Raw genomic sequence first — 72089 nt, forward strand, 5'->3', positions numbered from 1 at the left:
AGTAAAAAACATAGAGTACAGAAAAAATAAGTTGTAACAAGAGTCTTAACAGATGAGACCATAATTTTAATTATGAGGTAAAGACAGGCTCTCTGACAAAACAGTATTTAAGCTATAATCTGAAGCTTGAGTAGGAATTAGATCATCAGGTAAAGAGCATCCCAGGCATGGGAGACAGTGAGTGAAAGCGCTGAGGGCGAAGACAGCTTGGGGCTAATGCAGATAGAAAGCTTCGAACACAAGGGACATGGGGGCTGCGGTGAGGGGCAGATGAAGCTACAAGTGCAAAGTCCAAATGTGTGGGCTGTTGTGAACCGTTTAATAATGTTCAATGCAAAGCCAGTTAAAGATTTTAAGCATGGAACTGACATGATCAAGTCCATGTTAAAAGCAAAAACAGGGGTGCCTGGGTGGCTCAGTCGGTTATGTGCCCGACTTCAGCTCAGGTCATGATCTCACCTTTCGTGAGTTCCAGCCCCAAATCAGGCTCTGAGCCGGGAGCCTGCTTCAAATTCTGTATCCCCCTTTCTCTCCTCCCCTCCCCTGGTCACTCTCTGTCTCTCTCTCTCAAAAAAAAATAAAATAAAATAAACATTAAAAAAATTAAAAACAAAAACAAAACCCCAAATACCCCCCAAACCACAATATATAGATATTTGGGGGGAAAGGATTGGAAAGGCACAAAATAGAATATGAAGAAACCAGTTAGAAGGTTATTGCAATCATCCAAATGGGAGATGAGGGAGGTGGTCAGAGCACAGGAGATGCTGAGGAGGGCTGGATTTGCACCATGCACCCGAGTTATAACTGGCGAGGGTGGCTGACGGAGAGGGGGTGGGAAACGAGTCAGGGGTGACTGCCTTCATTGACAGGAGCGTCATTGTACCAGGGAGGCCTGTATTGAGGTGACAGACCCTTTAAGGATGAGTGACCTTTTAAAAATAGATCAAGAATTACGTTTCAGACGTCTAGTCTGAGTTGGCTGTGAGCCATCCCAGTAGAGAGTGTAGAGAATTAGATATCTTGCAGCTCACAGGGACGTCTGGACTGTACACATATTTAAGAATCTACAACCTCCATTCTGTCAACAAATTATGATCAGATCATAATCAGGGATAAGAATCTAACAGTACAGACTACTGACTTACTCTATTATCACATCATCCTGGGACTTGCTCTGGGGTCTTAGAGAATTGAATTTAGGCTGAGAGACTTTTGACTTCTCCTTGTAAAAATATGTCAGAGCTTCACCTACCACATCAGCTTCAAGTGACTAGGAGTGGAAAAAATTAGGACACTCAAGGCACCGTCATCTTGTCTTACTTTTCTCCCTTTTTAGGAGTTAACACACGTGAAAATGTTTAGGCATTCTCTCAACTTCTTGTGTGTCTATTTTGAAAGATGGTGCCTCATCCCCCTCAGTGACCAGTGCAAGTTTCAACAAGTACAACTGAGTTGGAAACATTTTAAATGGATGTCTATGAGATTGATTTGAAGCTATATGGAAGTAAATGCAAGAATATACACCTACCCTATCCTAGACAGATCCTTACCCTATTGCTGACTCCTGTATAATGCTATTCTCTCTACCTAAAGCACCTTCCCAATTCCCCTGACCTGTGTAACACTGCCCATCTAATAATCATTCATTCTCCTTCAGATTTGGATCCAAATTTGGTCACAAGAGAAACCTGTTCTGATTTGGATCATATGAGACTCCACTTCCATCGCCAGCTCTGCCATTATTTTAGTCTCTCATACAACTGCGCATTTTTCTCCAGAACACTTTCCACTGATTCTAAATAAATATGCATTTCTATTTAAGTCTGTTCCTCTAAAGAGCATAGATTCTATCCGAACAGATATTGTGTCTACTTTGTTTACCATTAGATTCGCAGTGCCCAGCAGAGAGCCTGACTCAGAGCAGGCCAGAAGTTGTCTGCTCCAGAAATATTGTTGGAATGAATAATGAATGGATTAATTAATACAATGTTTCATTTACTTCGGCTATCCTCTAACTTAAGGATTAATACTTAATTATATCTTCTTAAATTATAAATTCACAGTTTGAATACTTCTCTACAGAGTTAAAGGCTGGATTCATGTGATGAAATGCACTATGTAACAATTTAAACACCTCATCTGGTAGTTTTTCTTTAAAATAGCTTTCTATTCCAGGAATGCATTTGGGGGATAATCTAAAAATCAACTAAATTAGGTTTAATACCACCAGCTAGTCAATCAAATTTAACCCATTATCTTGCATTACTACCTCAAATGTCAACTGTCTTGGGGTGACTGGGTAGCTCAGTCAGTTAAGTATCTGACTTTGGCTCAGGTCATGATCTCCCAGTTTGGTTCCTGAGTTCGAGCCCCACATTGGGCTTTGCTCAGACAGTTCGGAACCTGCTTGGAATTCTTGGTCTCCCTCTCTCTCTGCCCCTCCCCCACTTGAGAGCGTTTTCTTTCTCTCTCTCTGTCAAAAATAAACTTTAAAAAATATTAAAAAGGAACTCAACTGTCTTAAAGCTACTTACGTGTCAGTATTTAATATGGACTTTTGTGTGAAACCAATCAGGGAAATCTGAGTTCATTCCAGGTAATGAAAACCTGTATTCAGTGTATGTGGTTTTGCTTCTGCACACAGTTGAGAATATGCTACAGAAACCTTTGAATTTATCCTCCTCTCTCCCTTTTCCTTCTCTCCTTTATTTTTTTTCTACCTGATATGGCTACAGAAATAATTGAAGACGACTTGCCAAAATAGAAAACAAAACAAGTAGCCTTGTGATTAATGAAAAACAAATGAGAATTTGGGGGGCAGGGTAACACAAGAGTAGAATATAGAAGATAAAAATGCATGAAGTTTGTCCACAAAATAGGTACTGCATTTGCTAAGCATTGGCCATGAATTTGCCTCTAAGTGTTTTAGCAGTAATGCAGTGTCCATGCAATAAAAAAAACAAAGATATGTCTTTAAGAGTTGCATAATTCCTCTTGCTTCTGACACCAGAAAGAATTTCTTTCACCACGGAATACAATGAACAACATCCTTACAGTAAAGACAGTAGACGAATTTGCCCAGGTGTTCTTCTTTTACAGGAGCCTAAATGATGTGGTCCGGGTGTTCAGATCTTAGATCAGTGGTTCTCAGCCTGAGTGCACATTTGGATCACCTGTGGGAGTTTTGAAACAATCCAAGTGCATGGGTCCCACCCCAAACCCATTAAATGAAAAGCCTGGGGGCGGGGCCGTGGCTTCAGAATTTTTGTTGATGTTATGTTTTGTTATAGTGGCGTCAGTATTGTAAAAGCACCCTCTGTGATACCAGCGTGCAGGCTGTATGAGAAGCACTGTTTTAGTTTTTGTTTCAGTGGTTCTCAGCTTTGGTTTTTAATTAGAATCAGAGGAGAGAAGTTATTAAACATATCAGGTCTCCCATCAAACCAATTAAATCAGAATAGTTCAAGAGGGGACCCAGGCATCAGTATTTTTTATGTGTCGTCAGTGAGTTTAGTATGCAGCTGGGACTCAGAGGCACTGATCTATATGAATGGATGGATTGTATATCCTTAAGGTAATTTTACATTCATATTATTTCTCTCCGTAGAGCTTTTGAGACTCGAGAGTGAATCAGAGGTTATTCTACTTGACAAGAATCTTGAGTGTAAACATTTTATATTTCTAGTTAAACTCCATCTTATGTGAGTAGGTGGTGAAAAGCTTTGAAATAAAAATGATGAATTTATTGCTCTCTTACCTTTCTGCCATTAGGCAATGTTATTTTTTTTAAAAAAAGCAAGTGAGGGCATGTTTATCCATTATCATTGAAAACATCTCAACTGGAGTATTTGTATAATGCTTCTCAACTGTGAATTATGTTCATATACCTTTGAAGAACAAGTTTTCAAAAGCCATTTATATCATAATATTAATTCAGTTATGTTCAGACATAAAACATGGTATAAAATTTTATGCATATGGCTCCTACAAAATACATAAAACCAAAATAATCAACAAATTAAATACAAACAAAACTGCACCACTGATAAAATTTAAATTATCAGTGTTACTTTGATTTGGTAAATATTATTGAATTTTTAAAACTAACTTCCGGTGGTTAGATTTACCAGTAGAAGGTATACTTTTATAATCTGTCCCCCACAAGCCATTTTCTATTTGTTGGATTTGCAGTGTGATGCATCAGGATTTGAAGCATCCATTTATCACTGTCAGGTTTTTTTCATTTTAACAATGAAATTGTTCTCAAACTGATCCAATATTTTGATGAGTCGAAACATTGGAGAGCCTGCCCATAAGTAAAGTACTAGCAAATTAAAATGTACTGTTCTTTATTACATTTGTACTCCTATACTTACTATGAGCTGTCCAAAAACTAGATCTGTTCATAACATTTGATCTAAATATGAGAAAAGTTTAGAAAGTTCTTTTCTCACTTGATATTGCCTGAGTGTCTCTGTGTGTTGTAAGGATTCAATATCCCATGAGCTAGCTTTCTGACTCTGAGCTTTACATATGTACAGCATGCCATGACTACATTTAACCTGTGTTTAAAAAAATTGTCAGTGTGCAATGCCATTTTCATGAAGGCAAATCACTGTCTCCATTTATTATATGATTTAACAAAGGCTAATTTTGAACTTCCTTAAATTGAAAACTTTCAGTGCAAAAACGATGATATTTGTACAAACAGTAAAAATAATTCAACCAGTAACTGTGTTATGCAGATGAAATATCCTTACTTTAAAATTTGGACAAGTCAGCCTGAAAGAAGTCAGATGCATATCAAGCACATTACATGTTCAATATTTTCATTTTAGATAATCACTTGGGTCAATCATAGGGCAGGAGGCAAGTATAATCATCATTCAGATAATCCAACATAACCAAAAACCCTCAATGAGCAGATGTGTCTCTCTACATATTTTGGACACTCTCAGGTTGCTATGGATATCACTTTAAAAAATAGCAAGATACCTTTCTGAATCTCAGTTTTCTCTCCAGTATCTATGGCTTAAATAAAATAGTCAACATAGATTGGTTAACTTATTGCATGTACTAAATAAGTTTTCTGTATACTAATTTTATAATTAAAACTTGATCAAAATATAGTAAAACATTGGTTTATGAGCATAATTCATTTCAGAAACATGCTTGTCATCCAAGGCACTTGTATATCAAAGCAAATATCAAGAACCATTGGCTCACTTGTGATCATGTGACATTCGAAGTCATGTACTACTCGAATTGCAGGATGTTGCTCATTCATCAAGTTAAAATATATCAGAAGTGTTTGCTTATCTTGCAGAACCCTTGCAGAACAAGTTACTTGCAGTCCAAGGTTTTACTGTGTATTCATTTAATAATTATTTTTATGACAATCTTTCAGATAAATGAAAAAGTAAATTTTGTTATATTTTACAAAGACCTTATTTTTGTCAAACAGCTTCAGATTTAGAAAAATTTAAGAAGTTAATACAGAAATTTTATTCATCACACCTAGTTTCCCTTATTACTAACATCATCATTGGTATGTTAATTATATACTTGTCATGGTTAATAAATCAATATTGATATATGGTTATTAACTGAAGTTCCTAGAGGTTTTTTTTTTCAGGTTTTTCTAGATTTTCAGATTTTCAGCCAGAATCCTTTCTCTGTTCTATGATCCCATTCAGGACACCACCTTACCGTTAGCTGTGATGTTTTCCTTAGGCTCCTCTGGGCTGTGACTGTTTCTCAGACTTGCTTCATATTTGCAAAGTGCTGCCCTGTTACTTTGTAGGGTGACTTTCTACTGGAATTTGATATTTTCCTTATGATTAGACAGGTTACAGGTTTGGGGGAAGAAGATCACAGAGGTAAACTGTTATTTCATCACATCATATCAAAAGTGATACTATTTATACTATTTATGACTATGTTGACCTTGTTCATCTGGCTGGCATAGGATTTGTCAGCTTTCTCCACTGTACAGTTATTCCCACCTACTTCCCATGTTGAGCTCTTTGGAAGGAAGTCATTATACACAGCCCACAGTACAGGAATGGAGCACTTATATATATAAGTGATATAATCATTTGGAATTCTTCAGCATGGGAGGTTTGTGTTTCTGCTCCCACTTATTAGTTTATCCAATGGAAAATTTGGGATATATATTTTAAAATTGTTTTCCATCAGCAGTGTTTGAAGACACTTACTACCCTGTTTCTTTACCAACACTGGGTTATCATAACAAAAAATATCAACTTAATAGGTGAAGCACAGTATTTTATGAGTGTTAGACTTCACATTTCTATAATACTAGTGTGATGAAATTACTATATTTCATTTATTTTCAGTGTCTTAAAATATTTTACCAAAGATCTATTTAATTTCTTTGAACATTTTTTCCTTTTGGAATATATGTTTTAAAAATTATTTCCACACCTGCAGAATGGTTGAAATCAACACAAGAAACAACAGGTATTGGAAAGAATGTGGAGAAAGAGGAACCTTCTTACTCTGTTGGTAGGAATGCAAACTGGTGTTGCCACTCTGAAAAACAGTATAGAGGTTACTCAAAAAGTTAAAAAATAGAACTACCCTATGACTCAGCAATTGCACTGCAAGGTATTTTCTGAAAGAATACAAAAATACTAATTCAGAGGGATACATGCACCCCAATGTTTATAGCAGCATTATCTACCATAGACAAATTACAGAAAGAGCCCAAGTGTCCATTGGCTGACGAATGGATAAAGAAGATAAACACACACATACATATAACAAAATTACTCAGCCATTAAAAAGAATGAAATCTTGCCATTTGCAATTACATGGATGGAACTAGAGAGTATTATGCTAAGCAAAATAAGTCAGAGAAAGACAAATACCATATGATTTCACTCATTTGTGGAATTTAAGAAACAAAACAATTGAGCAATGGAAACAGAAAAGAACGAGAGAGGCAATCCAAGAAACAGACTGTTAACTATAGAGAACAAACTAATGGTTACCAGAGGGGAGGTGGGTCAGGGCATGGGGGAAATAGGTGATGGGGATTAAGGAGTGTACTTGTTGAGATGGGCACTGGCTGTTGTATGGAAGTCTTGAATCACTATTTTGTATACCTGAAACTAACATTACACTTTACGTTAACTAACTGGAATTTGAATGAAAACTTTTTAAAACAATAGCTGCCAAGACCTCTCAAGGACTTACATTTTTTTCTTAACTTATAAGGAAATAAAAATCCTAATAAACTTAAATAATATATAGTAATTTTATATGTTAGAAATAACACTATGAAATCTGCACTTATAGTCTTGTGTGTCACCTACCTTTAAATTTTACTTATGCTTTGCTTTGTTGTACATATTTCATACAATGCTAATGTGCCACAAGTCAGCTAGTATTTTCCTTTATTCTTGTATTGAAATCCTCAGTATGCTTTTCCATAAATTATTCCGATTCTCAAGAAGGCTCTGATTTTTCCGAGGAAATTTTAATAAACTGATCATTAAATTAATATATGAGATGAGATGAGGAATTCACTCAAATTCTTTTTTCTGCATTCTTTAGCTAGTTAGATCTACATCTTTTATGGAATAAACCATTGTTTTCTCATTTTGTAACACATGTTGCCTTTATTACATGTAGGAAGCAGAATGATGACCCTCCCCAAAGATGGTTACATACCAAAACTTGCCACTTGTAAATATATTCAGTTATATGGAAAAGAAGAGTTAAGTTTATAGATGAACATAGATAATTGCAGATGATTTCAAGATCAGGAGATGATCCTGGATCACATGGATGGGTTCATGGTAATCAAGAGGACCCTTAAAAGTGGGAGCCAGAAGAAGAGTCAGAGTGATAGCAGCACATGAAGAAGAGCCAGACGTTGCTAACTCTCAAGATGGAGAGCGGAGATCATGAGCCAACTTCTAGAAGCTGGAAAAGGCAAAGAAACAGATTCTCTTTATAGAGTTTCTATAAAACAAAACAAAACAAACAAAACAAAGCAACAACAACAACAATATCAACCTCTTTAAAGCATCCAGCCATAACTTTCTACCTTGATTTTATCCAGTGGGACCTCTTACCTTTGGAACTGTAGGATAATAAATTTGTGAAGTTTAAACCACAAGTTTGTGACAATTTGTTGCAGCAGCAATAGAAAAAGAATTAAAAATATACATAGTATATCAAACTTCCCTATGCTTGGCTCATCCACTACCTTGGGTCTCCACACCTCTTCCTCTGCAGGCACATTTTCTGTGACCTAATCCAGTGAGGGACTTGGAAACAATCTTCAAATTTTTATCTCCAATTGGTGCCACTTCTTTGAACTCTGGGCTCATCTGTCTAACAGCCTTTTGGATATTTCCCCACATTGGGGTCCAATTGACATCTCAAACATAATTTGTCTGTGACCAAACTCTTGATAACCCAAATTTCCCCAAATTACTTCTCCTCTGTCTCAGTAAATACAATCTCTACATACCCAGTTTTGTAGACCGAACACCTGCAAGGCACCCTTAACTCACCCCTTTTGTTCACATCTAATATGCAGTCCATCATGTTCTACCTCCATGTTCCACCTTCAAATCCCAAGTCTAACTATTTATCACCTTCTTTACCACAAATATCATGGTCCAACCTACCACACTACTGAAATTGTTTTCTTATTAGTCTTACTGCTGCCATTTTGTCTATCACTGTTTATTCTCCACTGATCATGTCTCCTGCTACTTCCTGTGGCTTTCCATCACACATAGAATAAAATCCAGAGTCCCTATATTATATAGTCCCTGGTTCCTTCTTTGACTAAAACTCCACTGCTCTAGCCAAGGAGCCCTCCATGCTTTCTCTTAACATATGTTCAGAGCCTCCCATATGTTTCTTTAAGATCACTATTCAAATGTTACCAATTAAGATGAGACTTACCTGACCAGTAACCACCCTATCTAAACTGGAAATTCTCTGTCAATCTGTCATTTTATCCTCCTTTATGATTTTCTTTAAAAGCACGTGTCATCATTAAACATTATATTATAAATCTATAAGTTGATTTGTAAATTATGTAAGTAAACTAAGAGAGTGAGAACATATTCTGTTTTATGTACTAATATATTCCCAGTATTTAGACCAATTCCAGGAATTCGTCTGGGTTCAACAAATACTTTTGGACAGTTTTATTAAAAATATACTCAGATTGTTTCTGGATTTTCTATTCTGCCTCATGAGTTTATAATTTGTTAGAAGTCTATTCATATTGCCTGTTTTAGTAATTGGGTTGGATTTCTTTTCAGTCTATTTTCACATTAATATATAACAGTTTAGTTACTATGAGTTTATTTTAAAAACTATTGTCGGCTTTTTTAATTTAAAAATTTTCATTTAAAAAACTAAATATTTCTGGCTTTATGAACTTTAAAACAGTTTTGTTAAATTAATAACAAAAAACCACATTGGATTCTGATAGGAAATATGCAAATGCTATTATTATATTAGAAATGATCGACAGTTTCACAAGATTAAAAGGCTCATATTAATTTTATTATTGATATCCCTTAGTAATTATGGTAGATAGCTTAATTTGGGGTGTTTTATTTTGCTGATTTTATTTTTGCGAGCTTTATACATTTGTTGCTTGTATGGTTTGGGTCCATTATCTGTTACAATCACGAAATGCAAAAAAAGAAAATTATTACTATTATGCATTTATTTTGCTACTAACTCTGTGAACTATTTGCTGAGTTCTAACAGATATCTACATTTTGCAAATAAGGAAATAAGGCAACCAGAGACAGCTGACAGTGTTCAGAGCCTGAATTCAAGCTTGATTGGATCTCAGTTCAAATGAGATACATCATCTTTTAAAGGCCTCTTCCCCCATTTGACTGCATGCTTCTGGCCTTCATGGATGATGTCATTTCATAAAGGCCCCACCTCCTCCCCATAAAACTTACTACATTATGAAACTGTGGTTCTCAAGATTTTTCCCCAGGGGACATTTAGCAATATCTGGAGACATTTTTTGGTCACACTGGGGAGATTCTGTTGACATCTAGTGAGTAGAGGGTAGAGATGCATTATATAGGACAAGCCCCCTGCACGAAGAATCATGGTCAACATTTAACTAAGCATTTAGATCTGCCACACAGATGATATGTATCATTACCCATGTAATCTGCATTACTACTTATGGTCATTAAGACTCAAGATAACCCCATAGGGTTGGCATTATCTTCACCAACATCTCTCAGGAAAGGTTAATAAATATGGCAAACTAAGGTGTAAAGTCATCCAGTTAATACGTAAAGCCAAGATTCAGGCTCAGACAGGGTGGCTTCAGAGCCACATTTTACAATACCATATACTATCTTAAGTTTATTACATTCAATGAAATTCAAGTTAAGCACTTCTTTAGCCTTAAAAATGCATGGATTGATCTCACAAAATACAAATTAAAAATCAGTAACAATTGGCACACAATTATACATTTAACTGCATAGGGTGGAAATTGTCAGGTTCTTCCATGGTTAATTTAAAAGTTAATGTTTCACTGTGAACAATGAAAATATAAAACAAGACTCTCCACATCTGAATTCTGTGCTTTCTTGAACTTTTTAATGAGGATCATAAAAGCTGATGGTGAGAACACTTGAAGTCTTATGTAATACTGCTCGTCTATATAATAAGGTAGTGAATATTTTGTAGTGTTTAGTGGTTAAGAAAAAGGAGATAGACACACCTTCTCCTGGCAGAAAAAAAAACCCATAGGAGAATCTATGACTCACCAAGACCCTTTATAAGGACTGATGTCACAGGACAGAAAAATTTTTATAAGAGGACAGGTAATTGTACTGTGGCCTGAGGAACAAAGGCTTTATACACATTATCTAACCCTACAACATTCCCAGGAAAGAGGGCAGGATCTGTACTTGGTTGTGGGAAAAGTGAAAATATAGAGCGGCTCAGTGACTTGGCCAAAGGCATTTTATATAAATCAGTAACAACAAAAAATGGTTTTAGTGTCCTGGGCTTCTAAGCACTTTTTTGCTTTGAATTAATAATTCTTTTGTGGCAATATTCATAGTACACTTTGTAATTCTAACACATTTTCAAGAGTTTTGTTGTGTAGATATTGTGGTCCAGCAATGGCTCAAACTAAATATACATAATTAACAAATGCATATGTATCAATTATCAGCAGTTTATTCTCCATTGTTCAAATGCTCCACCTTCAGGACCATCTGGCCATGATGTCTGTCACCCCACTAATCTCCATGGTTGATTTGGCTGATCTGGCTGGCTAGGTGAGTGTTCCTTTCTCCCTCACGGCTCTAGGGTTTGTCCCTCCTAAAGCTGCTCACTCTGTCAAAGAGGACAACCTTGACCTTCCCAGTAGAGGAGGACCGTTCTTCAATCAAGGGTATTTCAAGGAGCTGGGCTCCCCTCCTAGGACTTCCAAACAAGCTTTCAAGGTCCATGTGTAGGAGAACTTAGGGCAGTTAAGCTTCAAAGACTCCAGATATATTCAAATGAGGCACTGCATATAGCAACCTGCTTTTCTTTAAAAAAAAAAAAAAGCCCCACCTCCAAGAAGCTTACCTTGGTACTAATTAGAAAAATACCTCATATGTACGAAGATACTTCATTAATCTTGTAACTGACATCGATTTTCTCCTCAGAACAATCTAGGGATAGATAGCTACTGATTTCATTCACTTTTTACAGATGGGGAAAATTGAAACATGGAGATGTTAGATAAAGTGCCCATGGACACAGAAGGTGTCTGAGATAGAAATCTAGACTAGGAAATTACAGAGTACACACTCTTGATCACTGTACTACCTGTCCAAACTTCAAAAATTGTCAAGTATTGGACACCTGGGTGGCTCAGTCTTTTGAGAATGGGACTCGATTTTGGTTCAGGTCACGATCATGAGATCAAGCTCTGCACTGACAGTGATAGAGCCTGTTTGGGATTCTCTCCCCATCTCTGTCTGCTCACCCCCCACTCATTCTCTCTCTCTCTCTTTCAATAAATAAGCACTTTTAAAAGTTGTCAAATATTGAAGAAATGAGAAAATTGTGTCCACAGGGAGCACTGGCAAACAGTCATGAAGGTATGGTGTTCAAATTGGCCCTTTACAAATGAGTATGATATTCCTCAATCAGTGGTCCTGAATCGAAGAAAATACCATTTGAGTAGCATTTTTGAAAGCGTGTGTGCATTTGGGGGGAGTGGACTTTGTTTGCCACAATGATTGGGAACTTCTCTGGCATTTAATCAATGGAAGCCTACCGGTTATCTTGTACAAACAAGACATAAAACACAGTCCTGCACAAAGATGCATTGACCTGTATCTTATGCAACTTCTTAATGATTTGGAGGATAGTGTGAAAAACCTGTTTATCATTATTGTAGAACTCTTCTCCACTTTGAAGTAAAAGCTTTTTTTTTAAATGCAAATGAAAAATCCAGAAATGCAGTAACCAGTAATTCAAGGGAAGGCTGAATTTTGTTTTGTTTGGAACTTACACTAAGAACTGTTGATCCTTAAGAACAAATCATGTTATCCATGACAATGGTAGTCAGGGAATTTTAATCATAAATCTAGCATCTATACTAATCTATTTTTGTAGCTTTCATATTGATAGTGAATCCACATATAAAAGCAAGCATCTTATTTTTATATCTTTCAGTGTAGAAGTCTGAATCAATTACATAATGAACTATGTATTCTCTTAAATAAGTTATTCTCCTTTAAAATTTTCCTTATGTTATAGGTACGACAGAATAATGACATTTGCAAATGACTATTTTATATCATCTGTGACTTTCATTTCAGAATATTCCAGAGGACGTGACCAAATATTTTATATAAAAGGGGGCTTCAGATCCAATAGAGCAGTGATATCCTGGTTTAGATTAATGTATGAGAAAAGGGCATAGAGATAAGGAGAGTTTCATTGATTCTTCCCCCCCCCCTTTGGCATATTAGCTAAGCACCTACTATGTGTCAGTCCCCTCTACTGTTCAGTCACTGGTCATAGAAGAGTGGACAAGAATGATAAAGCCCTTGTAGTGTACACTCCATACCTGTAATGAAAAAAAGATATACTAAGTAATAAGGCAAAATACGAACTACTTGTCCTTTCAATCCCACACAGACACATTGCTTAACAGACTCAACCAAGGATTAATTAATTTTTAGTAAATATTTTACTTGGTATTTACTACAGATTAGGGTACAAACTTTGTGAAATTACAGACTTTTTTCCTCTAAAGATGCATGTAATTTCTGGACAGAAGCTACCTTATATTTTATTGCCCCTGGGACACTACAGACATTTGTCTTTGACATATTTCGGAATGACTTTCCTCCAGTACTCATGCAACCTGCCTTCCTGACCTAGTGACTCTCATTAATAAGTTAAGTACATTTTTGAAACATGTTCATTCCATATTGGAATGAGTCATATCTTTAATCGAAAACTTCACTTTTACACATTTTAGTAAGATTTACATGGTAAACGAATGAAATTGAGGTAAATATTAGAGAGCCTTAGAAGGAAGAAGAGTTTGGAGGAGCCTGGGTGGCTCAGTTTGTTAAGTATCTGATTTCACTCAGGTCATGATCTTGAAGTTTATGGGTTTGAACCCCACATTAGACTCTATGCTGACAACTCAGAGCCTGGAGCCTGCTTTGGATTCTGTGTCTCTCTGTCTCTCTGTCCCTTCCCCACCTACACTCTGTCTGTCCTTCTCTCAAAAATAAAATAAACATTAAAAGTAATACAAATTTTAAAAAGAAGTAAGAAATGTTTAGATTTTTTAAGAAAGAAAATTGAGGCCAATTATAAATTTCTTAGGCAGGTTATTTACTTGACAAGAAAGATATTAAAATGAATCATAAAATCTGGGAAAGATATTTTTATATTTTTGTGTAATTTAAGTCAGTAGTTATTTAATTTCAATTGGAGAGTCTTCTCATGCTATTAAGTATAGGATATAAATTCAGCACTTCATTTAACATTCATCACTTTCTGTTACTATTGGAAATCAATAGTCTATCATTTCCTTATTTTAAAAAAACCTTAACAGTCTTGAAAGAAAAAAATCATTTTACTTAATGCACAGGAGGTTTTCAAGAAAAGAGAAGAAATATTTTGAGAATAAGAAATAAGCAGAAACCGAATTCTTAGATGTCTAGCAAAAGATAAAGCTATGAAAGTCTTAGCGAATCTTCTATTCCCTGATTACCTAGGATGGCTGCGTATGATGGCTGGCCCACAGGACTTGGGCAAAAGTCTGGGTTCATATTAGAGACCCTAGAAGAAGGATAAGATTCTCAAAGAGAAATAACTTAAAGAGAAAGATCAATAGAAAGCATTACCACCAGTAAGTTCAACAAAGAAGAACACTTGCTTATCTCGACTAGAATTTCAAAAGTAACCTGAGACATTGTGGGTGGCCACATAGGCATTTAGGTCTACATTAAGGCTATTGGCACGATCCACAAAATTGCAGGCTGAGAATTTTAATTTAAAGCAAATCTGGGTTGGTAATGCCTAAAAGTGCCTAATAGAAAAAATGTAACTCTTTTCTGAAGGAGTCCTCAGTGAAATCCCAACAGATTTTTTTATGTTTATTTATTTTTGAGAGAGAGAGACAGAACATGAGCAGGGGAGGGTCAGAGAGAGAGAGGGAAACACAGAATCCAAAGCAGGCTCCAGGCTCTGAGCTGTCAGCACACAGCCTGACATGGGGCTGGAATCCATGAACCACGAGATAATGACCTTAGCTGAGTTTGGACCCTTAACCAACTGAGGCACCCAGGTGCCCCTCCCAGGGACAGATTTTCAATAAACAGAACTCGTAGTCACAAATCTCAAAATACACAAGGAAACATCATAATATGTGAGAACAGGAAGAAGAAAAAATAGCAGAATCAGACCTCCAAAAACTTGATATTGAGATTATTGGGAACAGACTATGAAATAAAAATATGTATAATAAAATGTAGACTCAAATTAAGAAGATAAAGGTTACAAAAAGTGAGCAGGCGAATTTGAGACAAAAAGAAAGCAAATGGAAAGTCTAGAAAAATATTTTTTTTAAACTGTAGAATCTTTCTATAAGAGATTTATAATGTTTAGATTATTGGAATATACCTTTAAAGAAGTACTTACCTGAAATAAGGGGAAAAAGTTGGAAAATATTTTATTTTATTATTATTTTTTTTAATTTTTATTTTTATTTTTTTTTAATGTTTTTATTTATTTCTAGGAGAGAGAGAGAGACAGCGTGAGCAGGGGAGGGTCAGAGAGAGAGGGAGTCACAGACTGAAACAGGCTCCAGGCTCTGAGCTGGCAGTCAGCACAGAGCCCGACGCGGGGCTCGAACCCACGAACCGCGAGATCATGACCTAAGCGAAAGTCGGACGCTTAGCCGACTAAGCCACCCAGGCGCCCCATGGAAAATATTTTAAAAACTTTGAGGAATAGAGAAAGTAAGTTTAACAGGAGTTACATTTAGTTGGAAATAATATATAGAATGAAGAGAATATAATCAGAAATAATGAATAAGAACTTTCCAGAATGTCAGAATCTGAAATCAGAATTTCCAAGGAGTCAGAGTTAGGTCTCTTCAACATATGGTGTTTGGAAAACTGGAGAGCAACATGCAAAAGAAAGAAACTGGGTCACTTTGTACAGCACAGACCAAAATAATCTCAAAATGAATTTAAGACCTATATGTAAAATCTGAATCCATAAAAATCCTAGAAGAGAGCATAGGCAGTAAATTCTCTGACATCGACCATTAGCAACATTTTTCTAGATATGTCTTCTAAGGGAAGGGAAACAAAAGCAAAAATAAACTATTGGGATTACATCAAAATCAAAAGCTTTTTCACAGCAAAGGAAAAAAAAATAAAGCAAAAAGGCAACCAAATAGACTTAGGAAGCACATTTAATTATAAGCAAATAAATAAAAAGCTATCTTTTCTAGATGTATTATGGTTAATTACAGAACACCAATGATAAAAAGACCTTAATTACAAAGAAACAACAATTAGAATAACTGCCTTTCTAAATTTTCTTGTCTTTTTATTTTTCCAACTTTATTGAAGTGTCATTGGCAAATTCAAACTGTATATAATTAAAGTGTACAATGTGATGCTTTCAAATGTGCATACGTTATGAAGTGATTGCCACATAATAACTAATTAACATATTAACTCACATAATTATCTGTGTGTGTGTTTAATGAGGCAACACAGGAGATCTACTCTTACAGCAAGTACACAAGTCATTCTTCATCGTAGTCACCATGCCATACATAGGATCTCTAGAACTTTTTCACCTTATAACTGAAATTTATATACTTTGATGAATATCTTCCCATTTCCCCAACTCCCAGTCCTAGGTAAGCACCATTTTCCCCTCTTTCTATGGGTTCAACTTTTTCAGATTCCAAATATGGGTGAGAGTATTCAGTATTTGTCTTTTTTGTCTAATTTATTCCACTTAGCGTTGTGTCCTCCAAGCTCATTTTTGTTGTTATAAATGACAGGATTTCTTACTTTTTAAAGACTGAGGAATATTTAATTTCGTGTGTGTATATGTGTGTGTATCACATTTTCTTTATCTATTTATCAGTCAATGGACACTTGGGTTGGTTCCACACATCAGAATAATTATGATTAGTTATTGTGAATAATACTGCAATGAACATACAAGTGCAGATATCTCTTTGAGATTGTGATTTTCTTTTCTTCAGATATATACCCAGGATGAGTTCGCTGGATAATATGATAGTTCTATTTTCAATTTTTTAAGGAACTTCTATAATGACTATACCAATTTGTGTTCCCACCAATGGTTACAAGAGTTTCCTTTTCTCCACATCCTTACCAATACTTGCTCTCTTTTGACCTTTTGATAATAGCCATCCTAACAAGTGTGAAGTGAAATTTCATTGTGGTTTTCATGTACATATCCCTACTTTGATGTTTGTTGTTTCCTTTCTTCTGATAACTTTTGCCACAGTTGTTCTTTTTCTAATTTCTTGAGATATGCAGTTAGGTTAATTTGAGGTCTTTCTTTTTTCTTAACGTAGGTGTTTATCACTATAAACTTTTCCTTTCAGAACTCTTTTTGCTGCATCCCATTAGTTTTGATATGTTGTGCCTCCATTAAAATGTTTTAAGATTTTTTTAATTTCTATTTCCCTTTTGGTTTCTTCTCTGATCTATTGGTTGTTCAAGAGTGTGTTGTTTAGGAGCGTCTGAGTGGCTCAGTGATCTCATGGTTTATTGGACTGATTCTAGCATTGGGCTCTGTGCTGACAGCACAGGCCCTTCTTGGGATTCTCTGTCTCCCTCTCTCTGTCCCCCCCGCCCCGCCCCACTCTCATTCTGTCTCTTTCTCAAAATAAATGAACATTTTTTAAAAGAGGGTGTTGTTTATTTCCACATACAGTCCTTACAAGGATTGTGTTCTGTATAACACCTATGAGTGATTAAGAAATAATTATTATAATGTACATGTTTGGCACAACGGATGGCATGAAGAATTCAGCCAAGTAGAGAAGGAAGGGACAGAAATATTTTTATAGAGAAATGAAACATGATCCAAATCTGAGAACTTTAGTGTTTGCCTTGGCAAACAAACCCATGGGTTATCTCTCTCCACATACCCTGCCTGTCTCCCTAAGCCTGTGGTTTCAATTAGGTGCTCCTTGTATGGGATTGCAGAGCTTTCTGGGTTTGTCACCTGTCATAATAGTGGGAATCCTCCTATACTAGTGTTTGTATCTCTAGCAATAAAGGAAGATCTGGTAAGCACTGAACGTGTGACATTGGGTTCTTTCTGAATCAATGAATTACAGAAAAGGCAATCCTATCAAGGTCATAGAGATGTGAATCCACCAGTATTTTCAAGGAACCAAGTGTCATTCAGTTTTATTGGGGCGTAAGATGCAAGTCAATAGGAACAGAGATCAGGGCGCCTGGGTGGCTCAGTCGTTTAAGCATCTGGCTCTTGGTTTGGGTTATGTCATGACCTCATGGCTTTGTGGGTTCGAGGCCTGCATCAGGCTCTGCATTGGCAGTGTGGAGCCTGCTTGGGATTCTCTCTCTCTCTCTATCTCTGTCTCTGTCTGTCTCTCTCTCTGCCCCTCCCCCACTTGCACTGTCTCTGTCTCTTTCAAAATAGATAAATAAACTTAAAAAAAAAAAAAAACCAGAGATTTAAAAGCTGTGTCTCCCTTATGGCTGAATAATATTACATTAGGCAGCTCTGATCATGTAATTCTCCTGCTCCGTAGCTTCTGATGCTATTAGGGTGGCTTAGTTAAGTATTTTCACTTGGCATTCATGGTCCTGGACCTATCTTACATATTGAAACCGTTTTCATCAAATTAGCTGTTATTTCCTTTCCCTCAGTCTCAACCAAATTAAATGCATCCTTCACTTTTCCAGCTCTGTGCTTTTGTCAAAGTTCTTCATTCATTCACCTTTACCTGAAAATCTCCAAGTCCTTTGCATCCAACCGAATCTCCAGCTATTCATCCTTCTAGTTTCATCTCAATTCTCGTCTAATTCATGAACATCTTGCTGTTTTTTTCCGGTACTCACCTTCAGAGGAGAATTCTTTTCTCTCTCCAGTAAAACCTATAGTGCTTTATCCTTCTCTTATGAGGATCTGTCCCTTTGGATACCAGTCACATGCCCGTTTGCACCACCATCTTCCTCGTGCCTGGATTTAAATGTCTCTAAGATGATATCTTACTCATCCATTCAACTTTGTCACTTTCAACACCTAACTTAAATTTAGAACACTCTATGCTCCATAACTATATACTGAATTAATTTCATTTTGAAACTAACAACAATATATAGTGCCAAGATGAATGGTTTAGTAGAAATCTAATGTGTTACTTGATTCATTCATCTGTATTATACGTAACGTGTATTTAAATAATGTTTCCAAAAGCTTATTAAATTTACCAGTCATGAAAATTTGCACTAATAGTACAAAATGACTTTTGGCACCTGTCATAAAAAGTAGAGTCTATTCTTAAAGCATTTCAAGTTCTGTACTTTCAAAGCAACAGGGAGCCTTATTTCCCCCAGGCAAGTCTGTGTTATGCCTGGAAAACAGCAAACAGCCGCATATGTCTGCTATACTTTTCTATAGAATTATTAGAGAAACGTATAAAATTGCATAGAGAAGAACTACACAAAGCCTAAGTGAATTGCTGATCACAAAAGTTTTCACCTTACTTAATATTTTAGATGGAACTCTCTTGATCAGAACAAAAAATGCCTTTTGCTCTTTTTGTTGTGCTTAATGTCTGTGATCCACATCCAAGGGAATAAAATGTCAAACCTTCATTCAGTCTGGACTAAGAAACTTTCAAAATTTGATCAGGTGGTGACCTCTAGAGTATAACATTTTCTGAAGAATATCCAAATGCTATCAGCCATAAATAAATTAAAAAACAAAATTGCATCTCTTAGCTGACTGTAAATTTACTAATCAGTGATTTGGAGAGGAAGTGTGTAAACACTGTGAATATTTTTTATATTAATCATAACTCTTGCCCAAGTAATGAGAAGGCTTATAAAATAAGCTATATAGAGTTGCCATGTACTTGTGAGTTGAGTGTGCATAAAAGGTTTTATTGAACAAAGTCACATTTTGTACCAAGTACTTTAATGGTACTCTGCTGGTTTTACACATGTGGTTGTAAATAGAATTGCTCATTGTTTGTGCCCGTTGCTTAAACACAGAGCACAGTGGATTTAGGGTAGTTTTACTGTTTACTTTTTTCTTATAATTAATGTATAACATCTAAAGAACACTTTAAAAAAACATAAAAACACAGCATTCTCTGGAGTATACCAAAGTGAATGTAGAGGCCAGATTATAAAATGATTTTTGGTTTCAAATAAATAAGTTCAACATTAAAAATAATTGACATTCAAGGTCTTCTGAATTCTTTTTTTTTTTTTTACAAATAGTTTATTGTCACATTAGTTTCCACAGAACACTCAGTGCTCATCCCCACAAGTGCCCTCCTCCATGCCCCCCCCTCCCCCCCACATCCATCAGTCCTCAGTTTTTGTCAGCATTCAAGAGTCTCTCATGGTTTGCCTCTCTCCCTTTCCCCCACCATTTCCCCCCTTCTTCTCCCCCTTGTTCCTCAGTTTAGTTCCTCCTAATTCTCATGTGCAAACATATGATATTTGTCCTTCTCTGCCTGACTTATTTCGCTCAGCATGACACCCTCAAGGTCCATCCATGTTGCTACACATGGCCAGATTTCATTGTTTCTCATTGCCATGGAGTATTCCAAGGTCTTCTGAATTCTTAAAAGTTACCAAAAAGCCCCTATACATTATTTCATAAATTTCAGTACTATATATATAATATTTATCAATAATTGAATTCCCTAAAATTAAAGGTGAAAGGTCATTGATTTATTTGCTTATTTTATTTCATTTTATGAAGAGTGTACTGGAAAAAAAGGAGCAGGAGGAGAGAGAGACAGAGACAGAGACAGAGACAGAGACAGAGACACAGAGTCCCAAGCAGTCTCCACAGCCAGCATGGAGTCCACCAATGTGGGGCTTGATCCCATGACTCTGGGTTCATGACCTGATCCAAAATCAAGACCCAGACACTTAACCAATGGAGCCATCAAAACACCCCAAAGTTTTCTTTCTTTTTTTAAATAACAAGCTATAGCATGGCAAAGTATTAGTCAATAAATTTAAGAAGAAAAAAATAATACAGTAAAACTTTGGATTGTGAGTAACTTATTCTGTGTGTGGATTCCAAAAGACAAGTGAACAATTCTAATAAATTTTAACTTGATAAACAAGAAATGTCTTGTAATACAAGTAGTACATGATACTGAATGTCACATGATCACAACTGAACCAAAGTTTCTTCTCCCACTCTCTCTCTCTCTCTCTCTCTCTGAGGGATTATGGGTGATTGTTTCTCATGCTCGGATGCTCAGTCTCAGGCCATGGTGTTTGGCAGAAATCCATGATTTTTCAGAACTTTGGAAAGTGTCCACAACTGGCAGTAGGGTATTTTTTGTCACTTCAAACCTATGGACAGTCCTTTGCTTTGTCATACAAGAGTAAGCTTAGGAATGCTTTGCTTCATTCTGGGTAAGGCTGTCTGGAGATACAGACGCTTTCCTCTGCTACCTTATTGCCAATTACATTAAATACAATATATGACAAGAGCTTATCAATACTTTACTGTAGTCAACATCCGTGTAAGCATACACAGTGGCCCCCATGCAGAAAAAGGCTTGAAAAGAAAGGCAATAAGAAGATGATTACAGTGGAAGTTAAGAAGGAAATCATCAAGACTTATGAAGAAGGTATGCAAGGGGCCAAAATTGCAAGATTTTACAAAAACTCTACATCTGCCTCTCATCTGCAGAGGAGGAGGAAAAAAAGGCAGAGGAATCCCTCACCTCAAATGAGATTAGAGAGATGTGTAAAATGTGGGAAACAGTGCAGCATTTTGTAGAAAAGCAGCACCTGAATAAGGCTGTAACAGTTCGAGCGATGAATCTGTTTAACAACAATGCGATGTCACATTTCCATGAGATCCTCAAAAGAAGGCAAAAGGAAACGTCATTGGATAGGTTTCTTGTTAACGTTGCTTGAAAAGAAAAAGATTCCATTAAGCCAATAGCAGCAGTGATTCTGTCAGAGATGGTGAAAGGCGTCCTATTCAATAACCCTCCTCTCTCTTGTCTCCCTCACACCAGCCACGAAGTTTTCAAAAATAAATGCAAGTTAATTTATTTTTCTTTATATTTCACATTTTATTTATTATTTTGTGTTACATTACAGTATTGTAATCATTTTATATGAATATATTTGGGCTGTGAAACGAATCATCCAAGTTTCCATTATTTCTCGTGGGGAAATTCGCTTTGATATTCAAGTGCTTTGGATTGCAGGCATGTTTCTGGAACAAATTATGCTCTCAAACCAAGGTTTTACTGCTATATGCTTTTTAAAACTTTCTTTCAAGTTGGTTTCTTGAGATTTTTAAGAATCCGTAAGAATGATGAACATATGTTGTTTTCCCTCATTATAATGGAGCCATGCACCCCACATTTGCCTAGAGCAGTGTCTTTGTGCTGTCCCACAGGTGGATTCTCAGGTCGCATCTCCTTTCCCCTACCCTCACCACAACCCTGACCACCACAACCAGACAGAAAAGAAAAAACATAAATAAGATTTCGGTGAAAATAAATCTAGCCAAGACCTAGTATGATTGCCATTCTGTTAGCTCCTTATTTTCCTCCAGCTAACAGTCTATTCTGAGCATGCTTATGTCATTACATATTTGTCCATCATGTCATATTTATATTGATGCTGTATCCCATTATATGAATGAGCGTAAACACAATTCATGTAATCTATGGATTTTTTGTCCTACTAAAACTCTTTGAAGAAAATTATATTCATTAGCAAGTACACTTGCCTTTATATAACATATTCTACTGAAGTTGCTTTAAATTTTTTTTTAATGTTTTATTTATTTCTAGGAGAGAGAGAGACAGCGCGAGCTGGGGAGGGTCAGAGAGAGAGGGAATCACAGGTTGAAACAGGCTCCAGGCTCTGAGCTGGCAGTCAGCACAGAGCCCGACGTGGGGCTCGAACCCACGAACCGCGAGATCATGAAAGTCGGACGCTCAACCGACTAAGCCACCCAGGCGCCCCTGAAGTTGCTTTAAAAGTAAGATGTTGGGCTCTTGGGTGGCTCAGTTGGTTGGGCATCCGACTTCGGCTCAGGTCATGATCTCATGGCTTGTGGGTTCGAGCCCTGTGCTGGGCTCTGTGCTGAACGCTTGCTCAGAGCCTGGGATTTGCTTCGGATTCTGTGTCTCCTTTTCTCTCTGCCCCTTCCCCGCTCATGCTCTGTCTCATTCGGTCTCTCAAAAATAAATAAATGTAAAAAAAAAAAAATTTAAGGTAAAATGTTTATTTTTCTATCTTAAAAAAAAAAGTGTAATTGGCAGCTCGGGGCTAGCAGGGCTGCTCTGATAAGTCCTCCTGGATGGACATTTTTGTCTAGCTTCCTGGTCACAGCAACCAAACTTGTGGCATTGGTCCTCAGAGTCTGAGAATGCCTGAGTCACCTCCAGACAAAGGGCAGAGGAATGTGCAGAAGGTCAAAAACCCATGCTCTACACAAAGTCTGTCTTTGCTACAAAACAAAGAACAAACAAAAAAACACTTCCTCTGAAGCCTGACCTAGAAGATTCTCATGTAGGTCCCACTGGCCAGATGTGGGTCGCATGGCAAAACCAAGTTAAGGAAGAGTTGGGACAGGTATAATTTTAACAAAGTACCTTCTTATTCTAAACAAACTTGAGATTCTCTTAGTAAAAGAGAAGGAAAAATAGATACTTGGCATGTAAGTATCAGTGTCTGTCCCAGAAGTATATGCATAATTGTAAACATCTTACTTAGTGGTTGCTGAAGTGCCCAGTGATGGCTTGGGCTTGACCTTGGGATTTATCTATGTGTGTCTAAGCAAGAGCACTGCGTTCAACCAACTGAACCACTCAGGCACCCCTCATTTATCACTACACTGTATGTATTCTCTTCTGTGCTGCCAATGATCTTGTTTTCTTATGTGCATATTAAAATTGTAAAGGAAAAATTTAAGGAAATACTAATGTCTGGGCTCCATCCCCAGAGATGTTGGTTTAATGTGGTTTGGACTTAACACTCCCCGGGGTATGCTAATGTGCAGCCACAGAGAGCTACTTCCTTCAAGATCTTAATCTAATTAACTTCACCCTCCCATAGAGTATTCTCAAGCTTCCAGTCTCTGGCCTTCACTATCTCCCTACACTATTGCTAATAACTCTCTGATCCCTCTGAAATCTATAGTTCACTGATTCACCATGTTTTTAATGTCTCTAACTTAGGTCATGTCCCTCCCTAAAGCATCTTAGAGTCCCTTGCACACACCCTCAATTTCTAACCCCATTTCCCCCTGTTTTATTTCTTTGGTAAAATCTGTTTTGATTAAACCCAGCTCTCCATGGACTCTGTTGTAAGTTTAGGAGGCTAAATGTGACTAGAGAAAAATTCAAACAAATAGACAATCCATCACCACTAACCTCAAGTGGGTCCTTATTTCTCTCATGCGGTCTTATTACTCTTCTCTAGTCTATTATTTGCCCACAGTCTTATTGCATACTTTTCCTCAGCATCTCTGCCCAGTTCTCCAATTCTAGTTGATGCTATTGATTTGAACTTCACTGAGGAAATTCTTCTGCCACTGAATGTATCAACTGATTGCAACTCAATTCTATACTATCCCTGTTAGTGGAATGAAATGCTATCTATGTCCATCCCTCTGTGCACCAGATCCCATTTGATATTGCAAAGATATAGGTTGAAAAATAGCACTCCAGAGGCCGTCATCTTTTCCCTGCATTATCACTTTCCCTTATTGACTGTATCATTCTCCAAAGCATTGTATTAGTTTTTGTTGCTGCTATTGTAAACTGGAACGCGTTTAGTGGCTTAAAAGAGCACTAATCTATTAACTTACAGATCAGGGGTGCAAAAATACAAAATGGATTTGCAGGGCTGTGTCCTTCTGGAAGTTCTAGATGAGCATTCATATCTTTATATTTTCCACCTTCTAGAGGCTACTGTATCCTTGACTCACAGTCCCAACTTTCATTTTCAAGTACAGCAATGCTGTATCCCTTGAATCTCAACCTCGCTTGTTCTCTTGCCCTCTCTCTTTCTTTCACACACACACAAACACACACATGTGCATACACACACACACCTGCTTCCATCATATCTCCTTCTCTGACCCTCTTGCCCATATATGAACTCTTGTAATTACACTGGATCTACCTGAATAGATAATTACCCTGGATCTACCTAAAAATTCCAGACTAATCTCCCTCATCAAGATCATTAGTCAAATCTTGCAAAATCTTTTGCCATGGAAGATGACATATTCACAGAGCTTGGGAATTGGGACATGACCATTTTCAGTGGGTCATTATTCAGCTTACCATAAGCATCCACACCTATTGCAATACAGCCAAACTTTTATTTTTTTAATGTTTATTTATTTATTTTGAGAGAGAGAGAGAGCACACAGGAGGGGGGTGCAGAGAGAGGGAGAGAGAGAATCCCAAGCAGACTCTGAGCTGTTAGTGCAGACCCCAACACGGGGGTCTATCCCATGAATGATAACATCATGACCGGAGCTGAAATCAAGAGTTAGATGCTTAACTGACAGTCACCCAGGTGCCCCACAACCAAACTTTAAAAAAAAAAACTTTCCTTTGACCCCACAACCCTTTCTACTGCAGTTTTTCACCTGTTTAAAGTAAGAATGGAGAGATAGCTTCTTCTTCTTGCTATCTTTAACGTATGCCCTCCCATTCTGCTTTCCATTGTTGTTCAAGCAGACTTTATTCTTCACAGCTCCCGTTGAAATGCTCTTAAAAGCCATTGATGATTTCCACACTGTTAAATTTCATCATCAATTCTTAGTTTTCATCTTACTTAACCCATCAGAAGATTGGTCTCTGGTGATAACACCTTTGTTACTCGTGAGGTACTTTCTTCTTCTGGTGTTGGGGAGGCCACTCTCCATTGGCTCTTTACCCATCTCCCCAGTCACTTTTTTCATTCCCCTTTGTGAGTTCCATCTCACTTTTATGACCTTAAAACACTGTAATGTTCCAGGGTGACCGTAGGGATGGTTTTAACTATATATCCATTCTGGCAGTGCCCACATTTTATTCCCAGTCTGGAACTCTCCAGAACTTCCCTTAAAAATCTTAGAGGTATCTCAAATTCACTGTGACTAGAACCAAATAGCCTATTGCTAAAAATAGCCACCTTAAAACCACTTCTTCCCTGCTCAGTGGCAACGCTCTCCTTCCAAGTTCATGCATCCAAGAGCCTTAGTACGGGTTCTCATGACCTCTTTTTATTTCACCCTTCAGACTCCACCCACCAACACATCTGTCAGTTTTACCTTCAAATGTATTCAAAGCCAAAAGACTCTTCGTGAGCCTCACAAGTAACCCCCCATCTCAACCACCATCATCTTCGTCTGCATTTTTGCAATCTGGCCCCCAGGTGTCTCATCTGCTCCCTACAGTCTACTTCATAACAACAGCTAGGGTGGCCCTTTGAAAACAAAGGCCCATCATGCTATTCTTCCACTTAAAGCTCTAAAGGTATCTCTTCTTACTCTAGAGCCTTAGTAGAGATTGCTGCCTCTCTCGACTGCTATCTGGCCCCTCTCTCTCTTTCCTGTATTGATGCTGAAAATGGCCATTCTTCAAACTGCATGAACAGTCTCCCTCTCAAGGTTGCACATGATCTTTCTCGATAGAGGGATGCCCATCCCTAGATATTCACATAGCTCAGCCCTCACTTCCTTTAGGTCTTTACTCAAGAAGTCTTGCCTTGCCACTCTTCGTAAAGTAACACTCTCCTGCAGGTTCTCCTATTCCTTCATTGTTAATTTATTTTTCTCCATCATACTTTTCCAAGCCTGTCACATATATGGAGATAAATGAAGACTAATGAAAGGAGAAAAGCAAAGGCTATTTACTCTGAGCTTGCTATATAGCAAGAAAGTCAGCCAGTGTCATCTGTGTTGGACAGAGACTCAAAGGAAGGGAGAGGAGTGGGAAAGCTTCATAGTGAAGAAAGAGAAGCCTTGAGGTGTACCATAATGGGGGCTGTGGGCATGGAGAACCTGTAGCTAGGGTAACTAGGAGGCAGGCATCCTATGTGATTGGTGAGGGATACATATTTGTTTTTCTCTGGTTGGCATTAAGTTGGAAGTAGAGGCAAAAATTAGGGAGGCTGTCAGTTATTTTAATCAAGTCCTGGTCATTGGGGGTCAATTGTTAAAGAAGTTATTGTTTATCATCCTGGATTATTACTGGAGATAGAGATAGAATTTGACTTCTTACAAGGCTGACTTATATCAGGCTGGCTTCCTCAGCTGTTTCTTATAGATGAAGGGGTGCACTTTATGGGCTTGTTGCAACAGGTTATGGTGAGAGTTCTATTTGTATATTTAATTTGGCCATTGTCCATTTGTATATTCAGTTTCTCATATATTTGCCTCTTTAGATATCCATTGTCTGTCTCTTCTCACTAACATGTAAGCTTGAGGCAAACTCAGAGTCAAGTGATTTAGTATATGAGGGACAAGGATTGATATTTATGAATTTTCTTATTACCAATTCCTCACACATAGTCTGTGATTAATAAATATTTACTGAATGAATGAATGAATAAAAATGGAGCAGATAGGACCTTACCTATTCATGAATGGTTAAATAGAGGATAAGTCATGTTAGGGAGAAATGGAGACCGAATTATTTAATTTAAGTAATTCTTGAAAAGCGAAGATTCAGCAAATATTCTCTCTCTCCTCTATTTTACTTATGTAGATACAATATCTCTTGCCTGTGAATGGCTTGGAAATGACTTTTAAAACTATGGAGTCTCTAAAGAGAGTTTAAAAAAATCCATGTGGTACAAGTCATATTATGCAATGTTGGCCTTCATGTTGGAAATAGCGGTTGTTTTTCCTCTAGTAAGGCTCCCTTTTGAGAGCTAAATAGGTAAGAAAATAAATAGATTTGTGATGAATCCTAAATTTATTTTTTATTATTTTTTTTACAAACAGTTTATTGTCAAGTTGGTTTCCATATAACACCCAGTGCTCATCCCCACAAGTGCCCTCCTCCATGCCCATCTCCCCCCTCCCCCCCACATCCATCAGTCCTCAGTTTGTTTCTCAGTATTCAAGAGTCTCTCATGGTTTGCCTCTCTCCCCCTCCCCCACTATTTCTCCCCTTCTTCTCCCCCATGGTCCTTCATTAAGTTCCTCCTAATCCTCCTATATGTGCAAACATGATATTTGTCCTTCTCTGCCTGACTTATTTCGCTCAGTATAAGACCCTCAACGTCCATCCATGTTGCTACACATGGCCATGAATGCTAAATTTAAACTAAGGTAGTGAATTGTTCCAAACGTCTATCCTGACCATTTGGCACAGTTCCACATAAACCTCTCACCATCTCAATTTACAAGGGAGACTCCAGGTTGGAGTTTTCCTTGCAGAGTAATCCGGGAGCGCCCCCTGGTGTTTGGGTGACATCACTACTCCTTCTTCAGTTCACTAATCAGGGGTTTCTACCTTTCTACAGGTACAGTACAGTCTCCTGAGTGTGAGCAAGAGAGAGTTTTGTTTTGTTTTGATTTGTTTTTCAGAGAGAGAAGTAGATGGGGAAAGGAACAGAGGGAGAGGAGGAGGGGGGATTAGAGAGAATCTTAAGGAGGCTCCAAGCTCAGTGCAGAGCCTGACACAGGGCTAAATCCCATGACCTTGGGATCCCCACCTGAGCTGAAATCAAGAGTCAGTCCCTTGGGGCACCTGGATGGCTCAGTGGGTTGAGGGTCCGACTTCGGCTCAGGTCATGATGTTATGGTTGGTGGGTTCGAGACCCACGTCAGGCTCTGTGCTGACAGCCAGCTCAGATCCTGGAGCCTCTCTTTGGATCCTGTGTCTCCATCTCTCTCTGACCCTCCCTTGCTCACGCTGCGTGTGTCTGTCTCTCTCTCTCTCTCAGAAATAAATAAAACATTTAAAAAAATTTTTAATAAAAAATATAAAATTTAAAAAATTAAAAAAAAAAGAGTCGGTTTCTCAATTGACTGAGCCACCCAGGCACCCAGAGAGGTTTTAAGGTTATAATCTCTGACACTTATTACTGTACGCTGGACCCAATCAATTGTTTTATGACTGTTTTGATTATAGAGAACCGTTGATCTACTAATTCTCATCTGAGCTCAGAATTCCAATTTTTTTTTTCCAAAATCTTGTCTTCATCCCAAATACCTAAACATCTATGTGTAATCTTTAAGACAACACTTACCTTTCAAGAAGGCCATTTGTAATTCTATATTACTGGAAACACCCACACTGTTCTGGGCCCTGGTTAAATGTTTTATAGGCATCTTTATATTGAATCTTACAAGGAACTAATTTATGAGGTTCTGTTATTATCGCGCTTTTACAAATGATAAAACTGATCAACTAAGAGGCTTAATAATTTGTCCAGGTTTTCACAAACAGTGGATTGTAAAGATGGGATCAGCAGCTGGGTCTATATAACTTTTACTTTTTTTCAGTTTTTATTTATTTTTGACACACCACACACAGAGAGAGAGCATGAGTGTGAGCTGGGGAGGGGCAGAGAGAGAGACACACACAGAATCCAAAGGAGACTCCAGGCTCCAAGCTATCAGCACAGAGCCTGACACGGGTCTCGAACTCAGGAACTGTGAGATCATGACCTGGGCTGAAGTTGGACACTCAACTGACTAAGCCACCCAGGCCCCCCTATATAACTTAATAGCCTTGGTAGCTTACCTAGTCTACTATACGTATGGTCATCTAACATGTCGTATTTTGATTTGTCCAGATTCTTGTCTTTTTCATGAATAAAGCATTCCTCCGCCACAAAAACATGTATATAGATTCCTTACTTTCCAAAGATATTCATATGATCCTCTTAATTGAAACTAAAGTTTCAACACTAAAGGACATATATGATTCTAAGAAAAATTGCAAGACAGATCAATTATTTAAATCCCAGGAATCCTGCAAAATGTCAGCCTAAACTTCCTTCACCATCTATTGTCTTATTTTAACTTTTTCTCATATGCTTCAGGCCTGATGCTCTTTTGAGCATCATTGAATCCAGCAAGGCACAGCCTTCAGGTTAATGAAATAAAATATATTTTATTATAAAAAGGCCCTTCAAGATAATTCAGGTCTCCTTAAAAGTCAAGATTTAGAGTGCTGTAAATAGATAGTAAGCACTCATTCATTATTTGTTGAATGAATGAATCATGCATGAATGTAATCCTTTCAGGGTAGTCTATAAAACCCCACAAACTATATGCAGACTTTGCATGTTAGTATATATATATGTTGTATATATATGTAGTACTACGTATGTATAGTACATATGTAGCTCATATGTAGTATATGAGCATGTAATTTTCTTAGGATGAGATTTTAAGGCTTTCATCAGATTCTATAACAGCTCTGGAACCCATAAAGGCTAAAGGCTATCCCCTCTACTTGCCTGTGTTCTGGATAATCCAAGTTGGGTTCACTTTATCCAGACTCAGAATTTATTATTCACTAGTTTGTCTGACATTCTCATGTTAGAGACCCACAGTTGGGTTTATGAAATTCTTCACACAGACACCACTGAGTCCCAGAACTGACAGAGTGATGCTGAGACCCTCTAGTCTGGCCCCAGAGGACTCGCCAGCACTGAGCTTGATGCAGACCATGTGCAAATATTTAGTGAAGGAAAGACTGGATCTTTTGAATTACCAACCTGGGAAATTTTTAGAAAAAGAAAATTTCAGAAGCTTGATGTTAAGCTTGGTGGGAAGGAGAAGAGGTCCACCAAATCCAGAACACAAGAAATAATAAGAACATTAGAAGGACTTCTTATTTAGGGGCACCTGGGTGGTTCAGTAGGTTAAGCATCCTACTTCAGGTCAGATCATGATCAAACCTTTTGTGGGTTTGAGTCCCGCGTGGGGCTCTGTGCTGACAGCTCAGAGCCTGGAGCCTGCTTCAGATTCTGTGTCTCTCTCTCTCCCTCTCCCCTACTTTCTCTCAATCTCTATCTTTCTCTCAAAATTAAATAAACATTTGAAAAAAATTTTTTAATAAAAAACAAGAAGGACTTGTTATTTTTACCTGGATTGTAGATGCTTAGAGAGAAGCCTTCATCACCATGGAGGGAGTGTGTTCCTTACAATTCTATCCCCTTATGCTATACTTTTGTTTTCCTTTTCAGCAATGTTAGATAGGGTCCTGCTAACATAATCACAGAAAGTCTCCAGAGATTATCTATCTCATCCTTATAACCAGAAAAAGTAGATAAATTTAAAAGTCACCATTTATTCTTTTTTAAACCCAATGATTACATGTAATATTAGGCCTAATTCTGCAGAAGTATCTATCTGATTAGAAATTTTCTAAACGCTTTTTTTTTTGCCAGTAAATCCCCATTTCTGTTCCATGTCTTTCTCACATGCAATTGGAGTCCAATTCTGCTGAAATTCTGAAACACATTAGTACATTGAGTGATGCTTTTCCTGGGAGCAAGTAATAATTTGCCCATTTAATGCTAAAGCCTTTTGTCTCTTAAGAAGTGGAGTGGAAGTGGTAAGGTCAGAAAGACCTCAAAGATAAAGAAGAAAACACTGAAAGGTAGAAACTGTTTTGCTAGATTTTTAAAAATTCTAATTCACTTTATTTTTCTTATATAAAACTATGTGGTAGGGCACCTAAGTGGCTCAGTCAGTTAAGCACCAACTCTTGATTTCTGCTCAGGTCATGATCTCGTGGTTCCTGAGTTCGAGCCCCATATTGGGCTCTGCACTGACAATGCCAGGCCTGCTTGGAATTCTGTCTTCCTCTCTCTCTACCCCTTCTTCTGCTTGCACTCTCTGTCTCTCTCAAAAAAAAAAAAAAAAAAAAAAAAAAACATTTAAAAACAAACAAACAAGGCTGAGCACCTGGGTGGCTCAGTCGGTTAAGCATCCGACTTTTGGCCCAGGTCATGATCTCAAGTTTCATGAGTTTGAGCCCCGCATCGGGCTGTGTGCTGACAGTTCAGAGCTTAAAGCATGTTTTGGATTCTGTGTTTCTCTCTCTCTCTCTCTGCCCCTCTCTGGCTCTCACTGTCTCTCTCTTAAAAATAAATAAACATTAAAAAATAACAAACAAACAAACAGACAAAATACTGTGTAGTGGCCACAGCTGCAGCCTGGGTGCTCTGCACAGACACTCTGGTGTAGGTCTTTCTAAGATGTTCAGTGAATTCCTGATAGGGAGACTTGGTAAATAGTCTCTTTACAGGGGTCAGGGGTGAGGTAACTGTAGGTCTTGGAAATGGCATCAAAAGTGGCTTGGCAAAGTTACCCAGGGTGGCAGTGCAGCTCCTGTTTGAGGTACAGCAGTCATTGACACCAGCCATCATAAGTAGCCTCTTGGACACAGGGGCTGAGACAATGGCAGTGCCTCTGGGGGCAGGGGTGAGGTGCACCAGCACAGAGCCACAGCAGCCCATCCCTTTGCAGGGCACCGTGTGTGGCTTGCCCATCTCGTCCCCCAGTAGCCATGTCTCACGGGGACAATGGAAAGTTTGGCCAGGATGATGGCCCCACGGATGGCGGTGGTTACCTCCTTGGAGCCCTTAACATCCGGACCAACATGTCCATTCTCATCTCTGATGCCAACATGTTTCGCTAGATTTTTAAACAATATTGGCTTTCCTTTAGTTCTTAGAAGTGAATCAATAAGTGAATTTGTTTGAACATATATTAAGGTAACAAAAAATAAGTCAGTTTGTTCTGTTTCCACTGTATAACTACTGAATGGATATTTAAAGGATATGATTTTTGAGGTGCTAAAATTATCAATATGTCTGGGATACAAACCAACCCCTTCTGCCACAGAAATGGAAGCGATACTAGTGAGAGAAGTGAAGGTGATGGAAAGTCACAGGCTTCAGATTTTCTTACATTTACATTTATATGCTGCTTTGGCACTTCTTTACTCTTTTATCTCTTCCAATTGGAGTTTGAGATGATTTCCATTTTTGTACATTGCTACATTTTTAAGTGAAAAGTACTACATAAAATCTTATGTATTATATATACATACATATGATATATGTAATCAGAAACAGAACCAAATTAACAGATTGATTTTGATTCAAAACAAATAATCGGATTGGACGGATTTTGGGTTTCAGGCTCTAAATTCAAAGACACTCAACACAGAAGTTTGGACTGAGTCTACCCAAGATTTAATTTCAAATGGCACATGGTAATCTCACAATGCTCTGTTATCGAGGGATTTGTGATGCCATGTGCTTGAGACCCCAGGTCGTGTAAACTGAGATGTGTAGACCAACTTCATGTCACCCAGTGATTCAGATGGACTTCATAGTAATCCCAGTATATTGGGGTCTGTTGAAGAACTGCTAGGCACGAATCTATGCTTCTGGATAATTTCTCGTTTCATCAGGTTTTCAAAAGATTCACTATTAAAAGTCTACTGTTTACTTGTAGCTTTCTGGGTTTATCACTTAGCTATTTGAACTATATAAACAAAATTCAGCAATTTCTATCATTTATGAACTTGGCTTTATATAAATGTTCTCCAGATATTTGAAAACCTTCTCCAGGTACCTGAGAGAGGAAAACATAGGAGATCATTATTGGGTGTCAGAAATACATGTATCCTAAACTGTGTAATATGGCCACAGTCATAGATACCTTACCTGTGTAAGCCTTCACAAATCTAGCATGATTTTTTTCTTGGATTAAGTCTCCCGATTATCACTGTGGGCAGGCATAAATGAAAGCAAATAGCATGGGAAGATTATGAGTCCAAAACAGCACTCATATTACCTTCCAACAAGGCCATTGACAAAAATAAAATGACATCTGTATTTTTGAACCTGATACCATTGCCTCAAAATTCACAATTTTAGAGATCTATTGGGTTCTAATGTATCATCTAGTATACCTCAGTGGTTTTTATTTTAGCAATGAAGAAATGAACTACAGAATTTGTTAGAGGGGTGCCTGGGTGGCTCAGTCCATTCAGCATCTGACTTGGACTCAGGTCAGGATCTCACTGTTCATGATTTTGAGCCCCACATTGGGCTCTGTGCTGACAGCTAGCTCAGAGCCTGGAGCCTGCTACGGATTCTGTATCTCCCTCTCTCTCTGACCCTCCCCTGCTCACCCTGCCTCTCTCCCTATCTCAGAAATAAATAAAACATTAAAATAAAGAATTTGTTAGAAATGTTGCTCAAATCTACAGAGCTAGATGGAGAAAGCATTAGAATCCTGGCTTCTTGAATGAACTTCTAGTATTCTACACTGGGCCTGATAGATTTTTGGTAGAAGGCCTTCTGATTAAACTTTGACTTATAAAATCTCCCTCCAACTGATTAATGCCATCTATTTTCTAACTGTTCTTACTTCATAGTGGATTTTGAAATTGGTAAGAATAGATGGGAGCAAGACAGTAACCAAGAATGCCTGCCACAATTGCAAGAAAAGAAAGAAGAGAAAAAGAAAGAAAACAAAAGAAAAGAAAGAAAACAAAAGAGAAAAGAAAGCTGAAAGAAAGGAAGAAGGAAGGAAGGAAGGAAGGAAGGAAGGAAGGAAGGAAGGAAGGAAGGAAGGAAGAAAGGAAGGAAGGAAGGAAGGAAGGAAGAAATGAATGATTTGATCCTGTCTCCTCTATATTGATACAACATTTTCTCCTTTTTGGTGTTCATTCTTCAGTGAATTGAAGCAAACATTCTGTGAAAGTATTTCCATTAAGAAGTCAGTAGAACTGAAGTATATTCAAGACAAGTATCCACAGACTTGATGAAATTACCAGCCTTTATATCAATTAGCGATAATCTACTTTTAAAAGATCCAGAGATCAATGAAGTCAAATAAATAGCCCAGAAACAGACAGTGAGACACATATGCATTTACTACTTGATAAATAATGCATCATCAAACTACAGAGGATGGATTATTTAACAAATGGGGCTTAAAACAAACTAGCTACCTTGGAATGTAAAAGTTTATGTTTACCTGCTACCATGCTAAAAAAAACAAAAAAAAGTGAATCTCTATGAATCAGACAGTTTTTCAAGGATTAAAGCAAAAATCAAAGTCAAACGACAGAATGGAACAAAAACCTAATTGCTGGATTGTGCTATTGTTTAACGGTAAACTCAAACATACAACTTATATTTGTTTATTTGATTGGACAATTTTTTTTCCAATTTGGATGTTTCCAAAATGCTTTATCAGACTAGCTCCTACTTTTCCCTTAATATTATTAATTTTGCTTGAAACATTATAAGCCAGTTGTTTTTATTTCCACAGGTCTGAAACAATGGGCATTGATTCCTCCTTCTGTTTTCTGATTCACCCATCATTTCTTATTCTCTTTTGTTCATTCTCTTTTGTTCATTTTGTTCATTTCCCCATAGTTTTATCATTTTCCTCAGAATTTAATGATCTTTCCTCACCTCTTTCCACCACAGTTCTGTTTTGATTTTCTGCCAGGTGAAGTCAACCATCCACTGTTTTCTATATACTTCTATCCTTAAAATATATTTATTTATAAATTTATTTTTTCTCACTATGAAAATATTTGTTCATTAGAAAATGAAAGTACAGAAAAAATTAAAAAAAAAACAATAATAACACATATTTATATTTAAAAATGTTCATTTATATTGAGAAAGAGAGAGATCACAAGCAGGGGAGGGGCAGAGAGAGAGGCAGACAAAGAATCCAAGCAGGTTCCAAGCTTCAAGCTGTCAGCGCAGATCCCAGTGCAGGGCTTGAACTCACAAACTACGAGATCATGACCTGAGATGAAGCCAGACACTTTACCAACTTAGCCGTCCAAGCTCCCCAACACGTTTACATTTTAATCCAATTCTTGCCAGTTATTTCCTCTTGTGATGTGTGTGTGTGTGTGTGTGTGTGTGTGCATGAGAGAGACTTAATTTAATCATAGTTGTGGTGAGTTTTTATTCTATTTTCATAACATTATATCAGGAACAATGCATAGGTCATTGAGGACTCCTCAGTAGCAGGAAAATATGCAAGCGAGTAGACAGACATACCATCTCTTATTTAACCTTTCGCTGTGGGACACTTAGATTGTTTCCAATTTTCATCATTGTAAGTAGTGCTCAGATAAACGCCCATTTGCAAAACATTTGGAAACATCTTTGATTATTACCAAGCATAAATTTCTAGATTATGGAAATTTTTTCTCATCTACGTTTTTTCTTATCTCAGCTTATGTCGGGGAAATGTAATTAAAAACAAAATTTTCCAACCTAGAAACATCTCCACAATGGTAGTAGAGAGAGAAATAATTTTCATTATTGAATAAGCGTTAAATCAGAATGTGACGGGCATGGCGGGAAATCTGCTAAGGGATTACAAAGACAGAGAGAAAGCTCACCTTCTTACACACTCAAGTGAATACAACCCATTCGATGCACGTTTTTGAGACAAACAATGAACTAGTCCTCATGCTAAAGGACTTCACAACACCTTTGTCACACACAGAGTTCACCCAAAATTTACCTGGTAACTAGAGTGATAATCTATGGTAGCTAATGACTATATCTGGAAGAGAAACAAACTTCTCATATTTTTATGATTAGTTGTTTTTGCCACTTGGCACAATCCTGACACTCCCACAGAAACCGGAGATGGGGTGCTATCGCTCTCATGCTTACATTTAAAAAGGAGAGCTTCCAAGTCCTCCAGAAAGACATTTCTGGATCACAAAGCAGACAGAAGTTTTTGAAGGACTTCTACATATTTCAAAGAAAGGAGAAAGCACTTGTAAGTTTTCTAAAGTAATGCTCTAAGAAAAAGAAGAGAGAAACCCCTTCCGTTATTTTCTTTACATTTTTTTAAAATTTTTATTTATTTCTAGGAGAGAGAGAGACAGCGTGAGCAGGGGAGGGTCAGAGAGAGAGGGAGACACAGACTCTGAAACAGGCTCCAGGCTCTGAGCTGGCAGTCAGCATAGAGCCCGACGCGGGGCTCGAACCCACGAACCGCGAGATCATGACCTAACCGACTAAGCCACCCAGGCACCCCTCTTCCATTATTTTCAATGGGGAGAAAAAGACCTCTTATTTTTTATTTATACTTGTCCTTATACCTTCTTTTGTCCAATAGGAAACACGTTTCCTTTGGTCTAATTTAAAATACAAAACCCTTTTTAAATAATGCCTGTGTTTCATGAAGTAAGTCCATTTGAAAGAAAATATTCGCTTCAAATTCTTAAAACTTCACTTGGACATAGAGTGAATTGAAGATGGCTCTGCTTTCTTTGACAATCCTCCCATGGTGCACTAGAGTTTTATCCTGTCTTTGACTCTAAGATGGCTTTGACCAACTGCAAATGGCGGAAGCTACCCCAGGCTTGTCCAAAGTACTGCTTTTTACCCTTGGATCCCTAGAGCTCTCATTCACCATACTTGGTGTCTAACTACCTTGCTGGAAAGACATGATGAAGAAGCCCTAAAACCACACGTGCAGGAAGAGTTAGGTGTCCATCTGAATCTACACTCTCTGACATCATTACCAAGTGCCAGGCAGGGAAATTGTTGTCATGGGTTCTTTGGACCCAAGCCACCAGCTACAGTCAAGGCTGCAGGCCACCTGAACCCTGATGCCATTTCTAACCCACAGAATCATAATCTATTAAATGGTTGTTGTTTCAAGTCACCAGGTTTTGGGACAGTGTGTCATTCAGTAAGAAACAACTAGAACGGAGCCCAACACCGCATCTTTTTTCTTCTTTTCATTCTCGCTTTGAGAAAAGTAAAAGCATTGTATCAAGATTCAGTGTTCAAGCACAGCTGGGCTGTAAGGTTAGGCTTCACTGCTTTCAGAAGGCGTCTCTGCTTTAGAGCTCGAGGGCGGTTTAATTTCTAAAGCATTTTTACAATTTAGCACCTAATAAATCACAGTTCCCTCTTCAAACAGGATTTCCAGATATCTACTCACATTTCTACTTTAGGGAGGAAAAAAAGCATAGGAAAGCTGGTCCAATTCAGAAAAAGAAAAGAGGTAGAGAGATTTATTTATGGTTCTTGCACAAGTATATTCTTACCAGCTTGCAGACAAAAACAAAGAAAAACATCTTCAACCATGGGCTTTCTTCCTCCCCACCATCCCTCCCACACATCATTTGCAAAATGCAAAAATTAACGAAAGACAGAAGCAACAAAGGTAATGATTTTAGAGACTGGTAATTAAGGAAGAAGATGAGCTATCTGGAGAAAAACCCAAGTAAGAAGGAGGTGGGCATATTGATGCTTTTCCGATTTGTTTTGTTTTGCTTTGTTTTCTTCTGTTCTGTTCTGTTTTGTTTGGCTGTCTGTTCATGAAACTTATTTTATCTTTAAGAAAATGAAAAGTAAAACAAGAAAATCCAATTTTTCCTTTAACTCATTGGCAAGAAGGATTGTATAAATTCTTTCCTGAATCAGGAAAATGTTCAATTCTGACTTTTGTCTTTTTTTACTGCATTTTCTTTACAATGGAATATTTTTTCTCCTGATTTTTTATAAATTTATGAAAGTTTCTTTGTCTTTCCAATGTGTCCATATATGCTTATTGGCATATGAAGAGAAGTCAGGGAAAAGGGGCAGAAAACAGGGATTAGCGATATAAGGCAGAGAGAATTTATGATCCACAGTGATTTGAGGAATAAGGAAGGGGCCCACAAGCTCTGAGTCTAAGACTGGGCTTGCTTTCCAGGTGGGGAGGCAGGCCAGTTGGTGCACATCTGTCTGCCGGCAGGACTGGGCTGACACTGAGCATGCCTGCACGGCAGGGTGGGGTGGAGGGGGGTGCATGGGTGCAGCCAAAGGGAACCAGGAGAGCAGCTCCAGGGCGCAGTCACACCTGACCATAAAGGATGATGAGGGCATTGCAAACCACCAGGGTCTTGGGGAAATAATCCCGGTTGACAAAGAAATGACACAGGGCCTGATAGGCTAGATGTGGGCACCGTGAAGCCTGTGGCAGAAGACCAGAAGAAAAAAGAAGTCCGAGGCTGGACCATTGGATGATTTTGTTTTCTTCCGCTTTCCATGCTAAACGTGTCAAATTATCAGCAGGATCAGGAAGGCAGTCGTTCTGAACCTGAACATCTATGGTAACATCTGAGTAGTGGTGTCCTGGAGCAAACCCTCCTCCTGGCTCTGGACCAAACAGTTCCTTCTTTTATTACAAGAGTCAAGGCTGACCAAGGCCTCTTTTCCATGTGGTCTTCCTTGCAGTCTCTTCTGCTGTTCATTGCTTTGGTATTGCCTTCAGATTAGCTTCTGAGGGACAGAGTTGCTGGATTCTAGATGAGCCACAAAATGCCCTTCTCTCTCACTCCCAGGGGAATGCAGTTTTTCCTGGGAGTAAACCCTTAGGTTGGGGATTTGCTCTCCCACTGTCTTTACTTAGCAATCCACCATCTTCTAGCTTCTAGGTTTGTGATAGAAATATTTGATCCGGGGCCTCTGGATGGCTCCATTGGTTAAGCCCCTGATTCTTGATTCTGGCTCAGGTCTTGATTCAAGGTTGGTGGGTTCATGAATTTGAGCCCTGCTTGGGGCTCTGGGCTGACAGCACAGAGTTGGCTTGGGATTCTCTGTCTCCCTCTCTCTCTTCCCCTCTCCCTCTCATTCTCTATCTCTGTCTCTCTGTCTCTCTCTCTCTCTCCTAAAATAAATAAATAAACTTTAAAAAATTGGATGCAAGTATGAAATTTTTGCTTACTCTTAAGTAATTTCTCATGATTGGTACAAGCTTGCATAGTTGGGTTTCTTGCTATTGCTGTTGTATTGCTTTGTTTTGTTTTGATGTCACTTAAAGCATTTAACTACAGACTCTTTTGAGTTTTCCCAGGACCTCAATGAGCCCTTTCTATCTGCAAGTTTGAGCCTTTCATTTTTTAAAAAAGAATTTAATGTTTATTTATTTTTGAGAGAGAGAGAGAGAGAGACAGCGTGAGCAGGGGAGGGGCAAAAAGAGAGAAAAACAGAATCTGAAGCAGGCTCCAGGCTCTGAGCTGTCAGCACAGAGCCTGACATGGTGCTTGAACTCAAGAACTGTGAGATCATGACCTGAGTAAAAGTCCCATGCTTAACCTACTGAGCCACCCAGGTGTCCTAAGCCTTTCATTTTAAATACTGATTTTTCCTTTTCAGGGACCACCCCTCCTTCCATCTGGTCTTTATTTTTCTCCGAATTTGCCCCTTAGGTCCTTGAATTGGTTCTCCAAGGCCTCTGTTCTTTTCCTCATGGATTGCATCATTTCTTGTTTGCTCTGTGTTATGTCTACTTGGTTTTCCAAACATGCAGTTCTTACCTCAGCACCGACTCTCCTCAGCTCTCAGTTCCCTGTAGACTTTTAAAATGTGGAACCATGTTATTGTAGTAACAAGGAGACTTTGAAAAAGTTAATGTTTAGTTTTGAGAGAGGGAGAGCACAAGCAGGGGAGGGACAGAGAGAGAGGGAGACAGAGGATCTGGAGCAGGCTCTGCACTGACAGCAACGAGCCCTATGCGGGGCTCAAACTCACAAGCCCATAACTGAGAAATCATAACCAGAGTGAAAGTCGGTGGCTCCATCGACTCAGCCACCCAGGCGCCCCAGTAAAAGAAGCCTTTTAATCCTGCAATTCGATCTGCTTTAGTCTCTTATTGGTTTATTTGTGTAAGAAGTTCTGTCTTTCCCAGCAGATCCATTTGCTCAAAGGTCTGCCTGCCAGTTAGGAGCATTCAGCCTGCACTTCCTTTTTCTGGCTGTTCAATCCTGTATGTGATTTTGGGATCTCTTTTCCTTGTGGAAGTTAAGTTTCTGTCATCAGCCACAGTGCACCTTAGGGTGGCAGCCACCCTCACCGTCGCCTGGGGACCCAGTGACCTGAAAGTTGCCGTCTCCCTGCTGGGGCCCTGGGAAGTCTCCTCTGGGCACCCAGCCCTTGGGATCCTCACCCTCGGACACCCCAAAGTAAGGAGGAGCCCAGCCTCTGCGTGAGTCTTCTGGCCTCTGAGACTATCCCCCTGTGAGTACACAGGGGTGCCGAAGTCTCCCTTGTCCAGGACTGCGTGTGAGGCAGGTAGAACCCCCAGGTCCCCCGGTGCCCCCCTGCCCCCAGCTCAGAGCCTTAGGCCTGGCCTCGGACCTCTGCGCCAGGGACCCTCGCTTCTCGTTATTCTCAGAGCTGAATACGGCCCTGCTCTTTCCTCCTAAACGGGCGGAGCCCTGGGCCCTGCCCGTTGGCTGGGTTCCCGCCGCCGCCGCTCTGCTTGGCACACAGGGGTGCAGGCTGAGAGCTGGAAAGAAGGGCTGCAGGGGCAGGGTCCACGTAGCTCTGGGAGGGATTAAATGCAAGTCCTATGACAGGAATCTAGGAAAAGACAGTGCATTCCACGGGGGGGGGGGGAGGGTAATGATTAATGCCAGGAACTAGGAAGCCGCAAATCATGTAGAGTTGGAGACAGGAGACAGGAGGGAGGAAAAGTGTCGCAATCACCGTGACAAGGGCCACCCTGGGGGTCACGGGAAAAGACTGCTGTGACCAGGGAGGCACAGGGACCTAGGAGATGACGTGGTGACGTCACACGTACTGTTCACAGAGTTTGGTCTGGGAGGGATGCCTTTGGACAGACAATATTGCCGGGAGAACACAGGCTCTTGATTTAAGGTATACATATTGTATATATAAATATTTATAAATAAATAAATATATTTATTTTGATATTTTAAAATATTTTCTATTTTTAAATTAAAAATATTCAATATCTTTAAAATCTTAAATATTTTATAGTCTATATATTTATATTCCAAAAATTATATATTTTATATGTTAATACATTTTAATACATTATTTACATGTTTACATATTTGTTATATGAATTATTTATTATGTGCATATTAATAAATTTATTTATTAATACACACATAGAATATATACATAAGTTTATTATTATGTTAATTATTTATTATTACATATACATACTTATAAATTTATGTATTTGTTTATTAATATATAATATATACATCTATTTATTTCTATTTATTTATATAAATTTAATTAATTTATTTATTTGTTTATTTCAGGGTGCATTATATACAGCATCACTTTGAGACATGGTGTTCTCATGATCTCATATGTAATTTACAGAATTCTTAGAGAACTGATATGGTAAAGGAAAAAAAAGCACCAAGCATGTGGTGGGCATGGAGTGAAGGCTACTTTTCTTGCTCTTGTCTCTTACTATGAGATCACAGATTCCTTGAAAACAAAAACATCTCTGTATCTCTGAAACTTAGCATAATGCAGCCTAAAAACTGCTTCTTACAGTGTAGGAGGGAGTCATTTGGAATACAGAATCAGTCGAAGGGGCAGCAGGTGGCACAGTAAGAAAGAGAGGGGAAAACAGCTCTAAGGCAAGGGTATCAAGCCACGTCCCCTGTGTTCTTTAGTATTTCATTTTGTTTCTCCATAAAACTACATTATAAAATGTCCCTTTGCACACAACTTGCTATGAGTCATTTCCTAATTCCAAGGCTTCTTTTTCACAATATTAAAGAAGCCCTTTGGCATGTGAATTATTGTGGTTTCTGAACATTGACTTTATAATTATTATCATACTGGTTAAACACCAGTATGTTCCTGTGTGATAAAGTTTGCCATGAAGATTGTAAGACAGATTCCCTGGCAGTGATCACCCACTAAGGCATTTGGACCTACCGTATGGTAGCGGAGCATTTCTACAAGGATGATAGGGGGTGAGGTGCATTTTAGGAAGAACAGAGATAAAAACGTGGAGGGGGCTGGGCAAGAAGATCGTGCAGGCTGTGACATGAGTCTAGAGGGCTTTCTCAACCAGGTAAGAAAGAGGAGATGACAGCAAACATGGAATGCTGGGGAAAGATTTCAAGAGGTGGCGCCATTAGAAAAGTTAGCAGTGTTATAATTCTGTTCTAGAAGAAAGAAGAGGAAAATAAAAATGGAGTCTGGCACATTCAGCAGAGGTTTCGAGGTAGAAAGAGCGTTTGGTGAAGACTGGTGTTTAGAAGTTTGGGTTACTTCTCCAAGGCACTCAGTTTTCCCTGATTTTTGCTCTCATCAATGGTCTGACCCAAAGGGCCAAGCACGCCTAGGATAAATTAGCACTTAGCTATTGCAAAATCGCCAACCCCAGAAAAAAAAAAAAAAAACACTAAAAATCTTCTCAACTAATACTAGGTAAACATGTCATCTTCACATACAATGATCCATTGATAAACTTCAATCCCCGTAGAAATCTTTCAGTTTATCTTCTAGCTTTCAGTAGAATCTACTTTCCCTGAAGAAAAAGAGAATGAGCTGTGAAGTCACATGGTCCTTATTCTTTCTCCTGACTCTGCTGGGTAATCAGTGAACTATTCTCAGGTGTCCTCATCTGTGCATCGAACTAATTATATCAATCGCATGATATTTATTGATATAATTTATATAAAACAGTAGAGATCCTCACATATAGTTTGCGTCCCTAAAACATTAGTCACTAGTATTAATTAATGCTATTTCTCAGATGTAGAAATTTATTTAGCTATGAAAAGTTTCTACAAAAATGGCTCAATAATGGTTTAATAGAAATGGCTTAAACATACATAATATTTACAGTATATCAATTTGTTAGAACCTATAACACTATCTTAATAAATTACAAGTATATTGTCTGCATCAAATATTAGTGTATGAATCCAATGGTTATAAGGGATAATGTTGTTAAATAACACATAGTATTTTATATTCTCAAAAATTAATGCTAAATCTACCTTTATCTTTAAAATGTGGCCTCTTTTTATAATTGAAGAGTTGAGGGGCACCTGGGTGGCTCAGTCCGCTGGGCGTCCGACTTGGGCTCAGGTCAGGATCTCACTGTTCATGAGTTTGAAACCCACGTCAGGCTCTGTGTTGACAGCTCAGAGCCTGGAGCGTGTTTGAGATTCTGTGTCTCCCTTTCTCTCTGCCCCTCCCCAGCTTACACTCCATCTCTCTCTCACTGCCTCTCAAAAATAAATAAACATTAAAAAATTAGTAAAAAATAAAATTAAAGAGTTGAAAATATTAGGATTTTAAAACAAATAAATTGAAAAAAATGAAGACTAATGAAAGAGTATCAAATTTATATAAAAAGTACAATTTATTAATATAAAGGACACAAAGCAGATATATATATATATATATATAGTCTTTTAAGTTAGAACAATATGGATACAAACTTTCAAATTGAATTATCAGTTGGACCCAATTTGGGGGAAATACAAAGATAGAACATTTCTATACCTCAGAAAGACTGAATAAAAAAATAGAACAAGTAAATAATTTATCTTTGATGGGATTGAAATGACAGTTTAAATGACAATTTAAACCTGGCCATCTACAGATACCTTAGGAGCAGATGTTGGAGCAGATGTTCACAAAGGACAACTTGGTTTGTTTTTGGGGTAAGCAACTAAAAACCAAGGCATATTATTTTCCTATCCTGTTATTTATATTGACAAATGCCCAAAGTCTATATTCAAATAGGTATTAAAAGATTCACATACATATATGATTTCCTGTCAAAAAGCATCCTCCTCCAACCATAAAAGCCTCAGGGGAAAAACAAAATTCCCTTTCGAGAAGTTTTTAATGTTTCTTGGACTATAGTTTTATCTTTCTTCTCAGGATAGCCCTGGAAAAGCAGTGTGAATGCAAAGCTCCTTGACAAAATATCTGCCTTTTAAAATATATTCATTTAATATACAAGAAAAGAAAGGCCTCTGGGGACATAGGATAAAGGGGTTAGGATTTCTAACTTCTAGGCTGAAAAACAGGATATCATAAAGCCATTTAGCTTCCTTTACGCTGCTGATTAAAACCTCCATTTTAACCTTCGTTAGGAATCAAGCTCATTAATCACTAAGCTGTTTTTACACAATTAATATTAACCTTCTTCAAGCGTATCCCTGATTCCCTTCAAAAGCAACAGCTGAGTTCTATTTATTCAGTGTATTGAATCAGTATTTCATTTAAAACAGAACCGTATAAGCCTGTCTCTCTTTATGTGAGATACAAACGTCATGCTGATCTACGTACATAATGCTGTGTCATAGAGAAATCACGCTTGTACAACAATACAGTCTTTAACAATGTCATTTTGAAGTAACTGGTGAAAGGCAAAGATGCGTGAATCATTTTAGAAAACAATACTATGCTTCCCTGAACAATCAAAGCGTGGTGTGTAATATTTCTTTCTGCTGAAATAGCTTATAGAAGCATACATAACCAATGCACAGTTACTATAATAAATGTTAGGCAGTTAAGAGTGGCAAATCAATGTTCCTTTGGGTTCCATTCTTAGAGAACCATGGGCATTTTAGTCACTGGCATGGCTTTATCAGTAAAGTTAAAAACTAGACACAATACTACACATACTGACTTCTGGAGTACACGCTCGGTGACTTCTTGTCCATGTGATAGCTCTTTTGGGTTGTGTGATGGGAGGGTACGGAGTATCTGTAGCTGCCACTCTTCTCACTGGCACAAGAAACACAGCACAACAGTGCCCCTCCAGCAATCAGCACCAGCGCCGTGGTCCAGCCTATGTAGAGAGCCTCTCCAAGCTCGTGTTTTTGGGCAGTCTCCACTATCGGGTTGTAGAACTCTCTGATGATGGAACTGGCAACCCAGCTCACAGGGATGAGCACTAGGAGACCCGTGACAATGAAGATGATTCCAGCCGTTAGCAAGATATGACCCTTCGCCTTCTCGTCGTCCCCGGTGCACCTGGTGCACTTCATGCCCAGGACGGCAGTCATGAAAGCCAGGAAGGACAGCACGGAAGCGGCACACATCAGCCCCCTGGATGCCTGCAGGTCCGGAGAGAGAGCCAGCAGGGAGTCATAGACTTTGCACTGCATCCTGATGTTGGCTTGCCTCACGCAATTCATCCACAGTCCTTCCCAGAAGTTTTCGAAAACCACAATGTTGCTCCCAATGAAGGCAGACACTCTCCACTGAGGCATGATGGTGACGGCCAGCGTGCCCACCATGCCAACGCCACCGAGCACCAGTCCAGCGATTTGCAGGGCGTAAGTAGCCATGATCCTCCGGGTCAGGTTTTCTCCCACTAAACGCTTGAGCCTGTAGGGTTGTTCTGAAGCAGATTTCTCTGTGCCTCAGCAGAGAACAATTTTCCTGTAGCAATGAACTCAGAGCCCAGTGGTTTTTCAAAGAGCTGCCTGGCTACTTCTAGCTAGATTAAATCCAGTGCGGGCTGGCTGAGCAACCCCCCCCCCCCCAACACACACACACACACTCACACGCACACACATTGACTAGGACAGGTAAACTTACAAATCAGGTGGGGCAACTTTCTCGGCCAATAAGAAGGGGGATGGTAACCCAGGTGTGTCTAAACCGACAAAAGATACTTGGAATGACTGGCCCGCACATAAACATTCTTTGTACTTCTCTGTTTTCCAAGAAGACAGCAGTGTGTTTACCTGTGGGCATAAATATGAATGTTTGCACAATCATCGAGAAATGCACCAACCTCTTGCAAACATCAAAGGTGTACTTTGTACAGGCAGTTCTGCAACTCTTTATAAAAGCTGCTGTGAGCAAGGTACAAAATAAAATATCCACCTCAGAAATTGGCTAGGACTGTCAAAATGCCAAAGTGAAAGGAGAGTAGGGGATTGCTAGATGGCTCAGACCTGGAAAACCACATTCTTTGGGACACATGTAATCCAAACCGTTGATTTAATTTGTCTACAACCTCAAAGCATGCTCTACCGTGGTGCAGTCAGGGAACAGATCACACCAAAGGGCAAAATTAGACAAAAGTAATTAAATACACAAGGTTGTGCTCCTCCGTGGCACCAAACATGTATTGTTTTCTTTTGACCCAGGAAAACTACTTCTTGGTATTTTCCTGATAATCTTGATTTGTAAGAAAAACATTTGCAAAAACAATGAATTCATCCACATGACTTTCCTATGTAGCGAGCACTCACAATAGCAATGGAAGAAGTGATTTGACAGGGTTAGCTTACTTTGTGGCTCCATGTTTGCTGCTCTTCTTAAACTAAAGGAACTAAAATTCTTCAGATGGAACAAGAGTCCTGCATTTATATAAATGGCTGATATTTCTGTATAAAATATTTACAAGATAAGTTGACTGGATTTATTGAACTGAATTATATCAGGTGTTAACTAAACTGGTCTTTAAACTGTTTTTTTTTAAATGTTTATTTATTTTTGAGGGAGAGAGAGAAGCAGAGCACGAGCAGGGGAGGGGATGAGAGAGATGGAGACACAGAATCTGAAGCAGGTTCCAGGCTTTGGGCTGTCAGCCCAGAGCCCAATGCGAGGCTTGAACTCACGAACCATGAGATCATGACCTGAGCTGAAGTCGGACACTCAACCTACTGAGCCGCCCTGGCGCCCCTAAACTGGTCTTTAACACCATGTCTGCAGGGGGTGATAGTAGCCTCTAAATGTAATGCAATTTGAACTGTCTCTTCTCAAAATAATGATGTTGACGATGGTGGTACTGAAATAAACATACATGCTGATTCGGAAAATCTCCACTAGCAATTTTCTCTGGGGATCCTCTGGAGTGTTCTCTCTTTTGAAATCTGAAGCCGTACTTTAATCTTCTCTCTACATCATAAAACCAGTCTTTTAAAAACACTTTTACTTAGGGGCGCCTGGGTGGCTTAGTCGGGTAAGCGTCCGACTTTCGCTTAGGTCATGATCTCGCGGTTCGTGGGTTCGAGCCCCACGTCGGGCTCTGTGCTGACTGCCAGCTCAGAGCCTGGAGCCTGTTTCAGTCTGTGACTCCCTCTCTCTGGCCCTCCCCTGCTCACGCTGTCTCTCTCTCTCTTAGAAATAAATAAAACATTAAAAAAAAATAAAACACTTTTACTTCTTCCCTGTCTCCTTGTGCTACGTGAAATCTGAGTATGAGGGAAAGTGTTTCTTGTTCATCTATTAAACTCTGAGAATTTAATGGTTCCAAAAAAATCTGAGTAGTTTACAATGGTTCTTGGAATAAGAATGGTACATGGTAGAGAGAGGAAGGGGAAGATGCCTGTGTGAACTGTCTTGGAAAAACAAATAAAACAAAAGAAGTGGATAGTAGCCCAAGTTTTTATTTTATTAGGCTAGACAGGGTGAAAGTTAAAAAAAAACTTAACACTCAATATTTACAGTAATTTCCTCACTTGTTGACCTGTTAAGGACTAAACCACAGCATGTTCCTTATGCTCACAGAAATGTCTAGCATTTTCTCCTTCAGGCTTGCATAAGATATGGATTTGGGGTGGAGAGGGAAATAGGTTGATCTTGGAAAACTTATCTGCAATCCACAGTAAAATAGTTGAAATTAAAACAGCATTTTAAAAATCTTTAATTGCCAATCTTTGGAAAAGGGAATGACTGATGGACTTGGAAAATGGAAAAAGAATGGCAGAGCTGGTTGAATTAATGACAAACTGAATATAAATACATAGTGTGTGTGTATGTGTGTGTGTGTGTGCACGTATGTGTGTGTGTGTATTAGAGAATCAAATAAAAATTTCTTTTCTAAATTCATGCATGACTTATTTTTTAAAATCTTTGTTTATATATTGCTGAATATCCACATAAAATTGGGAAAATTTGAGCAGTGCCTGGGTTGCTCAGTCAGTTAAGCATCCAAATCTTGATTTCAGCTCAGGTCATGATCTCATGGTTTGTAAGTTCAAGCCCCACATCAGGGCTAACAGTGCATAGCCTGCTTGGGATTTGCTCTCCTTCTCTCTGCCTCTTCTCCTTACCCATTCATGTTCTCTCTCTCTCTCTCTCTCTCTCTCTCTCTCTCTCCCCCTCCCTCTCTCTCTCTTGCTTAGTAAATAAATAAACTTTTTAAAAATGGGAAAATTTGAGACAGAAACAGAAAACTGCACATGTGAGAGCCTCTGTCTTCATAGGAGGTGCCTCCCAGGTTAACTCGGATGCACCCGTTGGCTTTGTACTAGCAAATCTATCCTCCCTTAAGCATGAAGTTTTACCAGGACCTTATTTCACACAAAAATAGTTTCCTCATTTCAAAACTATTAATACTTTACCGCTAATATTCTACTGGCTGAAAGATTAAGATCAGAATAAGAAACCTGCCCTAAGTTGACATTAGAATAAATATGGAGTTAGCTGTCCTAGCAAGAACTAGCCCAGGGCATCCAGAGAGGTTTCTTATCATACAGTGATCCAGTTAACCCCATGATATTTTGAAATAACTGTGCCTTGAAGGTCAAAGGAAATGAGAAAGACAGGGGAAAATATTAATACTGAGTTTGTAGGGACAGAGAGACCTAAATTCAGAGATTTAAACAGTCAAGTTAACAGTTTACCTGCTTTCCTATAATATTATGTCTCTGAAATGACTAACTTGCCTGCAAAACTCAGAAAGCAATAATGGTTACAGAATAAACAGATTGATAACATTTCTGCTGTTCTTTAATTCAGAACTATAGAGCAACCTACACAGATTATTCTATAATCTATACTTCCATTTCTATGGAAGAAGCACAAGATTACCAAGAATCCATGGAAGAAAAGCATGCTCATGTTGACCCACTGTGCTCACCCCACTAGGAGATATCTCTCTCCCTCTCTCTCCCCTCTCTCTCTCTCTCCCTCTCTTTTGGTCTATATTATCAGAAGCATGATTAAGGTTTAGTAATTAAATTTACTAAATTAAATTCAGCCCTGGTAACTATATAACACATGCAAATGCTTTCCCTTTATAAATGACAACACACAATGTCACTGTCAGACTACCCTAGGTTCTGTCATCCGTATTCCTAAAGCAATCTTTGGCCAACAATCCTTGAATCTGGGGCTTCTATTAATTATTATCACTACTTGAATTAATCTTTGCTTCTGCCGGTTAAAGCAGTTGCCAATTTCTATTGTTTTGTGGATTTGCTTTTGTACTTATTTTTCTCTGTTGTGTTGACAGTTTTCAACCGGTATTTATTTTTAATTATTTTTCACTGTTAATTAACTGTACTTGGCTGATCATTTTGTCCTGAGAAAACAAGTGAACATATCAATAGATCTCTTTGTGTGTGTTTCCCCAAAATAATATTGTGCGTTGCTACATGTTCTTGAGCCATCATCTTATTTGTTCTATTTGTTCTCTGTTCTCAAAGTCCTGTATTAGCAGTCCTCTCCATCTTCACCACCTCTATGGTTTATACACAAATGCTCTGCTTAAAAATGAACTCTTTCCTGTAGAGTAATTATCGAGAGTCTTAGTCACTTCAGCCAGCTTTAACACAATTCAATTCACTAGACTGGGAGTTTAAATAACAGAAATTAATTTTTCACAGTTCTGGATGCTGGAAAGTCTGAGATCAGAAGACCAGATGGTAGAGTTCTGGGCAGAGCCTTTTTTCTGGTTTGAAAATGGCCATTTTCTCACTGTGCCTGGCAGAGAGAGAGAGAGAGAGAGAGATCTATTTTTTTTCTCTTCTTGTAAGGACACTGATCATATGATGAGGCTCTACCTTCATGATCTCTAAACCCAATCACTTCTCAAAGGCCCTACTTCTAAATACCACCACATTAAGGGGTAGGATTTCAAATATGAATGGGGGGGAGGGAAACAAAGCTGGAATCCATAACATCTAGATACTAGCAAATCAGAGAATTCAATCCATATCCGAAAGGTCTATTTTTATTGCTTCAGGAATTCTTTTTATTCCAGGCCCCCCCCACCCCAAAACACCCCACATAAATATAAACAAAAAATAGACAGTGGCAATTGTAATTACATAAAAATGAAAATCTGGGCTGCAGTGAATTCTGACATATTTGAGGAGACAGGTCCACATGCTTTATTGAGCATAGTACATTTGATATCCCCAGGACTGGAAATGCAGGGAAATAATTCTTTAAAATTAAGCTATATACTTAATTTTTGTGGGAATTAATGAATAATTTCTATGAACAGAAGTGACTTGCAGTACTCTAAGTCTAATGAGTTGGGAAAACTTTTTAAGAGAGCTGGAATTTGCTAGTAATAATAACCACTGAGGATTAAATGTTGCCTGTGCCAAAGGTTCCTTATATGCACAACAGTTTATGTTTAAAACATCCCTGGAAAGCATCGTTTCCTATGTAAATACATTAAAACACAACAGAGAATATGTTTTTTAAGGCTACCCACTTTTGCTTGCTAAATCCTCACAACTGGAACCCAGATATGGGTATGTCTACTATCTCCCCCGAAAACCAAAATAACAATGACAACAACAACAACAATAACAATAACAACAAAAAGAGAAAGGGAGGTTTTGTTTTTTTTGTTTTTTTTTTTTTGAGAAAGGGAGTTTTTATGACCTGTATGGTCAAAGTTAATGAAAACAACAAAATTTGTTCAACAGATTTTTTTCCCCTTACTAGCATGTTGTTGTAAACTACTTACATGGCCAAACTTTGTGGAATTAAAAAAATATATATCTAATACACTGTTATTTGCATTCTATTTCTTTAGATACTCAATTCAGAGACATTTTTACTGGGCAATCACACCACTGTTATTCTTTATTTGGAGTTTTGGAGTCCCCAGAATGAGGTCACCATTGTTACTCCTTTCTTACCAATTTCTCATTCTCATCTCCATCTTTATAGTTTCTTAATTACGAACCTGGTCATGGTACTTAATGTATGATCTAACCACTGCCGAACATATTTTTGGCTAAAACAAGAATTAAACAAAGTCAGTGCAGTGAAACAAACAGCTTCATGTATTGTTGTCCACAGCTTATGGTGATACAGGTCAACTTCTCTTTGTGTTTTGCAGAGACATATTAGTGACCCTCAAAGGTGTGATGTCATTGTCATCTTCATCAGTCTACTAGAATGTTCTTTGCAGTGACTGACTAACACCTCTGTTACGTTAGACCAAAAGCCAAAATAAAAACCTTTTTAAGTTGCATAAACTGCATTCCACACAGTTATTTTGGGGATTGTTTGTGACACAATTTTTTAAATCTATTTATTCCCTGTAATAATTGTTTGAAATGTAAAGGATTATGTGCACCTTTGAATGAGGAGCACGAAGGGTCTCTGACAGAATTGAGGCACAAAGTCATCCTCTCCCTTGAGAAAGGAGAGAAATTTCTGGCCAGTTGGAGACATCAAGCAGGACTAGAAATGATAGCATCAGGTAATGGATAGGGCCAAAATGCAACATGGCTCCTAATTTTATTTTGAATCCATAGCAATTCACATCAAGTTTAAGTCAGGTTACTTATGAAGAGGAAGAGAAAGAAAAATGCATATAGGATAATATCATCAATATGACTTCATACACCCATTACAATATATTTTAAGAAATAGTACTTTAGGGGAGCCTGGGTGGCTGGGTCAGTTAAGCATCCGACTTCGGCTCAGGCCATTTTCATCTCAGGGTTTGTAGGTTCGAGCCCCACATCAGGTTCTCTGCTGGCAGCTCAGAGCCTGGAGCCTGTTTCAGATTCTGTGTGTGTGTGTCTCTCTCTGCCCTTCCCCCGCTCATGTTCTGTCTCTTTCTGTCTCAAAAATAAATTATATAAAAAAAGAAATACTACCTTAACACTGTTACGCTAATCATGAGAACCATCTAATAAGTTATGTTAACAATTAAGATCATTAAGTGATACAATTTATTCTATGATTAGAGCCTCCCAAATTAGAACAGCACTATCATGTCAATTTTACTGAGGAAACTGAGACTTAACAAAGTTGAAATAACTCTCCACTAACAGGTCGAAAGGCCATTTGAGGATCTCAAGCCTTCAGACACCTAAGGCCATGCTCTTTATCCACTAGGTCATAGATCTGACTCTAAAGCTAACTCATTGCTTGCATCATTTTATAGCTTTACCTCTTGCTGTTCTCTGGAATAATGCTCTGCCCGTTACGGGTTTTCAACATTTTGAACAGGGTGAAGAGAAATAAGGTGTCTCTATTTCCTACAACAGAAGCCATTGTTCAATATGAGAAATCATAAGATGGAAATTTATAAGTGAAAAGGCCTCTGATACAGAACACACACACACACACACACACACACACGACCTTACAGGAGCACAAAAAAATGACTTGCTCTTGTAAAGTTAGAGTTAACAGGACAGGGAAAAGTAATTAACCAGGCAAATAGAGCTAAGCCATGTTACTGATTAATTTACAAAACAATTAACTTTCCACTTAAAATTCAAATTAAGATTCTGCCTGCCTGAGGCAACCAGTGTTTGCAAATTTTAATAGGGTTAGACATTAAGTGCCTTACTTAAAACAACTTCAGACCACACGAGTAAGAATATTATTGAAACAAGCAGGGCCTGATATTCTTGGGTTTCAGCTATTGAGATAAAAAAGAAAATATTACCATATATTATGACATGCTGGACTTACTAATATCTTCTCAATATCATATGAGGAAAAGTTGAAGTGGTACAAATCCTTATCTCAAATCTTTATAGAGATTTTGTGATTTTTGCAAGATTTTCAGAATAACGTCTCAAAACATCTGCTGAATATTTCCACGACTTATAGGGCGCCATGACAGACTCTAGGTATCAAGAGATCTAGGCCGTCTCTCTGCTCTTTATGATTTTATGTCTGCACAGCCCTGAGTGGGGCAGAGGGGAAAAAAGCTTCTGAGTCAATTATCTTTGCCATATTAAACCAAATGAATAATAATAAAAATAATTTCAGTCTATGATCTTATAGCTTTAAAAGTATCAGATTTGTCTCTTCCAGCATGATAAGAAAAACTCAACCTCCAGGGTTTTTTTAATGTTTATTTATTTTTTTTAGAGACAGAGAGAGAGGGGTTGGGGGGGCAGAGAGAGAGACTGAGACAGACAATCCAAAGTGAGCTCTATGCTGACAGCATGGGGCCTGACAAGGGGCTCAAACCCACGAACTGTGGGACCATGACCTGAACAGAAGTGGGACGCTTAACCGACTGAGCCACGCAGGCACCCTTGTCCCCCAGTCTTTTAGGCATATGTCAGTTGGAAGGGGTTTCAAGGACACTACCAAATATTTCTTTTGATCTTTTGGCAAAGCAGCTCTGTTTTTATATTGTTGTGGTGTTTCTGCAACACTGCAGCCTCTGGTCTCCACAAGAGCAGGAACCTTGCCCTGCTTTATACTCTCAATGTTCACCCTGTGTTTAGACCATAAAAGGCACTGGATAATTGTGTGCTGGGTTGAGTCAGTGTCCTAAGTTTGGTGCTGACACCTGGTCCGTAGATCTTTTTTTTTTTTTTAAAGTTTTTTTATTTATTTCTAGGAGAGAGAGAGACAGCGTGAGCAGGGGGAGGGTCAGAGAGAGAGGGAGTCACAGACTGAAACAAGCTCCAGGCTCCGAGCTGGCAGTCAACACAGAGCCCGACGCGGGGCTCGAACCCACGAACCGCGAGATCATGACCTAAGCGAAAGTCGGACGCTTAACCGACTAAGCCACCCAGGCGCCCCAGACCTGGTCCGTAGATCTTGCTTTGTTTCATGGTAAGACACTGCTCCAAGGATCCAAGCCATCCTTTGCCCTGAAAAAAGCACACTGTTAACCTCACAGACAAGTGAGAAGAGCNCCCCCCCCCCCCCCCCCCCCGCAAAAGCAGCTCCAAAGCATTTGGAACCTTCTAAATGAAATCAAACAACCCCAAAAGCACCTCCAAGAGCCTGCAAATGTTCAGCAGAGGCAAATCAGCTGTCCCTGGTCATCACAAAACTTCCTGGAGTCTTTCAGCCTGCTTAGCTCCCTTTCTCTCTGACCCTTGTTCTTGCCACCTTCTTTGGAATTACTCCTACAGGGACCTATGGGTGATTACGAGACTGGCTTCTGGAAATCTGTCTCAGAGAGTTTCAGCTAGCCGTCTGGTCTTAACTCTCAGTAACGGCATTTTGTCTCATTCCTTTTCACCAAACTGGTTGGTCCCAACTGCCAGGCCTCCCTCCAGGTCAAGACCTGGGAACAGGAAAGGGTGTTTTTGTGCTCAGCAGCAGACCCCAAACAGGTCTGAGTGATCATCTGCCCACCTCATTCTAGAGGTAAGGGGACCCAAAACTCCCATGATGGCAGGGGCCATCTCTGTTGTACCCACCTTGTATCGAAGAACTCATATAATGCCTGGTGCCTTAAAAAGTGCTCAATATTTATTTAATATCACACAGATAGTACTGAAATCTCTATGTCCCAGCTTCTGATATTTCCTTCGTGACACTGGGTAACTGGGATACTGCAGCCAGAGAACTACCTATTGCTTATTTATGTACTTGTCTATTTTTTTTTTATTGTTTGTTTTCTCCAATAGAATGTAAATGCTAAGGGCAAAATGACTTTGTCTTGTTCACTATTGTCATCTCCAATGACTAGTCCATTACCAGGCTCATAGTCAGAGCTCTGGGAATTATTGATAAGTACATAAATAATATAATTTAAGACAAAGCTCTAAGAACACAGAATTTCGCTAATCCCCTCCATGTACGTTACATAACTTTTGCAAACTTTCTCAGGTCAATATCTAAGCAGAAAAAAATCTAAAGTAATACTTAGCTTTGGCTCTAACAGCTTCTCACTAAACCCTCTGAGACATAAAAACAATACATGGACCCAGGGGACTCATGTAGTGTGCTTCAGCTTTCATCAGGTTTCTTAAGTCTTTTCTCCATATCCACTTCCATTTCCTTATTTATTCTACCTCCTTTCTCTCTTCTCAGTACACATTTCCCATTTTTCTACTGCTTACTATGATTAGTCTAATACTCTCCCAATAACCAGGGCAAATATTGGTGGCCTGGGAGCCTAGGTTGTCATTTTTGTTTAATATGTAATTTCAATGTGCCAGGGAATTATCCATTGTAATTATTATACTCTACATAGATTAACAAAAATAAAAGAGAAGGTAATGTATAGAATATTAACTAATTTATTAAAAATGAATACCCTTGTAATATGCATGTTTTTTTAATTTTAGAAAGAAGTTGTGTGTATATTTCACTTGTTCTCTCATTGGAAAAGTAGAATTTATTCCTCTGGTACTACTATTTAAGAGTTGTTCTGATATCTTTAGAAACTTTCATTTTCTCTGATCATCTTTATTGTCTTAATGTTTATTTCAGGTATGCCTGCGTGGCTCAGTCAGTGAAGCGTCTGACTTCGGCTCAGGTCATGATCTCACGGTTCATGGGTTCAAGCCCCGCGACGGGCTTTGTGCTGACAGCTAGCTCAGAGCCTGGAGCCTGCTTCAGATTCTGTATCTCCCTCTCTCTCTGACTCTCTCTTCCTCAAGCTGTCTCTCTTTCTCTCTCAAAAAATAAACATTAAAATTTTTAAAAGTAAACAATAAAACATTTAAAACATTTAAATGTTTAAATGCTTATTTATTTTTGAGAGAGAGAGTGCAAGCAGGGGAAGGGCAGAGAGAGAAGGGGAGAGAAGATCTGCAAGGGCTCAATGCTGACAGCAGGAGCCCATGGAAGGGCTGAGCTCCATGAACCCAGAGATCATTATCTGATCCAGGTCAGACGCTTAACCGACTGAGCCACCCAGTCACCCCTTCTCTGATCATCTTTAAATTGGAATTTATATGAGTTAATGATGTTGTCAGGAAGAGGTTCATGTAGAGGAAACACCGAACTATTTAAGTAGAAATCTTAATGGCCTCAGCCTACTTTTATCAATTTGCCTTGTTCTGATTTACTCTGAAATCAGAAAGGGAAGAATAAGGAGGTCCACTATAGATGAGTTAATGATAAGGCCATTGGAGAGCTGTTATTGGAGACTTACTTGGCCTTCCAGTGAACAGACTAAACTGTAAACCTTGAAAGAGTGATTTCATTTGAAAATAATTAGAAGCTTGCATGGATCGCCATTTGTGTGTATGTGTTTCCTTTACCTTTTAATCAATTTGGTTTCAAGCTTTATGTTGTTCTGAACAAATATCTTTAGAATGAGCAAAACATTAATAATTACTAGCATAAAATTAAGATTATTTAAATATGACTTTGGCATCTCGCATTGTGGATGGTAGCTCTCTCCGGGATACTAACCCAGGTGTGTGTATATGTATATGGGTAGGGACATAAAGAAATGACTTTCAGACTCTACTTTGCAGACTCTATGTTGATTCAATCATGTACATAAAAATATGTCCATGTAATACAAAAAAGTACAATTTTGAATGTAATGTCTATCTAAATTCAAATGTAGTTCTTACCGCTTGAGATTAGATTCCATTTAAATAACATTTATTGATCTTCTAACACATGCTAGAAAAATTACATAAATGATTGTAATTGAATTAGGCTATTCCCTAATTTGGAGATGGAAAATTCCCCTTTGGCACAGATTCTAACACACACACACACACACACACACACACACACACACGGTCTTCTAGTCTTTCAAGTTTCACAAAGGAAGGATATTCTCCTTTCTTCACAGAGCAATTCATAGCTGACTCTCTGAACTTATGGTGGGGAACCTCAGAGTAGACTAGAATAGACTTAGAGTGAAGAGACTTATTTAAGAAACAGATTCACAGTGAATAGACTGGAAGACAAAGGCAGTAACACATCTAAATGTTGACACCCTCAAGTTCTGCTCTCATGGACCGTGGTCTAACTTTATATCTCACCACACCTCCCTCATTGATGTATTTGTTATGTGCTAGGGCCATGTCCTATCATCCTTGACTCTAGGCTTGAAATCCCAATGACGATGAGTCCTGTGTGTCAGGCACTGGTCAAAATAATAAAACAGAAATCAATCAACAAAGTACAATTCCAGAAAAATTCTCAAGTCCATTTTATATTTAAAGAGAAAGTTTCCTGTTGGAAACAGCCTCAGTAATGAATAGTTTGACTCAAAAGTCATTTTAAGTCTTTTATTTGTTTATCCCTTTAGGAAGTCAGTGATATCCATTCTCCAGTGACTACAGGACAGACCATGTCCTAAGTGCTGAAGACCAAAGCATGAAGAAGGCACAGTGCCTGCCTCGAGGAGTCTATGTGTTACTCAGGGAAGAACGGTTACTGTGTGCATTTACATCCACCCATCCAGTCAATTATAAAGTCATAGGATTTATCACATGATGTCCCAAAGGCCTGCAGGGTATGGAGTAAGGACAAAAAATAATGAAGCAGGACAGCCTAGGACAGTGAACGCTCTCCTAATGGCCCAAAAGTTACTCAAGTCCAGCTGACATCTGCCACATGGGAGTGCACCCTAGTTTTCCCAGTGTTTCCATTCTTGCAAAGTCTGAAATCTGTTTTTTTTTTTAATTTTTTAAATGTTTTATTTATTTCTAGGAGAGAGAGAGAGACAGCGTGAGCATGGGAGGGTCAGAGAGAGAGGGAGTCACAGACTGAAACAGGCTCCAGGCTCTGAGCTGGCAGTCGNCTGAAACAGGCTCCAGGCTCTGAGCTGGCAGTCGGTACAGAGCCCAACGCGGGGCTCGAACCCACGAACTGCGAGATCATGACCTAAGTGAAAGTCAGACGCTTAACCGACTAAGCCACCCAGGCGCCCCTGAAATCTGTTTTTTTTTTTAAATAAAATTCTTCAATTTTTAACACTGCCAACAGTGTGGTGGCTGAACAAAACATATGGAACATATTTGGCTCCAAGTTTGCCAGTTTCTCACTACTTGTCAGGACCCCATGACCCGTAGGTATCAATTGCCATCAAGAAAGCTCCTTACTTGAGTGGTCACTGACCCCTCCTAATGTTCCAGTTCCTCTGCCAACACCAGGGAAGCAGAACCAGCCTCTATGGAATGTTACAAGAATTAATGGCCCCGTGAAAGACTTAGATCTTGGATAAACTGTACAAGTAAACACTGTGATCACGGATGTTGTATTTCACCCTGAAGAGTTACACTGCTTGTCTCCAACTATGGTAATCCAGTCTGCATGTTGCATAAACATAGTAGAGGACAGAGTAGTTAGAGTCATTTACTCTCAACTCCTAGATTTTTTCCTTACATAATACACTTTCATGTTTTTAATGCTTATTTATTTATTTTGTGTGAGAGAGTGAGTACACGCACATGCAAGTGGGAAAAGGGCAGAGAGAGAGAGAGAGAGAGGGAGGGAGAGAATCCTATACAGGCCACCCAGTGTGGAGCTCGAATTCATGACCGTGAAATCATGACCTGACCTGAGCCAAACCCAAAACTGGGACGCTTAACTAACTGAGACACCCAGGTGCCCTTAAATAATGCACTTTCAACTAACCTTTTCACTCCCCAGATGGCACTGCCTTGCCTGGTATAGAGGTACCAATGGATAAGAATTCCTCTGCTGATTTTTCTGCTGTTTGATGATCCTTGAAACAAGGAAATAGATATAGCAAAACTGGCTTCTAGAGATTTGCCTTTTCCCTAGCAGAAATTCTGTTTTGATGATGTTGTTTGACAGACAAAATCTATATTTACCTGTGACAATATATTGGGTGCCTTCTCTTGTTTCACTGGTTCTACCAGTGCTTGGAAAACAGAGGTCAATGTCACGTGTTGTTTAGACTGGTAGCATGCGGTATGCTTGGTTACCTGGCTTCATTTTCATTCTGCTTCTTTGAGTAGTGCACAGTGCCTATTGACAGAGACAGATTCCAAAGAAATAGATTGTCCACTGTTAAATCCACCGGAAACATGAGCGCATGTCAGGTAAATAACACAATCCGATCAGATTTATCAATCAGTGATTTTTTAAAAAATGTTCTCTCAAATCTTATATACCAGGACAATAAATCAATCTAGATCTCCTTTCCCCCACGAAGTGTTATTGGATTGATTTGGGGTTATTTAAATCTGGCTAACTGCATATCTGGCTCCAAAGGATTGTTAGACTGGCTCCAGTCAGTCTCCGTCCTGACTGGAGACAATTGTGTCCCTCACCTAAGTTATATCGTAAGTGTGAATAGAAGATGTCCACTCTTGGATCAGACAAACAAAGCCTTCTTCAGCATTTCAATTTAGAGCATTGCTCCCTGATACATATCAACTCAAGAAATAGATGCTCTTCCTCAAGTGCAAGAAATGTCAAATCCTGGGAAGATGTTGGCCCTATAAGAACACATACACTATGCAGCTACTTTCACCTTATGATAACCTGATGTTTGTATTAATTAGGCATTTGAAAAGACAAACAAAAAAACGCTAGAGACCAAAACTAAACAAACAAACAAAAGATTCTTAAGCTCTTCTAGTGCCATTTGTCACATGGTTCAAGATATGAAATATCCACTCTTGGAAATGACTTAAAACCTATTTTTAAACTTTGCAATCAATTTATAAACATTAAGATAAATTCAAAACTCAGACGGCAATTTCAAAGGAGAGCTAAAATGAAGACATCTCTTCTGTTTTCTCCTACAATAAAATTGCACAGTATAATAAGATTGCTATCTACACTACCTGGGCTTAGGATCAGATGTATTCCAAATAAAATTATTCTCACGGGACTGATTTATTTCACAGTTGCCATATGGTCATGATGACCATCAAAGGGACAATATAAACTCACAGATAAAGGAGTACAGTGGGATTAAATAAACTGAATTTCATATACTCAACCCTGACTGTCCTCGCGGTATTAGAGAAGTAATGTGAGCTTACATTTTCATTCTCTAAACACAAATCTAACATATGTTGAAGTATTTGGTTATGAGTTCATCAAACTACCAGATATACTATTGTTATTATTTTTAAAAAAAGACAGAAGAGAACTATTAAAGTGCATGACTCAATTAATATTTGAATTTATGTCTCCTCTTTAAAATTGAGCCTTGGATCACACCTTGATTTGTATCCAGTAATGAGTATGTAGAATTGTTGAATCTTAGCTCCAGAGAAAAGGCTGTTGCTTACTGAAAAATCACAGTTCTTGGAGCCCAAGGGCATTTCCTCAAGAAAGTGTACTGCTGTTGTAGTCATTAATGTTTCTAAATGATATAAAATGAAATTTGAAGTGTCATGGTCTTCTCTCTGGTACTTAAACTTTTTTTTAAAAAGGGCCATATGTAAATGAGGCTGAAGGGCAAAGGTGTTTTTTATGGATGGCAAGTCAACCATAGAGTGGGATGAGAAGTGAGGTGATCAGTAACTTCCAGCACTTATGACTACTGAAACCTACAATTTGCCAGATGCTTTGAAAGAATTACAGTAGTAATCCTGGTGCCATCCCTCCAAGATATATATTATCTCTTCTTAATATATATATATTAAATCCGTTTATATATATATATATATTAAATCCCTTTATATATATATGTATATTTAACTATATGTTTAAATATATGTATAATTTAACTATACAGCTACATGAACTCTACATGACTTTGTTAGAACACCAACTTGACTCTTTCTTCCCCCCAAAACTCCATGCTCTTTCTACTTCAATGCAACCAGTCTCCAACCTCAGTTCATTATAAACAAGCAACATGAGCAGAGTATTCCCTTAAATATTACACACTCAAGTCAATGTCTCAATATCAAAATCTTAGATAAAGAATGAAATAATTAAAAATACTTTTAAAAAGTATTAAAAATTGTCTACAAAGTATCTGAGTTTTAGATTATTGTCAAATGTGAAAGGGGGGATATGTTTGTGCGATAAAATACAAAAAAGATATAAACATGGAGACACATGGGGAGAAAACAAGAGACTGTGAGAATAGACATCACAAAATATAGACAAGAGAGAGGAAGTGAAATAGAGGTAGAGGGGAAAATGTGGAGACATGTGTAGACCAGAATAAGGCATAATGCAATTTATCCAAAACCTACCAGCCCTGCTATTGTTCATCTTCCTGTACTGACAAGGTTGAAGTGTGAAAAATTAGATTTGACACAGTGCTTTTTCAGGTTATTCTGGAAATTATTTGCATTCCAAAAATTAAATGAACTTGTGTGAAACGTGTTTGGAATCCAAGTTATGTGTGAAGAGAGCAGATAGTCAGAGCATATCCTTCTGCTGGCATCAATGGTGACACAGAGGTATGCTCCTGAAGATGTGTTTGTGGTAGTGACTAACTAACATGGAAAGAAGCGTCTAGATACTTCAAGTTTCACAGCATGGCAGATGGTGTGCCTCTCTTGGTGGCTCATATTTGCTTTATGGTTTGGGGAATCATTCCTAAAGTCTTGGGCTACAGTCAGTTTGTTTCACTCTATGCAACGATCCTGTGAGCTATTTCTTTCTTTGGAAATATTCCTCTGAAGACTGACTGGCGTGGATTTGTGAGTCTCGGTTATGAATTCTGACTAATACAGACGGAGAGAGTTAAGCTGGGTGGGATAACAACCAGAGAGAGCCCTTAGTTTTCAGTATCAGTGTTGTTGAGTGGGATTGTGAACTTGTTTCCCCACTCAGTTTTGGAATGTTGACTAATTAATCTCTATTTATGAGGGCTCTTTAGCCTGTAAAGTTTTTGTGGGCTCAATTTATATGTGATAATGCTCAGTGGACAAATTCATTAGGACTCATCAATGAGATCCACATCTTAGTCACATAAAGTTCCTGATTCCTGGTGGACACTTAAAGATTTGTAATAGCTTTTATTTTGTTTTACTTTGTTTTGTTTATAAAGATCATTATGAAATCATCTGGTGTGGGGAATAAGCTTAGAATTCCCTGGGCTTACACCAGCAGGTTAACAAGGTTAAAGAAATAGAAAGCCATAGGATGTATGCATCCAAGATTAGGTAAAACAGATTTAGGTATTCAGGGTAAAGGCCCCCAGTAAAGGACAAAGATATAGAATAGAAAAGAATAGAAAAGCCTCAGGATGAAAGCATCAAAAATGAGGTAAACAAGATGAGGTGTTTAGGGCAAAAACACCCCACAACTTAGTACAATAGCAGAAAGATGCTTTCACAGGAAGGAAGGAAGGACCCAAATAGGTAAACAGATAAACAGGGCTATAGACCACAGCAGGATGAAGTTGCCCAGCTCAGAGTCAATTAGCAAACGAGAGGTGCCTTGTTGACCCTGATGTAGCATGCTCTGTCTGTCATGTCCAAGTTTAGGTAAACAGAGGTGGCACCTCATGCCTGCTGTAAACAACCTTCTGCCCAGTGCCAAGATTTTGTTTTGTATTGACCCAAACCCCTAACACCGCAAATCTTCAAAACCCTCTTTCTCCCATGGCCATGAGTTAATGTTCACGGTTTCATTATCTCTTCATGCATGTCCATAATGCTTGTAAGCCTTCTGATCCTAGTAAAAATGGAGTAAGGACCCTTACTCAGGGTTCTTGTCTACTCCTGAGCATAAGCCTCTCTCGCATTTCAATCCTGCATCTGCTCTCTTGCTGGACAAGAAAGAACTCCAGATTCAGAGTCTACAACAAACTAGTATTTTTACTGGGAATAGATTATCAGAAAGGAGCATGATGGAGAATAGCAGGCCAATGTGAACTCACAGTTGGTCAAAATGAGTAAGAAAGAACTAAGTGCAGTCAGAGGCAGAAATAATGAGTTTATGCCAGCCCCATGATGTGGAGGGAAGAATAATGGCTTTAACAGTATATCAAGAAATAGAAATACACCAGAGGAAATAAGCCTATTAACAAATGACTAGATAAAATGAATACAGCATGGTCTATATATATATTAAAGTAAAGAGAATAATTACTACAAGTCCATTAAAAGAAAAATAAACACACACACACACACGCACATGTATACACACAAGAAAAGAGAAGAGAAGAAAAATTTTAAAAGGTGAGGAATGCACCAACGTTAAGGACTGAGAAGAGCTGCTCTCTTTAAGTGACATGGAAAAAAAAAGGGAAGAGTCTAAGCAAATACTCGTTAGAACCTCAAATTTCTCAAGTTGAAGTCAGTATGTTCTTTTCTTGGGCATTTTGCTTTAAAAAAAGATTTCCATATCCAAAATCACAAGTTTTTTAGGAGTTGTAATTTCAGATGCTCAGTCACTTTGTGGAAATGAATGAAAGTAGATCTTAAATGGAAAATCAAGATCATGTTGAAGCCACCAAAGCTGGCCATTCAACAGCTGTGATAATGGCTTCTGATGTGGGAGAGGAATTACCCCTGGGAATATTAAACAACTTGAAAAGAACAAGAGCAATATTCTACCCTTGGACTAGTACAGGCATAATAAAAGTCAATAGGCCTTGAAAGTAGGGTAATATGCCATAGAATTTGGCTTTATGGTTTTATGGTGTGTGAATACCTTTAATTATGAAGAGAGACTGCTGGTCATGGGAAGGGTGAGGAACAAAGAAAGGAGCATGATGTGTGTAAAAGGGCACACCTCTCAGCTCAGGACCCCACATGACTGTGTGACTCTTCCCACAGCTGTTTTCTTGGGTGCAAGCTTAAGCATTGTTACCCCTGTGTAAGCCAAACAATATTACATTTGGTGTGATTTCACACTGAAACTCAACTTGCTTTTCCCAAGAAGAGAGTTAATAACACGATGCCTAAATTATCACTCTTTGCAACTGGGAAAATGATGTTCTTCTCACTTCCCAGCAGGAAGGAGGCTTTTCACAGTAAAGGGACTTTGTCTCAGCCACTTTCTCATGGGGAGCAGATGGATATTGATTCTCACAAAGAATGTTGAAACAATAGATCCAAGTGAGGATGTCATGTCGCAATCCATGGCAAGGTGAGAGTTTTTCAGAGCTATTTGACAAGAGTAGTTTTCCATCGTCTATCTCCCTGTTAATAAAGGGTTCAGTAAATGCATAAGCCAACACCAAAATGTAGCAATAAGGATACTAAGTGATACAAGAATAATGTGAGAAGATTTGCCTAATCACACTTGCTATGGGCTCTTGTCAGTTCCTTAGGGAAGAATGATTGAAGAAGGATTTCATGTTATGTAGAGTTATATTCTATACAAACATGTAATATATATATATATATATGCATATATATATATACATATACAGATTTTATTGCACACAAAAATACAGTAAACTGTCATTCAACTGGGATGGGCAGTGAAACTGAGGCTCTATGCCATCATCAAAACTCTCAAGTAACTCTCCTCATTTAAAAAAAATAGAAGCAGAGATCGTTATAAAATTAATATTATGCATGTGGCTTAACCATGTAGAATCATCAAATTTGTTATAGAATATTATAATGTCAATAGGAGACACCCTCAGAGTTTAAAGGTCTGATAGATATCCTATTAAGAGTTTATTCCATTTGCTTATTCTCTTAACTGCCACCTGCAGAGAAGACAAATTGATATTTTCATTTCAAGTGATTCCAAATGAGTAGGGTCCATTAAAAATAACTCACTGATTGGCATATATCAGCAAATCTAAAGATTTTCACATGGGCTTCTGGAACATACAATAACCCTGCCAGATCCTCCCAAACTTGAAAAAATTATATATGTATACATATCTATTACTTTATGTAAATAATTTTAAACTAAAACAAATGGACTATGGCAGTGAATTGCTTAATTATTATTTTCACTTTGCTAAAGCTGTCCTCAGCATGAAGACTATTATTGTATTCAATAAAACTAGTGAACATTTATTGTCCTTTGAGCTTTTAGCTAAAGTAAAAGATAAACACATGAATAAATACATAAATAATTTATGTATTTATTTATTAAACTTATGTTTACTCAAAAGGTTGCTGTTTGAAGGTCCATTGAAAATATTATACTTCTTTGGGTAATCCCAACTATTTGTTTGTAAGTAACCTTATTGATTCGGGATGGAAAATATGTGTTATCCGTGGTAGCATTCCTCCTATACCCACAGAATTTGTTGCCAAATGATTTTACTTACTGACCCCAAATTTGGCCTTTGAATTCTTTTCAAAATAATTCTCTGGGCAGCAGTTGATTTGATTGAATCAGATCTAAAATCTAATTGCCATCACTGATCTAATTGGTGCAAAGCAATGATGGCGGGGAACTGCTTTCATGGTTAACAAGTTTTGGCAATTCTGCTCTTAATGGAGAAAAGGACTAGGTGGAAACCAACTAGGATATTGTTGAGATATGTCCAAAAATTCCAGCCTTTAGTCCAACAAGGAAGATTGAGTTATAGTTAGTGAAGAAACGGGCCAATTTGTTTTTGAACCATAATGCTGTTCTCCAGATCCTCAACGTCACCATTCCCACAAGTCATGGGTATCAGTATCTCTTGTTATAATTGTTGTTATGTTAAAAAACCCTGTTCTATCTTTGCCATCCTGATAATTTGCATTCATTAATTATCAAAATTATTACGAGGAAGTGGATATCAGTTACCTCTAGTTAGTTGGATGGTTATTATCTTTAACCTATGTCATTTGATCTATTCTGTTATGTTTGTATGTTAGAAGGTATTGTGCTTGATCACCAAAGAACCATAACTCTCACCTGCCAGGGTAAAAAGACGATCTGTTGGGGCACCTGGGTGGCTCAGTTGGGTTAAACGTCCAACTCTTGATTTCAGCTCAGGTCACAATCTCAGTTTGTGGGATCAAGGCCTGTATTGGGCTCTGGGCTGACAGTGTGGAGCCTGCTTGGGATTCTGTCTCTCCCTCTCTCTCTGCCCCTCTTCCTCCTCCTCCTCCTTCTCTCTCTCTCTCTTTCTCTCTCTCTCAATAAATAAATAGACTTAAAAAAATAAAGGATCCATCTGTTCACAAGACATTCTGTCTTCAAACACAGGGCAGGGGCTGGACTACAATCATGAAATTGATCTTAGGAACCAGAGAGCTTATAAGGTTAGGTCACTTGGCCATGCTTCATTTTCCATACTTAAGTATATTAAAACCAAACCAAAAAGAAGGCAAGAGCATTAATCCATTTTTAATTAATGGTGGCTAAAAATTACATTAGCCAAGTTATGCTTCTATTAGCTTGTTCCTAGAGCCCATTTTGTTAAATCATAGTTTTTAAAATGATAAATTTTACTTAGAGGTTGTATAAAAATAGAGGAAAGTAGGACAGATGGATTCTAAACATGATTGTAACATATAATCCATGACTATTTTAGCTGGCTTCTTATACTTCGCACCCACTTAATTAAAAAATAAAGAAAAATTCAGTTTTGACCATAGCTAAAACATTCTATGTTGAAGTAGCTGGGGATTAATCAACATCAGTTCATGCACGGGGCACTTTGGTTTTTTTATTCAACAACACTGAAGTCCAGTCTCTCTTTTTCCTTTTTTTTTTTTCTTCTTAAGCTAGAAACTTCATTATGTTCTTATAATTATTTATCCTTGTCAAGTCATACCCAAATGACAGAGCTATAGGGATTTCTCCTTGATTTTAGAGAGTGGTTGAATAGAATCCATTCATGAGCTACCAGCCTCCTGAGTGGCCTTTCACATTCTGACACACAATTAATGTCAAAGAACTGTGTTCTGACCGGAAATGTGAATTTGGTGCATGAGTCAAACAGGTTTGCTCATGAAAACAGATTACCAAGTTTACTGAAAAATGACTCAGGCTTCAGGTCCTTTGAATGGGTGTGTTTTTCTGAGCACATTGATTTGTCAGGTGCTATGGGAAGAATACAGGGCTACAAAAGTAGTCTAAATTCTTGAATTGGTGATTTTTCATTTAATGAGAACCTATAACGTGCCAAGGTGTGTTTGGATTGAGTGCTGATGTACAAGGTGACTTTAAGGAAACACGTGAGTAACCACTTAGTCTTCTGAATGGAATTATTTTATTTCCTTCATTCTCTTAGTAAGCCTATGATATAATGGGATATCCTGGTTTAGACTGGATCCCAGTATTCACTGATATTTTAATGTCCAGCAGTGGGAAAATTGCCTTTTAAATGTACTAGGACAAGAGTTGTGCTTTAAATATTTAAATGTTTTCCTGAAAGAGAAGACTTGAATTTCCCTTTGAGAGTAGACTGTTCTCTTGTTTGGTGGGGGGGGTGGGGGAAGCAATACAACTTTAATGAGAATTTAAGTTAAAGTAAAAACCATTGTGAAATTAAGGTTCCAGAAACAGAGGAGTGAAACCGTTCAACAAAATAAGGAAAGAAGTTATCTTTTAGTGGATGAGGTTGTGTTTTCCAGCACTGTGTTTCTTCTGAGGAAAACTTTGTCTGTGCTGCTTACAAGAGTTAGGACCTAACTTTGCACAAAAGTGCTGCGGGGTCGACCACGTGGGGATGAAAGCCGGCGACTACAACGGTGCTCTTGAGTTCATGTGCTTTGGAGCCTAAAGGGATAGATGCATGAGAATAGGTTCCTGAAGGGCAGCATATAAGGAACCTGGGACCTGTATATTGTTTGTTGGCTTTATTGCTTTTCAGTTTCTCTATGATCTCAAACACACACACACATACACACACACACGCACGCACTTTGTTTTTGGTTGTTTGTGTTGTTGTTTGGAGGGGATATTAAGATACTGCCTGTGTTTATGCTTAGGGTGTGTATATATGTGCACACGCCCTATGGAACTGCTTCTGTTTGAAGGAAGTTGACTCAAGATTATGGAGGTATCCTCAAGAAAATGTGAATTCTATTCTGTAGCTAGGCAGGGGAGAATGATATTTCGTAGACTAGAATTTCTAGAGCCCAGGGGAAAACCCAAAATATTGAAATATAGCCTTGAAAGAGATGTCTGCTTTCCAAAAGCTTTATGAAGCCTTACACAGGTAGAAACTAACGTTTAGAGGCAAGAAAGTAGCTAATGAGTGGCAGGAAAGTAATTTTCTTATTCAAATCTTAATTGTTAATTCTGATTCAAATTATGTTGGGCTACCCTGCAGCAGAACAATTCTCCCATTAAAAACGACATGATCAGCTGTGTTTAAAAAAAAAAGAAAGAAAAGAAAACCACACACAGAGAAACTGTTGAAAGGCATCTGAGAGTTACCAAGGCAGTCAAGACTTAAGCAGTCAATATTCCAGAAAGAAGAGGTGCTCATTAGAGTAGACCAAATATTACATCATGTTTTCCTTCAGAAGATTTGTTGAGTTCCTAAGAGGGGTGGACAGAAAGGCTAAGATGCCAAGCCAAAGCTGGAACTAAAAGGCAAAAATACTGAGTAGAGATGTTGACATTCTCAGGGGTTGGAGAATCCAAATAGTGTTCAGTTTTACTAAAATGGCCAATAATTGAGATTCCACAATCATGCAGGGAGAAGCGGCATGGAGAAGTGCAACATCTGAGCATCCTTCTATACCACCCTCCACCCCCACCCCCCACCCCCCCGCCCAACCAAAGCATTCATCTGAAGTGGCTCAGGCCAAGTTCAGCAAAACAGCTGCTCAGAGATGGTGGCTGTTCTCAATACCGGAGGGCCAAAAGTTGAACTTCCATGTGGACAGCCTCTGATAAACCAGCCAGCCCCTAAGTCCCTAAGTCGGTGCCTCTGAAGGATTGCATCATGGAAGCAGAGGTAGAAGATACATATGTCAGACTTTACAAATATTGAAACTCACCTGTAAATCAGTTTTAATCAGTACTCTTCAGTTTTAAAACACTGAGAGTATTAATGCTATCTAGCTTCCCCTCCCTTCCTACTAGAAACTTAAAAAAAAAAATCATCAGGAGAAAAATAACATCAATGAAAAGCCTCTTCAAAGTCTTGTATTCAGTTACAAATACCAATGGTCCAGGAAATGTGACAAAGGAGAAAAGAAAGAGACAATAGAAACAGCACCACAGGTGGTCCAATTAGTGATGCAGAAACTGGACAAGAGCATTGCAAAAATGCGAAACTGCATGCCATTTGTTCACATGCACGTAGATGTAAAAATATAAAGCCAAATGTTAACACATGAAATCTTGCAGTGTTTTAAAAGGCCAACATAACACAAATAAAATCTGTTTATTCTGGGATACAAATATTGTTTACTATTTAAAATATAATTACTTAGGAGTGCCTGGGTGGCTCAATTGGTTAAGCATCTGACTCTTGGTTTTGACTCAGGTTATGATCTCACAATTCCTGAGATCAAGCCCCACCCTGGGCTCTGAATGACACTGCAGAGCCTGCTTGGGATTCTCTCTCTCCTCCTCTCTCTGCCCCCACCCCGCTTACTCTGTCTCGATCTCTCTCAAAATAAATAAGTAAACATTAAAAATAAACATAATCACTTAAATTCACAATATACAGAAAAAAAAGGAAGTAGCCTAGGATATTTTCAATACATGTAGTAAAAGCATGTTATAAAACTCAACTCTCATTTATGGAAAAAATAAACACTGCAAAGTAGGATTGAAAGGTGATTTTCTTAATCCGATAGAGGTTACCCAGAAAAATTCTACAGCAAACCTTTTGTTCAATGGTAACACAGAAATTTTTCTTCCTTGAGTCTGAGAATTGCTGAAGGAAGTTACAGTCAGCTCTGTTATTTAATTTTGTACTGAAGTTCTTATCCACTATAATAATTCAAGGAGGAAAAAAAATGTAAGAATTGAATAGTAATAAATAACACAGACATTATTCAAAATGATATAATTATATATGTACCCAAAATATCCTACAGATAAACTATTGCAATCAGTAAATGAACCAAGCAAAGTTACTGAATACAATGAATACAAAATCAACGTATTCCTTTATACCAGTAATAAAGTTTTAAGAAATCGAAGGCTTTACGATCGCATTTAAACAAAGATCTCACTATAAATGTAATTAAAGGAACCCCAAATAAATGGAGGTATTTACCACATGTGCTGATTGCAAGATCCAATACTGTTAAAAAGCAGTTCTTCCCAATTGATCTACAGATTCGGTACCATCTCAACCAAAATCTTAAGATTTTATTTTAGCAATTACTGAGCTAATTCCAAAATTTGTATAGACATGAAAAGGGCAAAAAGTAGCTAAGATAACATAAAGAAGAACTAAGTTGGTGGGCTTACAAAATAAAATATCAGTAGCTTTTATAGGGTTATAGTAGTGAAGGCAGTGTGGGTATTGGTGTAAACATAGATAAGTTGGCCAATGGAAAAACCAGGGAAACTAGAAACATATTCGGATATATGGGCATTTGAGTATGACAAAGATTTCCCTGTACAGTAATGGAGAAAGAATAGTCTTTCAGTAAATGATCTAAAACAACCGGATATACATAAGGAAAAATATTGAAACTTGACTCTCTACTCCACAATATGCACAAAAATAAACCCTTGATGTACTTTAGATTTAAGTGTAAAACATGAAATATTAAAATTTCTAGAATACAAAAGACAGGAGGAATACATTCATGCCTTTAGAGGTAAACGACAACGTTTAAAATGATCATAATAAGCACGAACATAAAGTAAGGAAATGAAAAATGGACTGTACCAAAAATAAGAACTCAAAAAATACTATTAAATTAGTGAAAATTCAAACTTCAGAGCATGGGAAAAGAAATTTGCAAGATAGACAAAAGTACATATAATCTTTATTTTTTATCATATATACATATGATACTGTCAGAGTGAGAATAAAAAAATTCAGAGGTGCCTGTGTGGCTCAGTCGGTTGAGCAGCCGACTTCGGCTCAGGTCATGATCTTGTGATCTATGAATTCGAGCCCTGCATTGGGCTCTGTGCTGACAGACAGCTCAGAGCTTGGAGCCTGCTTTGGATTCTGTGACCCCCTCACTCTCTGCCCCTCCCCTGTTCACATTCTGTCTCTCTTTCATTCTCTCTCAAAAATAAACATTAATTTTTTTTAAGTTTCAGTAAAAACTTGAAAGAGCCTTCACAAACAAGAATGCAAAATGGCCAATACACCTAACAAAAAGCCATTCAGTCTCATTAGTGCAAAGAAAAATGCAAAGAAAAAACCAGACAGCTCTACCACTTCATGCACACACAGCAGAATGGCTCAGTTTACAGCACAAGAGCAAATATTGCTAGGCATGTAGCATAGACACCTGGAGCTCTCATATACTCTTGGTCATGTATAAAGCAGTACTCTGCAAAAATATATTGCAGTAGTTACTAAATCTGAGCATCAGCATGCCCAGTATCACAGGATTCTACTCCTAAGTATATACTGCACAGAGATGGGACCATATATGTACAGTATGTGCGGTAACACTCTTAACAGCACTATCTACCAAAGTCAAAAAACCAAAACCCTCTAAGTGCCCATAACACGAGAATATAAAAATAAAATCATCTACATACAACGGTATAACATTCAGCAATGAAAATGATCTAACCATATGCACAATTCTGAGCAAAAACTAGACTTCAAAAAGTGTAAGCTTTATATTGAGTTAAAAAAAAAAAGGCAAAGCCAACTTACAGTAAAAGTCAGGGAAGGGGTTGCCTTTGGGA

At 38.3% G+C, this 72089-nt stretch overlaps 1 protein-coding gene and 1 pseudogene across 1 annotated transcript; both read right to left on the reverse strand.

Annotated features, from left to right (window-relative positions):
• Positions 1 to 13058: 13058 nt before the first annotated feature.
• LOC120221804 lies at positions 13059 to 37321 on the reverse strand (annotated as a pseudogene).
• A 6618-nt stretch (positions 37322 to 43939) lies between these two features.
• On the reverse strand, positions 43940 to 46068 carry CLDN8 (claudin 8). Its single transcript, XM_039219394.1, has one exon. It carries the CDS (start codon positions 45890 to 45892, stop codon positions 45215 to 45217), a length of 678 nt encoding a protein of 225 aa, XP_039075325.1. The 5' UTR covers positions 45893 to 46068; the 3' UTR covers positions 43940 to 45214.
• Positions 46069 to 72089: the final 26021 nt, after the last annotated feature.

Source organism: Hyaena hyaena, unplaced genomic scaffold (assembly GCF_003009895.1).
Source record: "Hyaena hyaena isolate Hyena2069 unplaced genomic scaffold, ASM300989v1 scaffold_813, whole genome shotgun sequence".
NCBI lineage: Eukaryota > Metazoa > Chordata > Mammalia > Carnivora > Hyaenidae > Hyaena > Hyaena hyaena.

Coding starts and splice junctions, on each gene's coding strand:
- CLDN8 (XM_039219394.1), bottom strand. CDS start 45,892: ATGGCTACTTACGCCCTGCAAATCGCTGGACTGGTGCTCGGTGGCGTT.